The 70,875-nt window shown below is 47.5% G+C and overlaps 2 protein-coding genes and 1 long non-coding RNA gene across 5 annotated transcripts; 2 read left to right on the plus strand and 1 right to left on the minus strand.

The window, feature by feature from the left end:
* The first annotated feature begins 1,683 nt into the window (after positions 1-1,683).
* Positions 1,684-14,320, plus strand: LOC115074593 (tetraspanin-18-like). Its single transcript, XM_029574173.1, has 7 exons — positions 1,684-1,746; positions 5,043-5,237; positions 7,748-7,822; positions 9,686-9,784; positions 11,584-11,763; positions 12,978-13,061; positions 13,489-14,320. The coding sequence occupies exons 1-7, from the start codon at positions 1,690-1,692 to the stop codon at positions 13,534-13,536; spliced, it is 738 nt and encodes a 245-aa protein (XP_029430033.1). The 5' UTR covers positions 1,684-1,689; the 3' UTR covers positions 13,537-14,320.
* Positions 14,321-21,236: 6,916 nt separating this feature from the next.
* On the minus strand, positions 21,237-31,707 carry LOC115074140 (alpha-1,3-mannosyl-glycoprotein 4-beta-N-acetylglucosaminyltransferase C-like). 3 transcript variants are annotated; one of them, XM_029573336.1, is made up of 4 exons: positions 31,690-31,707; positions 27,078-27,370; positions 24,662-24,809; positions 21,237-23,175 (listed from the first exon to the last, which is right to left on the minus strand). In XM_029573336.1, the coding sequence occupies exons 2-4, from the start codon at positions 27,183-27,185 to the stop codon at positions 22,037-22,039; spliced, it is 1,395 nt and encodes a 464-aa protein (XP_029429196.1). In that variant the 5' UTR covers positions 27,186-27,370; positions 31,690-31,707; the 3' UTR covers positions 21,237-22,036. The 3 variants fall into 3 exon arrangements, with proteins under 3 accessions (XP_029429196.1, XP_029429194.1, XP_029429195.1); XM_029573334.1 differs by having other exon boundaries at positions 31,586-31,703; XM_029573335.1 differs by lacking the exon at positions 31,690-31,707 and having other exon boundaries at positions 27,078-27,560.
* On the plus strand, positions 31,156-35,557 carry LOC115074141. Its single transcript, XR_003852191.1, has 2 exons — positions 31,156-31,228; positions 35,311-35,557. It is a non-coding gene; the product is annotated as an uncharacterized LOC115074141 (long non-coding RNA).
* The last annotated feature ends 35,318 nt before the right edge of the window (positions 35,558-70,875 follow it).

The raw sequence follows: 70,875 nt of genomic DNA on the forward strand, positions 1-70,875 counted from the left end.
GTGCCATAATCCAAAATGGCACTGGCTCGCTTCCAGGCAAGAACATTTACTGCTGCACCAGGGCTCAGTGAGCTGGGTGGGGGAATATAAAAATGGGGAGCGGAAGCTGCTTCTGATTGAGCTGAAAGCAGAAAGAAAAAAACAACCTGTCTGGACTTCTCCTCACTTTTGTCAATAAAGGATTTCCTGCCAGATGGGCTTCTGATAAAGGAAGACATCTCTAGCAGTGGATGCCAAGGACTGATTTGCAATTCTTGGTTAGGAAGGTAACTGAAGCCTCATAGGTACTTAATCATCCGAAAACACTGGTTTAAAGTCATAGGGAGAATGTAAACAAACTGGCTGGGGGGATCTGATTTCATGATTAGGTTCAGGCTCGTCAATGACTTTGACTCTAATGTGACATTGGTTTGCAATGGCAAGAGGCAGATGCCAGGGATGGCCTTGATTTAATGTGTAACCAGAGTGGTGCAGAAACCTAAATCCACTGTTCACAGTCAGTCTTCCGGATCCGGATTGTAAGTCAGACAAGGTGACCGGGCACAAGTGACCTTCAGGTCGCCTGGTCAGCTGGCATCATTGTGCTGACCTGCTAAAACCAGCGCTACCCCAGTGGCCAGCACAAGCCCAGGGTAGCAGCCCAGCCTGGTTAGCAACGAGCAAATGGGAGCAGAAAGTGATGATGCTTCTGTCCCACGGGTCTCTCGGGGCCAGAGACCTGCAGACTGAGGCAGCGAGAGACAGCATCAACCACGGACAATTTATCATAAAGTCCTCCACCAAAGCTGTTAGAATTTGATGCTTTGGCGGCAGATTTGACCATGAGATGCCCAAGGGGGTCCATTAACATCCATCAGACGCATTGCATCCTGAATACCAGGACAATCTCTCCCCTAATGACTAGGATATCAGCAGCCCCTTGTGCCAGTCCTGGTTTCCAGTCTTTCATTCTGAAGCCTTCTGCAAATTGCCATTTCTCTTGCATGACACAAATCCCCAGGGAAATTACTTTCCCCTGCTTACATTTGGTTTCTGTGGCTGCTCGCATGCTGCCAGGCAGCTTTGTCACATCTCTTTAAATTTCTTCCATTTTTCTTCAGTGCCTCCTTGATGAATTTTGCGCCCCAGTTGCCTTTGCTCAGTAAACCATACAGGTGTTTGTACTTGGGATGTGCCTCCATTTTAAAACGACATGAAAAATACTAACGATATTCCTTGTTTTGTTTCATTTCTCATTTGAAACAACAGAAAAATTGAGCAAATTATGGTTTGTGTCGTTTAGGACGTTTTAGAATGCGCTACTTACAAATTCTGCCAAGGTGCGCGCATTGTAAAAATATAACGTGCATTGGCACTAAAACGAATGGGAAAAACAAGCTCTACAGCTGGGAAAATGAAATGAAATGAACAAAATAAAAGGAAAACATAAAACATAATTTTTCATGCGCATGCTGAAAACCAACAAGAACCTTTTACCACTGCGGGGATCGTATTTATGCAGGTGTCAGAATTATCCTAGCCAGAGAAAATAGCAGAAACTTGAATTATTCTCCCCATAGGACGACGCATGTTCTTTGTCTGGAACGCGCGTGCCACGCGTGCAGAAAGCATGCGGCATGCGCACAGCTCTCTAGGGAGGGCTGCAGGCAGACTCTGAGCTGCTGGCTCTGTTCTCTTACAGGTGATGGGATGGGCGTCCTACTCTGTATGAAGTATCTGATGTTCGCCTTCAACGTGCTCATATTTGTAAGTATTCATTTTCTGAAACAAATGTTGGGCTTGGCTCCCCAACCCTCATCTCCCCCCTCTTTTAGGTCTGCTGGCTGGGGGTTTCATCTACAGGCAGAGGGCTCATAGGATCACTGGTGACTGCTTTACTCCACTAGGAGACGAGTCCTTTATTCCTGGAGGGACTGATGGGGGAAATGAATCCCCCATCTTCTGCTTCTGGAAACTTTCAGGCCAACCTGGGAGGGTCACTTTCCGTTCACTTGCTGGGCTGAGCCACTGCGGGCTGGGAGCACTGGTAGGTAGGATACAGCGTCGGAGGCTTGGTACCTTGCTGTACCAAGCCTCCGACGCTGTATCCTTTTAACTCTCAGAGCTGGGGAGCTCAGGGCTGACGCAGCTCTCTCTGTGGTGACAAACCTGCCCTGTATGCTAGGGATGTGCATTTGCGTCCCACGATTCGGCGGTACGCGCGTACCTCACCGACTTTATAGTACATGTGGGAAAATGTAGAGTACACGTGCGTACCTCATTATTAAAAACACATGCAGCAGAGAGAGGGCTCGCAATCTGTGTTCTGTACCTGAGGCAATAGAGGGTAAAGCGACTTGCCCACGGGGCAGCAGCGGGATTTGAACGCTGGTTTCCCAGGTTCACAGATCATCGCGCTAAGAACTCGGTTCCTCCTCCACGCCTGTTCCCTCCATCGAAGGAGCTAGGTTGTTTTTTGTTTTTTTTCCTTTATTTCTAATACTTCAAAATATTAATACAAAGAAAATACTTTGCACAGAAACATCATGAGAGTTTTAACAGTAGAAATAATAATCGCAGCGATCTTCCTCTCACTATAAAGTCCAACAAATCGGAGGAGCTGCTTCATCACCAGCAGTGTGGCTGGTAAACGAAATGGGGATGCATTTTCAGCTCATGATTAAACAGTTTATCAATAATTAAATTTCATGATTTTACAGCCGCAGGGTCAGCATAGGATGCATAGGATGTGAGTGTTCTCAACCCACAGGTAACAAGAAAAGCCGTAAGTGTGAGTCGGGGCAGCTACAGTGCTAAAAAATACATTAAAAAGCAATGGGAGTGGGGGGGGGACAGACCCTTGAGGGGCTCCACAAATCATTCGCTTTAACTCTGAGACTCCCTCACCCCATCCAATTTGGTAAAACGGTTGCATGAGGAGGGACTTGAACCCACCCCGAGAACTGTCCCTGTCATTCCAAGCTCTTTCAGTTGTAACAAGAAGGACTCAGGATCTGCTGTGTCAGAAGCTGAGCTCATGGCACCCGACACCACCAAGACAATCCTGCCCTTTATCCAGATCCAGCCTCGCTTTCAGGTCGAGGCAATACCGTGCGCTCAGGCTAGCGCCCTGGTTATCCCGCGCTTGGACAGGCACCCATAACCCCTGACACAATAAGGGGATGAGCACATCCAAAACATGCGAGGCTAATGGCGCTCATCGCAGGTAAATTCATGTTGATGAGGCTATTACCCACTTATGTAAAAAACAAATGTGCGTCTGATGCGCACATTTGTACTCTCAAAAAATTAACGCCTGCCCCAGAGCAGGCGTTAAGTCTTGACGAGCCTCTAAAATTAACAAAAAAAAGCAGAAAATACTGCTTTTCTGTAGTTCCTCTGACTTAATATCCTGGCGATATTAAGTCAGAGGAACCGAAGAAAGGAGTAAGATGATAAAAACAAGTAAAAAAAAAAAAATTCTTGCCAGCGGTCAGGTTAGGAAGACGGATGCTCAATTAACGAGCGTCGGTTTCCCTAATCCGTGCACCCGATGTAGAGGAGGCGCTAGGGATGCACAGTTTCCCCTAGCGCCTCCTTTTTAACGGAGCGCCCGGGAGAGGTGGATGGGCGCGTGTTAGGACAGCGGGCACTCAATCATGAGCGTCCATTTTTCACACGCCTGTATCGCATCGGCCTGTTTCTTAGTTAATGCTATTAAAGCTACCTCCCAACTACAGTCTTTCCTGGATCCTGGTTGGCTGGGTTGAAGCGCATTAACTCTTTCAGCATAGTCTGATAATTAAGAACCTACCACTTTTCTATTAACTTCGTCACCGGACGATAGGACCCAAGCGAAATCATCCTTCTTTAAGATCGGATGAATCTGTGAAATCTTAAAGAGAACCTGCACTACACCACCTTTCAAACTGGAATAATTGTTAACCGTTCTGTTGGCACTGGATCCAATTCAGAAGAACAAATGATTTCCATTCCAAATTCCACTTCCAGCTTGAATAACTTCCAGTGACTTTTACCAATAACATCAATCTCCAGCGAAGGAGACTGAAAGTCCCCTCCCTCCATCCCAGGGGTGCACAAATCATCCTCAGCGTTACGCTTAATGCCAGGATCCTGCCACCCTTAGAAAACTCAGCCCAAATAGTTTAAAATCATTTGCCAAATCTTCCGCTGTTTAGGACAAAGAATCAATGGAAACCTCTTTCTTGAGACCTGGAAACTGAGCTACAGTTTTCAAGAGCTGCTCAGGTCGTTCTCTGTCTGCCTGTCCTAATTGTTTGCTAACAGCCTTTTAATTTCTCATTTCCAATGCTTAAAGGCTGGTTTACAATGTTTATTGTGATCTGATTTCTTTTACTTCATTTTTTTTTCCCCTGTGACTAACTTACTCTTTAAGCTTTATAAACCCGGGTGATGCCGTTTCGGGAGTGCTCTACACTTCCTCAATTGCTTACCAAGCGTAACTTTTTCGTCTAAAGCAGGGTTCAGTGAGGAATCCCACTTCCAGGTCTGGAAGGATGGAGGGACGTCCCTAAATTAATGATGCGAGGAAATTTGATTTAAAAATCTGCAAACGATTCCCGAAGTGGATGAGCAGAAACCAAAGCCTTTAAAACATTCCTATCTGATGTTATAGGCTTCCCTCACCTGTCTCCCCAAAAAAATTAGATGACAGCTGATTTTTCTGAAATTTGGCTGCCAAACTCCAGGAAAAACTGACTTTGGTTGTCGAAGTTGTGAAGGAATGGAAGTCAGAATATAACAGCAACGAATAAAACTATAAAATGAAGAAATAATATTATGGGAACATATTGCCCTAGCGGTGGCTTGTGATTTCACTTACAAGCCCCCCCGCTGGAAATATGTTCCCATATCCCAGCAGAGGGGGTGCCCCAATGGCCAGATGAAGCACTTCCAGCCTAATACGGGGAAAGTCGAGGTGAAGGGCAGAGGCTGCTCCGCTCTTTCCTTATTTGGAAAGTTACCCCCGGCGCCTGCGCATCTCTCTCTGCGCTCAGTGTAACAGCGTTTCCTGCTCCTAGGTGGGGGGCATCTGTCTCCTTGGCGTTGGGATTTGGGTTGTTGCAGACCCTGAGGGATTTCAGAGCATCGTCACCTCCAACCCCATCCTGAGCACCGGCGCTTTCATCCTGCTCATTGTCGGCGTCTTTCTGGCCTTGCTGGGGTTCCTTGGCTGCTTCGGAGCCATCCGAGAGAGCAAGATCCTGCTGATGGTGGTGAGTGAGGCTCCTGAGGGTGATGTACTTGCTATTGTCTTCCAGCCAGTTTGCTATGATAGAGGCCCTGTACAGTATTTATAAGCCACAACAATCCAGTGCTCTTGGCGGCATAAAATGATAATTAATGGTGAACGAGACTCATTTAGTCTTCCGAGAGAGGTCTCTCATGAGAGCTTTCCAACAGCAAAACCCCACGGGGCCAAGTTGAGCGCACTGAGGGATGAATGAACCTAAGGAGGGGGGGTCCTCAGGTCCCACTGTGGTGTTATCATTGGTTATGAAGAGAGAGACAAGCCCCCAGCTTCACTTTGTGGTATCTCTAGTTTGCATGGGAGACTCTCCTGAGAGTTTGAGGCTCCCACATACAAGGTGACCAAGCCATCTGGTTGCTTTGTGCCTAAGCTTCATCTGGTGGGCTTACCAAAGGCCCCTGCAGCTCATTTGTGCCACCTTGCAGTGGGTGGCATGGGTTTTGCAGCCCTGCTATCACCTGCTTCAAGCCCCCTCAGATGCTTGGGAGAGAAGCCCTCCCACCCCCTGGAGCCACAGGCTTGTCCAACTGTTGCACACATGGCAGAACATCACAAACTCCCCTGGAGGCCACACAAATATACATAAGGGTACACCCCTTCTGCAAAGGTCACATCTCATAAAGCCACAAACCTCTCTCTCTAAAGTGTAACGCACACATTAGGAAGCCACGCGCTTCCAGAAAAATCACTGGGAAGAATTCAGGAAGGGCTGAAGAACTGATTTGATTTATATATAGGGAGGTGACATTTTCTAAATTGTTGCTAGAAAAGGAAATTCAGGGACAAGGAGTCAAGATATGAAATTGCAGGGTGGAAGGTTAGAGAAACATATGAAAGAATACTATTTTTAGCATGGTAGATGCCAGAATATCCTACAGGCAAAGGAAGTGATGAGCAGAAATGTGACAGAATTTAAACCTGCTTGGTACAGACAAAGCACGGGGGTAAGGGCCGTTGCAGGGGAATAGGGAGAAGAACTGAAGGAGGGGTCTTGCGTATACTCAGTCAAATGGAAATTCAGAGGGGTAAATACAAGCCAGTGGGCAGAGAGTGATGGGACGGCTGTGCTGGGCTTCCTAGAAGGTTGGACTTCTTTGCATGGAACATACATCACCATCAACAGGGTGGCTGGCTGGGTCAGACAACAGCCTCACTCTCAGGCTGATGCAATACCGTGCGCTCAGGCTCGCGCACCAGTCAACCCGCGCTTGGATGTGTGTTTTGCATGGGCGGCCATAACCCCTGATGCAATAAGGGGATCAGCGCATCCAAACCAGCGCATAGCTAATAACGCTCATCACATGTAAATGCCATGTTGATGAGGCTATTAGCTAGTATCCCCTACGTAAAAAATTACGCACGTTTTAACCCTCAAAAATTAACGCCAGCCTCAGAGCTGTATTAAGTCTTGAGGAGGCCCAAAAGTTGAATAGAAAAGCAGAAAATACTTAATCTCGTTGAAATATTAAGTCGGAGGAACCACAGAAAGCAACATGGAAAAATAATTTAAAAAAACAAAAGTCTTGGGTTAGGAAAACGGATGCTCTTAAAATTAAGCGTCTGCTTTCCTAAGCCGCGCACATCCACTTCTCCCGGGCACCCAATGCCGGGGAGGCGCTGGGGATGCACAACTTCCCCTAGCGCCTCCCGTTTAACGCAGCGGCTCATTAGCATACTGCATCGCGCGCCCGGGAGAGGCGGATGGGCGCGCGTTAGGACGGCGCCCGTTTTTCACGCACCCCATATTGCATCAGCCTGTAGTTTTGGTGGTAAGACACGGGGCATCTGGGCGTCGGATTACGAATCGGGAAGGAGGAGGGAGATGTTGGTGAAGGGGATGTGGTCCAGAAAGGAGGGCGTTTCCTTGAGAGCCTGGATGACCTCTTCACAGTGAACAGGTGTCAGTGATGGGAGAGGAAGAGGGGCAGTGGTTGAAAAGGGAAGCGGGGGGGGGGGACAAGAGTAGAGGAAGAGTTTGAGGTGTCCTGGCTTGTCACTATTTAGTCTTGACGCAATAAGAGGTAGAAATAGCTCCATTTATCAAGGCTTCAGCCCCGGCCACTGTCCCCTCACCCACCTTTCCTATGCATTCAGAATGAAATAATCTTGAGAAAACCCCCTCCGTCCCCAGTGGAGAACGTATCTCACATTTAACCTCTTGCTTGGATCAGAAGGGGCAGGGCGGGTATTCCACTTGCAGACTCTTAAGGAGCTGTAACTATCAACAAGGGAACAGGTTTGCAGGTGGAGTTTGTCATGGGAAGAGGATAAAAACTCCCTGTAGTTAGCATGTGGTTGGGAATTGGCTGTCAGCAGCTAAAGAAGAGAATTTGGGGTAAAAAGAAGACAACAAGGTGTTGCAGCTTTCGGAAGGAGGGATCCAGCTCTGGTGGCTACTTCAGCACTGGACTTAGCTCTGCTGGAAGATCTTATCACAGCTCTGCCCATAACTCTGCCTCTTTTTTTTCTTTCCAGTTCTTTGTGCTGATCCTGCTTCTCTTCACAGTGGAACTTGTCGGAGCAATTTTAGCCCTCACCTACAGCAAAAAGGTACAAAGGCTGCCAGGTGATTCCCCACCGTACCGCCCTCTTTCTTTCATTAAGTCCATGCCTCGCTGCTTTCTCTTCAGATCAAATACAGTGAATTGTTGCTCTCTGCCTTTTTGGCTCAGATCCAAGTGCATGGTCTGCGCTAAGACCTTTCTTGGGTCTTTTGGCTGAGATTCAGAACCTGTAAAGCAGTGAGTCCCAACGCTGACACAATGAATATGCATGAGAGAAAATTTGCATATTATGGAGGCAATGCATGCGAAGTTTCTCTCATGCATATTCATTGTGGATATCCTGAAAATCCTGACTGGCTAGGGTGTCCCAAGGACAGGGTTGGGAACCACTGCTGTAAAGCATGCAGGGATAATTTTGCCACACACCCCATAGGGGACAGGATGGTGAAATAATCATTGCCAAAGCCAGAGGATTAAATGTCCTGCAATAATTAAAAAAAAAGAGCCTTACTCTGGCATTCAGTGGACATTTTCCCTCTTTCAGATCTCCAGCTGTGAGACAGTTTGAACAAGTGTGTGTAGCACTGTATCTGTAAAACAGTTCCTGTGAGACAGCCTGAGTGTGTACACATGGCAGTGTGTCTGTCAAACAGGGTGCGTGTGACTGTGAGATAGTGTGTGTTTCAGTAAAACACTGTCTGTGAGACAGTGCATGTGTGTGTGTGGCAGTGTGTCTGTCAAACAGAGTGCGTGTCACTGAGTCAGTGTATGTGTGTGTGTGTGTGTGCATGGCACTGTTTCTCTAAAACAGTTCCTGTGTGACAGCCTGAGTGTGTGCACATGGCAGTGTGTCTGTAAAACAGGGTGCGGGTGACTGTGAGATAGTGTGTGTTTCTGTTAAACACTGTCTGTGAGACAGTGCATGTGTGTGCGTGGCAGTGGTCTGTCAAACAAGGTATGTATGACTGTGAAATAGTGTGAGTGTGTGTGCGTAGCACTGTATCTGTAATACAGTGTGTATGAATGTGAAAGTGTGTGTGTGCATGGCAATGTGTCTGTAAAAACAGTGTGTGTGTGTGTGTGCATGTTTCAATATGTCTGTCAAACAAGGAATGTGTGACTGTGAGATGGTGTGAGTGCGTGTGTGTGATATTATATCTGTAAAACAGTGTCTGTGAGACAGTGTGTGTGTACGCGCATCACAGTGTGTCTGTCAAACAGGGTATGTGTGACTGAGACAATGTAAGTGTGTGCGCGTGGCACTGTTTCTGTAAAAGTATATGTGAGACAATGTGCCTGTGTGCACATGGTGGTCTGTCTGTCAGACAGGGTATGGGTGACTGTGAGGACACACAGAGTATAGTGCACCTGTGAGTTTCTGTGTGTGTACACATTATTATTAATCATAGGTATATACATATATACCAGATCTATGCAGCATGATACAGAGACAGATAATGGAAAGTAATAGCACTGCGTGTCTGAGAGATAATGTGAGCACAACAGCATGGTGCATGTGTGACTGTGTGTGTGTACACTGAAAAAGTGTGTTTGTCCACCCTTTCCTTCTACAATACTGATCTTTTGCTTTAGGGATGCAAGGGCTCATTATATCAGTATTCCACCATCGTGTAAGTGTGATGACGGGCCTAGTGTCCCTGCTCCCCTCCTGGAGCACTCCCTTTCAGCCACCGTTACCAATCAGGGCCTCTGTAAATCATAGCAGTCAATAGCCAGGTCCGGTTTCTCTGAACCCAGCTGCATTTAGGTTCACATACTGACAGAATAAGTCTAGTTCTGATCCCAAGGCCTTGTGGGTTCGGCTTTTTCCACCCATGTGTTAACATGTAAGACTCTTACAACATCTCCTGGTTGAAATAACTGCATTATCTTCTTGCTTTTGGTGCAGATTAATAGAGAATTCTACCTGGCTGAGCTCCAGATGCATTACAAAGGAGACAACTCCTCGGATGTCTTCTCCAGTTCCTGGAACACCATAATGATCGCTGTAAGGTCATCGCATTCACATTAGTCCAGATGCACTCATTTACCTTGCTCAATAATGTACGGTTCCTACTGCTTCTTTTGGGACTGGCTACTTTCGGGCTCTAGCTCCATAAGCCTTCTTTCACAGTTGTTCTGGAGGTGGGGATGGGGGTTCCCCTATTTTATATCCTCTCAATTCAGCCCAACCACTGCATCAACAGTTCTCAGCCAGTTGTGGCTCCTTCTGGAACCCAGCTAACATGAATCAAAGTCTAACCCATAGGTGTCACCATTGTGCAATGACCGAGACATCCTGGCCTCCAGAGGCTGTGAACACCGCTCCCACAGGATCTCCAGCTCCAGTTGAGCTGGGAAGTGGAAAACTTGACCCAGAAACTGTACCCACGTCCTCCACATAGCAGTGCATAGCGCTGCCACTAAACCATTAGGTTGGCCCCCTAGCAAACTTTTATCAGAGGAGTATATTAGAAAGGGGAAGTTTTCAGAGGATTTAAATCTAGTAACCTAGTGTGATCCTTCAGCTTTTACTTAGGTATTTCAAAGCCCCATGGCTTGGCCTTAGCACTGTGGAATGTGGGAGACTCAATTTCCCGTTTCCTGTCCTGTGGGCTTGGGTCTGTGGTAGAGGTGATGGTATGCAAGCTGTGTAGAGAGAGGGAAGTTAGCCTTGCTACTGTGGTGAGGCCCTGCTGGTGTAAGGGCAGTGCCAAGAGATTCGTCTTGGATACGTCCAAGACGAATCTTGGATACTTCCAAGAAGGCTAGGGTAATCAGCAAGGGGAGACCATGGTTAAAGCCAAAACATTAGTGAGCATGGAGAGGCTGGATGGGTCTGGACAATGGCCATGCTAGTTTTGGTGGCTGTATGAATGTCAGAAAAGTTGGTGTTACGAAATGGAAGAGGGTCTGGATGTTGAATTAAGTACTGCATTGTAAGAATCAGAGAGGAAGATGACAAAGCCCAGAATATCCTACCAGTAGAGGCGGTGCTGGCCAGCACTTGTAAGGGAATCTGGACATGCTTGGGTCAGATAAGGAAGGCAGTGGTAGGAACAGCACTGAGAGAGTAAACCTAAAGACACAGCAGGCCATGGGGTTCCTGGGTTGGTTCCTATAGGCTACAACTCTCCAGAAAGCAACCAGATCGGTGATGGCCGGTTGGTGATGGCTGGGAGGACCCAGGTGGTTGGACATTCAGGCAATGTTCTCACTGGTTTGGGTGTCTGCTTGGATTGTTGCAGGCCGGAGTAGCAAGAGGAAGAGGGCGGTGGCTAATGGGTATTGGATTGGGTGTAGGAACTTGTATGTTCACCTGCCTGGGATGGTAGAGAACCCAAAACAGAAGACAAAAAAAGTGTCCTGGGTAAGGAGTGATATCATACAAGCAGGCACACTTCTATGACTGGCAGCTGGGGTATATCTTTAGCAGCATGGACTGGAATAACTGTGCAGATTGGATGGTCCAACTGGGGATTTTCTGCTGTCATCTACTACATTATGCTCTTTCTGTGAGACTCGCCCTCCAGTCCTTGGCCAGGGAGGGAATGTGAATATCCATTGGTGGCGCCCAACGTGGGGGTTTGAAGGGTGAAAACAGTAGGAGGATGGAAGTGACTGATAATGATAATTGTTCTTTCTCATTAAAGTTCAGGCACATCTTATCTTGACTTTTGATAACATGATGGCTTGACTTCCAGATCTGACCCCTTCACAATTATTTCATTTCTAAATGTGTAAATGTCAGAGATTGCTAACTGTGATTTTTGAAATGAAGAGTTTTATCCTTTTCTCTGGTTGCAGTTCTCATGCTGTGGTGTTTCTAGAGCTGAAGATTTTGGGAATGCTTCTTATTTTCATGAGATATATCCCTCAACGCCATGGCCAGATGCCTGCTGCCGAAGGGACCTTTCAATGCTCACAAGAAAAATCCTGGACAGAGAGCGATGTATCCAGGGAGAAGCTGGGTACCTCAATAATCAGGTAACCAGGGTCACAGAGCAATGGATCCAGGGAGAAGCTGGGTACCCCAATAACCAGGTAACCAGGGACAGAAAGCAGTATATCCAGGGAGAAGTTGGATCTCTCAATAACCAGCGTCACAGAGCACTGGAAACTAGGGAGAAGCTAGGTTCCTCAATAACCAGGTAACCAGGGCAGACAGCATTGGAACAAGAGAGAAGTTGGATACCTCAATAACCAGGTAACCAGGGTCACAAAGCAATGGATCCAGGAGAAACTGAATACCTCAATAACAGGTAACCAGGGACAGGGAGCGGTGTATCTGGGGAGAAGCTGGGTACCTCAATAACCAAGTACAGGAAGCAATGAATCTAGGGAGAAGTTGGATACCTCAATAACCAGGATTACAAAGCAATGGATCCAGGGGAAGCCGGATACCTCAATAACCAGGGACAGAGAGCGGTGTATCCAGGGAAAAGCTGGGTACCTCAATAACAGGTAACAAGGGACAGAGAGCAGGGTATCTGTGGGGATGGATTTCAAAATAACTAGGTAATCAGTGTATCCAGAGGAAATCGTGATGTGGGGATAAGAAAACAGATTCAGGCACCTACTCCAGTACCAGATGAATTCATATGACCTTCTGGACAGCTCCTGCAAGGCAGCCAGGAGGACTTAAAACACTGAATTGACCCCGTCAGCCGTCATGTCACAAGAGCCAGGACTCGTTGATTGGCAGGGTTTTGTGGCTCCAAGGGATTGGACCTTGCACATCTCCAACACGACCTCTTGTGATCCTCTTGGAAAGGATGCACGACCCGGGGAGAGCGAGGACCAAAAGGTATTCACCCAGGACGAAACGGCCCTGACTGAACATTGCCCCTTCTCCGGTGCAGCTGAAAGTATGCTCCTCTCCCCGCCGTAAGGGAGGGGTCCCTCCTGGCATGTTCAGGTCAGGTGAGGAAATCAGCGCATAGTTATGGGATTTCCAAAAGTGCACGTACTGCTTCCCCCTCCCCCACCCGGTCACTTTTTAACATGCGTGCTTTGTACCTGCCCATTTTCACTGTAGGCGGGGAGAGGGGGTGGTTCCATTTAGGGCTGATGCAGCATAGCTTGCGGACTCTGCATACACCCCGTGGGTTAGGGACAGTCGCCCCAGTCAAGAGATTGCCAGGAGAGCTGGTGTCGCCCTGCCCTGTTTCCAACTGCTGGTTTTCCTTTTTTTTGCCCAGGGCTGTTTCTCAACCATCGCCAAAACCTTAAAGAGATACAGCTCTGTTACAGGAGCCGTGGGCCTGAGCGTCCTGGGCATTGAGGTAAGAGGGCTCGGGGAACAGGGGGGGTTCTAATAATATTGGGGGAAGTTAAGAACGTTAGATACGGGTTGATCTATGCCGATTTCCTTCCCCTCGCAGGTCCTATCACGTCTCCTACAAGTTAATCTGACGATGGAGGTTCTGGGGTATTGCTTACGGTCGCTATAAAAAGAGTCAGTGTCCAGTGGGGCACTTCTAATCATCCCCTTTCCAGATCTGCCATGCCAAGCATTCTCCATGCTACTTAGCTGGAGTCCCTATGTCAGTAGCACAGTCAGGCCCGTAGCCCCCAGAATGCACTGGACCAAGTGCTAAAAATAGCTAAATCAAGGCTGCTCACAAATGCATGTGATTCTTTGTGCAAGAAGACATGCCTTGGGTTTACAGCTGCAGTGCCTCATGACTCCTTTGCTCTTGTCTTTTTCAGATATTTGCCATGTTTCTTTCTCTCTGCCTGTACTATAATTTTGACTAGAGGAACCTCGAGATGCGACAAGCAGGCAGCTGGGATGAGGATATTGGTCTTTTGGTTCTGCAAGACATCTCCATCTGGGGTCTAGGCCTCCAGGGTCATCAGCTGTTTCCCCCGAAGCCCCTTCCCCTCCACCTCTCAGACCGTATCACCCACCCAGCACAAGACTGCCTTGGTCTGGGTTGGGAGGTTATGGCCGATTCCAGTTACCGATCAAAGAAAGCCAACCCATTGCCTGGTATCTCTGCTCAGGCTCCCAGGTCGCAGCTGGCTGAGTCTGCAGAACCAATTCCAGCTGGGGCTTGGGTGGAACACAAAGCTGATTCTTCAGAGGTCCGAGCCAGATCCAACCCTGTTCTGATATCAATAAGGTTTGGAAAGTCAGGTTTTCACCTTCTTGCCCCTGAAGTGGCATTCAAGGTCAACATTTCCTGGGTTTTAAAACGTGTTGAGTCTCCGATAGGTTTGCCAACGCGAAGGATCTATTCCAATGTCCTGGAGGTTTCTTCACACACTGTAATCACTGTTAAAGACAGAGTTTATTGTAACGCAATTTTATTAGGGATGTGCATTTGTTTCCTCCGATTCGGCGCTCTGCGTGTAACTTGCCGACTTTCTAGTAAACACGAGAAAATGAAGGGTATGCCTGTATCTCATTATTAAAAATCTACGCAAATTCTCTGTTTCCTGCTTGTACTATAACAAATGCACATCCAAGTTTTTAGGAAGAGAGCAGTTTACCTGCTGTTTGAGACTGAGCATGTTATGTAAGCACAGCAATGGTGAAAATCCCTAGTGATACTGTGAACTCTCATTTCACCTTTTAATGTACGTTGATGTGTTTGTGTGTTCCATCTATTACTAAGAGAGTCAACATCCAAAATGCAGCCAGATTTTTAATAAATGAATAAATGTTGTATTGACTTTATGAACGTTGGGTCTCCTGTGACTTCGTGTCGTTTGCTGTAAGCCGTAAGGACTGTAAATGCTGGTGTGGGAGAGTGAGAAAGAGAGAACCGGTGGAGGGAAGAAAGGACCAGAGAGAGAGAAAGAGATAGATGAGAGTGGCTGGGGTTGAGGGGACAGCTAAGACCCTCCAGGTTCTCAAAATTCTTGTGGCTGACCAAATACGCATGTACTCCCGATGCAGTAAGCAAATGGTATGCTAATGAATCAGGAACTTAAAATGTGTGCAGACCTGGGCTAAAACGTGGCTCAGCGCAGGCTGATCACACATCGCAACTCAGGAGGCTGGGAGGAGGCTCTTGGACGGGTCTGATGTGCACACAACATGATTTATGCACAGAAACCTGGGTTCAGCACAGATGGTGCACGCAACCGACGGTAAAACTGTGCCCTCTGCCTAGCGCAGCTTATTATGACGAGTCCCCAATTTGCAGGGCTTTTATGCATGACATTAATTTTAATCATCTTTAAAAAAAATTTAAAAAGGGCTGAATACAAAGTTAGAAACCCACTTCAACGGCCATCCTGCTGTGCTCTGCCATGCGGAGAATCTGGGCTCGATTCCTGGGTCTGGTTTTCTGCTCCCCTGCTCGGCTGGGGCTGCTGCGGAGGAAGCACTCACAACCCCTGGGGGTTGGGGGGAGGGCAGGAAATGTCAGTCATGGTGCAACGGTGACACCTAGAGGTCCGGAGGTACCTGTGACGGTTCAGCCCAGTTGGGAGGGGGAAACTGTGGCCCTTTTGCCCCAGCTTCCTGCAAATGAAGCCTTGTGATGCTGCAGCTCAGCAGGGGCCGGTTCTGATTGGAGCTGGATGAAGCCTCCTGGCTGAAATTAATACTAATAAAGCTCCCAGCACGTTCCAAAGCCCTCCTTGGTGACTACGACTGCAACCGACAGTGGGCTGTATGCAGACTCTTCTCGGACTTGGGTTTTGTTTAATTAAACTTCATTTCACAAGGGGGAAATCTTGCCAGACTTAATTCATTTCTTTGATGGCATGACAAGAGTAGATTGGAGAATACTGCCCTCCCCCACCCAAATATCAAGAATACTGTGGATAAGGGCCTCTTTCCTCCACACTTTTAGATATCACTGTACCCCTCCCCCCCCCCCCGGAAGATATCAGTAATTCCTACACATAAGGGCTCCCACCCCCCCTCACTGTTCGATACCCCCAGCTCTCAGAACTACCCGTATGCTAGCGAAAAAGCCAGATCCGTACCTACACTCACTGCCCCAACATCCCCCGCGGTCAGTGCTTCCAAGGCTTAAGGTTGGGGGGCGGGGATTACCCCCTTTAATTGCCACCAGTGGGGTGAAACAAGGTGAGGGGTGTATTTTCCCACACACACACACACACACACACACACACACACTCTCTGTCCTTTCCCTTCCTCACCCCAGCCTTCTTTCCCTTCTAACACATCCCCAGCACGCTCTCCCCCCTCCCTAGCCTGACCCCAGTACTCTTCCCCTTTCAACCTCCTACCTAGGCACTGTGGCCCGATCTACAGAGGCTGCAGTACAAGCGGTGGCCACCAGCTGGCAGCAGCGTCCATTACAGTAAGAGGAGAGAAAGGTACAAACACAGGAACGGGGTTTTACATGCTTATTACATGTAAGGGTCCCCACACCCTAGCTATTAATAATAATACCTGTATAGAAAGGCTCCCCATGACACTGTTGGACCCTTTCGGCAAGAGAATCATTTTTAAAAGAGAAATAAACCAAGACTACAGGAGCACAGAGATGATCAGGCAGTGCTGTCTGTGCCTTCAGCACACACACAGAGTACCCATGGGTGGCACACTCTTCTGGGTATACTTGGTTGCTTTATCACACATAACCCATTTATTAATACACTATTGTATACAAACAACACAATTTAAAACTACCCCCTCCCCACATTCCCCCTTATAAATCTCATTTACACTCACACCATTCATACCATATTCTTAAAACCCACAAATCCAAACAACACTATAGGATCCTGTTTGTTTCGCCCACCCTAGGCTTCCTCAGGGACTATAACTCTTGATTTTTTCCTTAATTGTGCACATGAGAAGGTACAGAGAAGGGCTACCAAAATGATAAGGGGAATGGAACAACTCCCCTATGAGGAAAGACTAAAGAGGTTAGGACTTTTCAGCTTGGATAAGAGATGGCTGAGATGTTTAAAATCATGAGAGGTCTAGAACGGGTAGATGTGAATCGGTTATTTACTCTTTCGGATAGTAGAAAGACTAGGGGGCACTCCATGAAGTTAGCATGGGGCACATTTAAAACTAATCGGAGAAAGTTCTTTTTTACTCAAAGCACAATTAAACTCTGGAATTTGATGCCAGAGGATGTGGTTAGTGCAGTTAGTATAGCTGTGTTTAAAAAAGGATTGGATAAGTTCTTGGAGGAGAAGTCCATTACCTGCTATTAAGCTCACTTAGAGAATAGCCACTGCCATTAGCAATGGTAACATGGAATAGACTTAGTTTTTGGGTACTTGCCAGGTTCTTATGGCCTGGATTGGCCGCTGTTGGAAACAGGATGCTGGGCTTGATGGACCCTTGGTCTGACTCCGTATGGCATTTTCTTATGTTCTTACTGCTTCTCCTATTAATGTCTTCTCTTGCAGTATTAAATCTCACGCGTTCTTCAATCATTTATTCACTCTGGTTCCATGTTGCTGCATATTCTTCACAAACCCTTACCTTTAAGGACACGGTGAATCTTTATTTTTTTTCTCCAGACCTCCTTTCAAAGCCAAGGTTTACCAAAATTCCAATATTTTCTGTAATAAATTTGGATTTGTGGGTTTTAAGAATATGGTATGAATGGTGTGAGTGTGAATGAGATTATAAGGGGAGATATGGGGCATCGTTTTAAATTATGTGCTGTTTGTATACAATAATGTATTAATAAATGGGTTATTTGTGTGATGTGGGAATATTTGTATGAGGAAACGAATGTACCTCCTGTGATATATTGGCACTCTTCTGGGTAAACGCATCACATCCTGCTCTGGACCTGACGCTCTCTGCTGATTTACCGTCAGCCCCTCTCTTTTCCCTCCTCTATCTTGGCCGGGTCTGCAGCCAGCAGGAGATTGCACCTGGGGTAAGGACAAAACAATTCCAGGAAAACCAAAGCCCTCTGCGTTTAAAAGTGCATCTTCAGCTTACAGAAGACGTGGTGTAACCACAACAGCTGAATAAACGGTCCCAGAAAGGGCTGCAGCTCAGACACCACGTATCTCAGTGTCTTAAAATTAAGGAAGCAGGTTTCCTTTTATTAAAAAATAAAAATAAAAAAGCGCTTTGGAGACAGATCCGAAAGGACTTTACTGCCCATATCAGAGGGGTGAAAAATCAATAAAATTGGTCAGCAGAGGGTCAAAAATCACACAAGAGGTTGGTGTTATCCCTGTGAAGAAAATATAAAATGTACCTTTTAAGTTAAAATAAAATAAAAGGATAAAGCCTTTGGGAATATGAAGATAAGAACTCTCAAAGTGATTTAAAGTCACTAAAAGCAAAAGGCTGAAACCTCCAAGAGGGTGAGAATTGGCAGAGACAGGAATGGGAGGCTCTACGTGTCTTTACCTAAAGGGAATCCAATTGCTGGACTCTTATGAAGGTCACCCTCACTCTGACCTCTGTGAGAAGCCCCTCCCAGCACTCACAGAACCATGACATCACAAAGGCAATGACATCACTGCTGAAAAGGGAGGAGCTCTGCTCCTGGGAAAGCAGGCAACCAAGCCATGGGATCACCACCGTGTTTCCTTCCTTCCTGCAGCCGCCACCTGGTGCCCAGCTCCCCGTTTCTGATCCTGTCCCTGCCCTCCACAAACTGGAATCCTCCCTCTCTCCTTCCTGGCCAGCAGCAGAACAGCAAAGCTTCGTGCCCAGCTCCTGCCTCAGTCGTGCTGGTCCTAGTTGCACAGTTTGAAGAGCTCAGTGCCTTGAAGACGTGCCATGGAAAAGTCACCACTGCCCGATGCAGACCAGCTCTCAGCACCTCACAGCAACAAGAGATGCAGCAGTGTCTATTAAACCAGGGGTGCTCAAACCGCTCCTACGGGGCCTCCCCAGCCAGTTGGGTTTTCGGGATATCCCTAATGAACATGCATGAGATATATTTGCATAGACAGGAGGTAGTGCATGCAAATAAACCTCATGCACATTCATTAGGGCTATCCCGAAAACCCAACTGGCTAGGGGGGAGGGGGGCCTATAGGACCGGTTTGAGCACCCCTGTGTTTGAGGGAGGAAGAATAGTCCCACTGTTGCCCCTTGTGACCTTGGGCAAGTCACTTTACCCTCCATTGCCTCAGGTACAAACTTACAGTACAAACACTCAGCACAGAGAAAGTGCACACCCTCCGACTTAATATCATGACAATATTAAATTGGAGGTTACAAATAATTTAAAAAAAAAAAAAAAAAATTTTAAATGGGCTCTCGGGTTGAAAACCGGACGCTCAATTTTGCCGGCGTGCGGTTTCCGAACCCGTGGCTGTCAGCGGGTTTGAGAACTGATGCCGAAAAAAATTGAGCATCGGCTGTCAAACTCGCTGACAGCCGCTGCTCCTGTCCAAAAAGAGGCGCTAGGGACACTAGCGTGTCCCTAGCGCCTCTTTTTACCACCGGCCCTAATTTAAATAAATTAATTTACTGAATCGCGCGCACAGGAAAGCGGGCGCTTGCCCGCACTCCCGTGATTTTTACTGTATCGGCCTGTTAGATTGTAAGCCCTCTGGGGATAGGAAAATACCTACAGTACCTGAATATAAACCGATGTGATATGTCGGTATCTAAAAAATAATAAATAAATGTAGGAGCTCCTTTTCTGAGCACACGTGTTATCAGGCATGCCTCCTCTTCCTGGCCTCAGTGTGAGCCCCCGTGTAGTCATTTACGGGTAGCATGCAGGGCATGGATAGCTGGAGCCTACTTTGTGCAGAACACAGCACCTTCTCATCTTCCCCACCTCCCCCGACTTCTTCCAGCCTAAGTGAGATGGGAAGAGCGTGCAGGGAGCACTGGCTATGACTCAGTCTGAATGCTGGGAAGTTAAGAACAAGGTGGGAGAGCAGTAGCTGGCAGCGGGGGAGAGCTGGAAGGGATGAGGGAAGAGGTTGACAAGAGATGAGATCTGGATGGGGTGGAGGGCGGAGAGAATTAGGGAGGAAAGACAAAGAGGGAGCAAGGGATCCACTTGCTTGTTGTTCACTCCCTGGAGATGAGCTTCGTTTTTTTACTACCGGGTCATTTTTTGAGTCAGACGCTTCAGGGTAAAGTTCGTTTTTCCTCTGTTAGTTTTTTGGAAAAACGACCAAAAGCTAAACGGGGAAAAACAAAACCGGCCCAAAAAACGATGTGGGAAAACAAAGCTAAAAAAAACCCCACCCCAAGCATTAAAATTCACTTTAATACATTAAATACAACCCCCCCCCCCACCATCCCGATCCCTCCCCAAGACTTACTAACATCTCTTGTGGTCCAGCGGGGTCCCCCGAGGGATTTCTCTCTCCGTGCCGTCTGACTTTCGAGTCTGCCTCGATCAAAATGGCGCCGATAGCCTTTGCCCATGCTATGTCACAGGGGCTACCGGTGCCATTGGTCAGCCCCTGTCACATGGTAGAAGCACAAGATGGCGCTGATGGCCATGTGACCGGGGCTGACCAATGGCACCGGTAGCCTCTGTGACATAGTATGGGCAAAGGCTATTGGCGCCATTTTGATTACTGGCAGCCGATTGCGAGATCGCTCCCGGATCCCTGCTGGATCTCCAGGGACTTTTGGCAAGTCCTGGGGGGGGGGGGGCAGGAGGCCCTCCCAAGCTGGCCAAAAGTCCCTGGGGGTCCAGCGTGGGTCCCGGAGCGATCTCCTGCCCTCGGGCCATTGATGGACTGTGACATAGTAGGTCAGAGGCTATCGGCGCCATTTTGTGCGAGACAGGCCAGACGGGACGGAGGGACAAATCACTTGCGGGACCCCGCTGGACCACCAGGGATGTTAGTAAGTCTTGAGGAGGGATCGGGATGGTGTGTGTGGGGTGGGGGGGGGGGTTGTATTATACTAAATTTTAATGCTTGGGGTGGTTTTTTATTTAAAAAAATAAAATGTGTCCCTCCCCCCGTACAAACCCAAAAAACAAATTTTTCTCATAGTTCAGGGAAAATCTGTTTTGGGGGGGCGGGGCCCCCGAACCACGACGAATTAGGCAATTTTGTCATAAACGAATGCACATCTCTTTTCCTCGCAGCTACCTGGCTGATAATCATTTATGGACTTTTCCTCCAGAAGTCGTCCAAGCCCTTTTTAAACCCCACTATAGTGGATGTCTTGACCACGGCCTCTGGCAACAAACTCCACAGCTTGATTGTGCATTAAGTGAAAACCCGAAGAGTTGTCCTCCCCGCCCCAATAACATTCATACTACAGCTGGCCAGATGCCACGATGTTTCCGGTTCAGAAATAGACAATTTTACGTTTTTTTAAACTGTTCTGGGTAGGATGTTCTTCTGTACTCTCTTAACAGCAGGTTTAACAATACAGAAACCCATTAACACCAGCCATGTGTTACTTCTCCATCAGAGTCTCACCCTGAAACACCCAGCATTGCTTTCATGTCATGGCTGTGGTTTGTACAAAACGAAAGTCACACAGCATCGAGAAGAATAACATTCAACAGATACATAAATAAAACCTCAAGAAAAAAAGAAGATTTAAAAGAGACATTGTAAAAGTTATTTATTCTTTCGGGACCTACATTTGGTTCCTCCGATTCGGCGGTACGCCCGTACCTCACCAACTTTCTTGTACAAGTGGGAAAAACGGGAGAGTACGCGTGTAGTTTTAATAACGTGACACACGCAATCTCCGTTTTCCCGTCTACTATAAAGTTGGCGAGGTACGCGCGTACCGCCGAATCGGAGGAAACGAGCGCACATCCCTAGTATTCTTATGCACGCAACGGAGCAGCTGTTAGAACTCAAGTGATGTCACGTAAAATACCCCAAAAGGCCACACAATACCGCCAGAAACACGGAAGGAACAACGCCAGACAGCATCGTTCTAGGGCTGATGTCAGCCAATATTCCCTGCCGAAACTGCCTGAATGACATCGTGGACAGGCACAACCCTGAGTAGAAAACCTCAGTGTGAGGCTGCAAGAAGTCTGATTACCCGGACACAGCTTCTGTTCCTCGAGCAGGATTCCCAGCTGCAGTGCAAGAAAGACACTTACTGGCCAGAACTGTACCCGGTCCCTAAGTGTGCCAAGCTCTGTGGCCCCTTTCAGAGGTTATTGTCTCGGCAATGAATGAGCTTTAGATGGAGAGGGTAGAAAAATGAGAAAGATCTCAAGAGTTAAAAAAAGAAAAGAAAAGATCAGTTAAAAAAATAGAAAGAAATGAGTGCCAGCAGGCTCCTGCCTTCAGTGTCTTGTCAGTGAGCCTGCAAGAAATAAGAGTCAGTGCTTGTCACCTGCCAGAGGTGATGTCCTTGCAGACGCACTGACGCACGACTTCTCTTTCATGAGACCACTGTCCAGATATTTATATCATGAATGATCAGCCATTCACTTTGACCGCCAGCAACAGTTATTTTGACACACTCAACGGGGAAATTGGCCAGTTCCTCGATCCCCTTCTTGTCAAACTGCCCATTGGAGAAGGAGCCAATCTCCAGATACTGCGAACACTCTTTCCCATCCGTGCTCAGATGCTGGCCCAAAGCTAGCTGCCCATTGTGGAGGTAATCCGTCTGCCTTTCCTCTGACCCTGTCTTTACCTGGATCCGGGTGATTCGGGTTGCTACGTTGAACACAATGGTGAAGTAATCCCCAGTGGCAGGAGATCTGCCCCAGAAGTATTCCTCCACTTTGCTGTAGGCGTGGCTGGCATGATGGTTCTCAAAGGTGGAGATGCTGGTGAAGATGTTGGCCGGAGGGTTGTCTGGTATGTTGGAGTCCTCCTCAAATTCATCATCTCGCAGCCGGTTGGCATTGCCCTGGAAGGAGGAGTAGGAGCCGATATGCTGGAAGAGCGACGGGCGGAAGCGCATCACGTCCTTCTGGGTGAGCAGAAGGCGGAAATAGGTCAGCAACCAATCGCAAGGCATCTCCTGGTAAAACAAGAAGAGGAGCTGAGCCAGCCGGGGCAGATCGCTGGAGCGGTAGAGCTTCCCGATGTAGCCCAGCTTAGAGAACTCCAGGGTCACCCAGTAAGAATTCTCCCGCAGTGCCAACACTTTCCTGATGGCGGTGAAGAAGGACTTGGCGCACTGCACATCATCCTCCAGCATCAGGTAGTAGCTGGACAGGTTGGCACAGAAGTTCACCAGGAAGGCATAATCCACATTCTGCTTGGAACGGAACTTCACCCGTTCCTCGGGGTCGTTGTAGTTCCTTTTCAGGCCCTCAAGGGGCGGATACATGTCCTGTGGGGCATGAATCAAGAGCAGGCGACCCAGTGCAATATGCGAAGAGAATTTATCAGAGATCTGCTTTGCCGTGTGGGAATTCCACTCCATGTCAAAGTCTGCCAGGTGCACTACCACCACCATCTCCTTCAGCTCTGGGTCGCTGGACTGCGTGAAGATGGACTTCAGGGTCTCCAGCAGGTAATTCCCTTTGCTCCTTTTCACAGAAGACAGCCCAACAGTGAGGTATTCTGGTGCAGAAAAAGAAATGGAAACAAACAACAAGTAGCTGCAAAAGGTTTTTCAGAATCGTTTAAAACTGAACAAAACAAAATCAGAAATTTTCTAGGCACGAAAACCCTCAATTCAAATGGGTTGCCGGTGGCGATACTGGAGGCGGGGGGAATCAAAATGCACACGGGCATCTATTAATATTTATGTCTAGGTTTATGCTGTGTACCTGTGTCAACAGTGACATTCTAGTCCAGGAAAGGTGGCTCATTTTATGGGAGATCTGCTCCTGAGTCACTGAGTGCGCAAGGCGGGAGCTTCCATTAGGCAAACTAGGCAGACGCCCAGAGTGCCAACATTTTGGGGGGGGGGGGAGGGGGAGGGGGTGACAGAATTCTGCCAGCACAAGGTCCAGAGGGTACTGTGAAGAGGCAATAGCGCCAAAGAAGGGAGTGCTGTGCGGCAGGCCCTGCTGCTGGTGTGAGGGAGCACTGGGCTGGGGGAGGAGAGCGCATGACAGAAACTTCGCCCAAGGTACCAGATCCTCTTGCTCTAGCCCTATGAGGGTGGCTAAGCTTCACCAGCAGTATGAACGTCTGGTTCTTTAGTGTGCTGTCATTTTATGTTCCAAAGAAAATATGCATGTCCAGGGCAACAGGCGTCTTTTTTTTTTGTGTGCTGTGACCTAGGCATTAGGGCGTTGAGCCAAGAACCAGGGAATCCACTTCCCCCCAACTAACACTCCTTGAGACTCTGAGCAAGTCACTTTATCTGCTGTTGCCTCGGGCACGCACTTTAGATTGTAAGCTCTTTGGGACAGGGACTTATCGTACCTGGATGCTTATCACCGCTGTTGTACAATACTAACACAATTTTTATCTATCTATTTGATTTATATTCTGCTTTTTCAGGCACTTCATTGCGGATTACATTCAGGTACTGGCGGTATTTAATAGTAAGTATTATTATTAAATGTGTGATGGAAACTTATATTCACACTGTGCTGCCGTGGCTGGCAGGCAGACAAAACCTTCATCAGGACTGTTTTACTGTTTTTCTTGCACAGCTAAAATGGTGTCATCTCTCAACGAAGAGGAGGAAAGCCGTTTACTCTTCTCAAAAGGCAAAACGTCCCACATAAAACTTTTCTTCAAGGCACATTCACTTGAATGACTGAAAGCACTCAGGCAAAGATTGGGTGGACTCAGTGTCTGTGCACCTCACCTCCCAAACCATCAGAGGCGAGGGAGTGCCAGGGTACCTAAGTCAGAGGGATCTGCGCACAGAGTGCCACTTCAGGTCCTGCTGTCTCTCTCGATAACCAATTATGGACACAAAACAGGTCGAAGCAGAGATACTGGGAGAGGAGAAGCCAGGGAGCAGAGATTAGGCCAGGACGGAAGAAGAGAAAACAGGATCTGCAGGAGAAAGACTGTGGGAGTTAAGCGGGAGTTCAGGGGAGTGCAAAACTCAGGAAGGATTCTCCGCTCTTGAGCTGCCACTTACTTTTCCTGGGCGATGGGGCACCAGCGAGGTACTGATAGGAAACATTAACCGGTGTCAAGTTGTTCCACAGGGCCTGGAAATGCTGCACATTCATCTCCGAATGCAGCTCCTGCATCGCCACCTCCTGGGCCCATTTTCTTTTTTCTTCCTGCAATCAATAAAGAATTTTTTTTGTTTGTTTTTTTTTTTAATTTCCCACAAACTTGAGACCTTGCCACACGCACCACTGAATCATGATTCGAGGACATCTTTCTGCCCTTGGGATAAACAGTTTTCAAAAAGCCCTGCCTGGGATTAAGCGACCACGCTACGGGAGCAGAACGCCTGTCGAGGCATTGCCGGTTTGGGAGAGCTCCTGCCTGTCACACATAAAGGCCGATCCTGTTCCATGTGCGGTAAGAATGGGATGTCCGCCAAGATCGGAGGGGGGGGGGAGGGGGTATTCCCTTTAATAACTGCGGATTGCTGTAAAGGAACACGGAGGTCACTTATCACAGCAGGTTCTGATTTTGAAAACAGCGTTCAAAAAAAAAAAATCTGTCCTTTTTTCACACTTTTCAGCCTGTGGTGGAAAAGCATTTGGGGGGGGGGGGGGGGGGGTGCTTCAGTCTGTCCGCCTGGCTGTCTGTCTGTAGGCACAATAGCTGCCTGTAAACTGCATGGATTAGCTGCAGCCTGGGAGCGCGGGTCGCCCGTGGTCCGGCGGCAGCAAGTGACCCTATTGAAAATGAGCCAAACCCGACGAGGCCGAGCTCACTTCCAGGAAGCTGACGTTGAAAAACGTTCCCAGTCCATACGCACACACAGACACGCCGGCTTTGGTTTTTATATCCAACCTGGTGCTCGTAATCGATCCCAGCAGCACTGTTACAGGGAAATCGTTGTACTCCTAGGAGGATGCAGCGGGGTTGGTTGGCAGCTTCCTCCAGGGGCCCTAATGCAGCTGTGGGCTTGTGTTTCATGAGCTTTCAGGCACCGCTGCTTGGATGCCCCCCCCCCATCCCCATTTTCAAAAGCCTTTCCTGTGGTCCAGCCTTTGCAGAGACAGCTCCCCCTGCAAGCTGGCACACGTGCACCCTCCAGCCAAAAACCAGGCGTCGCTGTTCCGCGATGGCTGCGGTTCCCTCGCTCCCAAGGGCTGTGAACATTCATATTGGCCCGCAACCAAAATCAGCGGCTGCCAGCTACCACGTGGCCAGAGAGGGGACAGAAATAAATACAACTGCGGAAGGTGACACGGTTGTACGTCACTTCAAAAATGATGTGACAGACCTTTGTTCCTAGGATCGCACGAGACACGAATAAACTTTTAATGTGACCCCCTTGAGAACACCCTGCGGTATCGCTTATGAAGAGATAACCCTAACAGAACAGTTTCTCTAAGGAAGGCAGTTAAGATGGAAGGAATGGGACACTCTTCCCCCTTGCTTATTATCTGTCAAAAACATTCCCCAGGTGTCGCCATTCAAAATAATCCCTGGACTGCACGAATGGGCATCTTGGATATTGCCAAGCGACACGTGTGCTCTCTTGCTGTAATGTTTCGGCACACTGTCGCTTTAAAAATCGGCCCTGATGCCGTTACAGCATTAACTACTTTGATAATCAGACAAGGAAACAAGGGTGACCACAGAGCAGCCCAAAATGTGAAGAAACATCAGCAACCGTCAGTAACTTTTCTAATGCCGCCCTTGTAACTGGCGCAGTTCAGTTTATTGCTCTTATTATACCACTTTTCAAAACAAATCAAAGTGGTTTACAAAAAACAAAAACAATAAAAAGTACAAAAAAAAACCCCCAACAAAAACAAACATGCAACATAAAATCAATTAAATCTAAAAGGATTCAATAACACAATTATAACAGTTGAATTTAAACTAAACTAATAAATTAAAGCGGGACCATCTCAGGCACTGTACACGGACTTTGGATGGACATACAGACAGGGCGGGCAGCTGTTACCATACATGGGGGGGGGGGGGGGGAATACATTTCCATCAGCACAGGGGTGGATCTTCTGACTGGGCTCATTTTGCCTCTCCCTACGCGCTGCCCTGTCGCACGGCTCCACATCTTCAAATCGCAGATAAACAAATGCCTAACTACGTGGGAATTGGGTTTTTTTTCTTCCCCCCCCATTGACACCCATAAACACGCAGTCCAGATTTTTAATAAGTCCGTTTGAACATCTGATCAAATGCCTACATGGCTGGCCCATGCCTCTAAACCACCCACAATTTGTTTTTGACATCCACATTCAACTAAGTCACTTCATGTTACCCCTTTGAAATTTTAGCTTTCAAAATTTAAGAGCAAAACACTCTGCTTTCTTTCATGTCTTCGGTACAGCTGCGAATGTAACTCTAAGCACAGGTTATAGGTTTCGTGGGCTACCGCCATGCGCCCGAGTACTTACGGCCACAGCATCCTCGACTCCCGTCCCGGTCATATACAAGTTGATGAGCAACAGGAAGAGCAAGAAGGCGGCGGCCAGGGTTAGGGAGGACCTCAGGGAGCATCTCATGGCACCGTCCCTTCCAGAGGCGGGCGTCACGGCCACCCTGAGGACCACGCGCAGAAGAAGGAGGTTTAGTTACGACATCACCTGAGGCCGAGGGGAGGGCACCTCCTGCAAGCCGTAGATTTTCTGTTTCCCACCGCAGGCTTGCTTCTGAGTGGCTGGGCCCTGACTGTCAGCAGGAAGGGAACCTGTGGGCAATGCAGCATGAGAAAGCACATTCGGTATTTGCTTCAGCGATGGCCTACTGTAGCTTTCCTGGGGTGAAAGTCACTTGGTCACAAAGCAAGCTGCTAGGGCATTGCATTAATTTTCTACAGGCTGTGTCCCACCAGAAGCTTTAAAAACAGAAGGTAGGTGTGTGTGTGTGGGGGGGGGGGGGATGGAGTGTGTGTGTGTGTGTGTGTGAGTGTGTGTGTGTGTGTGGGGGGGGTGTCTGGGTGTGGGTGTGTGTGTGTGAGGGGGGTGTGAGTGAGTGTGTGTGTGGGGGTCTGGGTGTGTGTGTGAGTGAGTGTGTTTGTCTGGGTGTGGGTGGAAGGGTCTTTTCTATGTTTGTTCAAAGAAACATGAGCACAGGGATGTTTAGTAGGAAGGTCTTGGCCGTCACCTAGAATTGCCTGTAGGTGGGCTCTCTGGGGGCTCTCTCTGGGGTACGCAGGAGACTGCTGGGTCACGTTTTGGCATTTTTGTGTCTTCATTGGGAATGACAGTGGGAACCCAGGGAAGAGCAGGGCGAGTCTTCTCCCTTCACCACAGCTTCTATACTTCTACCTTCTCAGAGTTATTTTCTCTTAATGCTTTGGGGTAAAGAAAGTGAACGGGGCTGAGGAACGAGGATCCTAACCAACAGGACAGAATGGAGGAAAGGAAGAAAGACCGCCCCCCCCCCCCCCCCCGAGGGCCACGCACTCTACAACAGGGAGCCGTGGACCTCTGCCCCCCCCCCTCTGCTGTCGGGTGTGTGTGATGCTGGGAGGAGAGTGTGTGCAGCACAGCAGGGAGCCACAGACCAGAGCTCTCAGTCCCTCCTCATGTGTGCTGTCGGGTGTGTGTGATGCTGGGAGGAGAGTGTGTGCAGCACAGCAGGGAGCCGCAGACCAGAGCTCTCAGTCCCTCCTCATGTGTGCTGTCGGGTGTGTGTGATGCTGGGAGGAGAGTGTGTGCAGCACAGCAGGGAGCCGCAGACCAGAGCTCTCAGTCCCTCCTCATGTGTGCTGTGGGAGGTGAGGGTGGGGGAGGGGTTGCTCTGTGTGTGTGCATGAAATGAAATGCAATAAAACATAATCAGGTTAACAACAGCCCTCCAGGAGGGAGGGAGGGAGTGTGTGTGTCATGTGTCTTCACTGAGAGGGTGGTGGATGCCTGGAATGCCCTTATGGAGGAAGTGGTGAAGACTAAAACAGTGAAGGATTTCAAAGGGGCATGGGATAAACACTGTGGATCCCTAAAAGGCTAGAGGATGGGAATACATAAAAAAGCATAACCAGCATGAAGCAGCAGTTACTACCCTTAAGAGAAACACGGGGGTAACCTGCACGGAGCGGCAGTTACAACCTTGGGAAGCTTACTGGGCAGACTAGATGGACCATTTTGGTCTTTTTCTGCCGTCATTACTATGTTACTATGTGTTGTGTGAGAGTGTGTGCATAAGACTCAGGGCGTATGCTTGACATCTACCTGTTATTTATTTATTTTATCAGGTTTTATATACCGTCATTTAGAAACATTCTATCACAACGGTTTACAATGTACTTAAAATACAATAAAATAAGTGATAAGAAAGAATAAAATAATCATGTTATGAGGAACAATAATTCATAAAAGTCATAAAACAAATAGAATTTCTAGTATAAAAGACAAAAAAAATCATAAAATAATCAAAAATACAATAATGAACTTAATAAAATTAATGGAACAGAAACAAATTAAAATTGGTTGGATGCCTGATCAAGTGTTCTGGTCTTACTGGTTTTGTTCATGCTCATTATATGCCCTGTGAAAGGGCCATGCTTTGAGGACCCTTTTGAATTCTTTCATATTTTGTTGAAGTCTTAGCTGTTCTGGTAGCTCGTTCCAAATTTTAGGTCCAGCTATAGAAATTGCTCTGTTTCTCACTTGCTTTAAGTGCGCTGTTTGCACTGTTGGAATGGTAAGCAGGCCCTTGCTACTTGATCGCAAATTTCTTTTTGGTGTATGAAGTCTAATAGTGGCATTAAGCCATTCTGTTGCTTCTCCGTATAAAATTTTATGAATGATGCATAGAGTTTTATACTCTATGCGTTGGTTTATAGGTAACCAGTGTAACATAATTAAAACGGGCGTAATGTGTTTGTATTTTCTTGTGTTTGAAAGGACCCTTACTGCCACATTCTGGAAAACTTGCAGGGGGCGAATAGTGGTTTGACTAAGAGTAAAGCATTGCAATAATCGATATTAGAAAATAATAAGGATTGGAGAACTGTTCTGAAATTATATTCGTCCAGCAAAGCTTTCAATCGCTTTAGCGTGTGCAATTTGCTAAAGCCATCTTTCAGTTTATTAGCAATATGGTTCTTTAATGTCATCTCGGAGTCCATGATAACTCCTAAATCCTGGGCGCTATTATTTACTTGAAGCTTGGTATATATTATCTTCCAGCATAATATTTAGAGGTTCAAAGACCCAGCAATGAGCCACCCCCTCCTGATGGATCTAACAGTTCCCTTTGCTGCCATAATGAGTTTCCCAATTTTACACTGTATGCTTCAAACAAGAACAGGTCACCTAGATCACAGCAATTTTAGGGGTGGCACCAGGAGCTTTCATATAAATGAGTACACAAGGCTCTGCCCCATGGCTCTACCGGCCAGTGCCCTGAATCCCAGGCAGCAGAGAACAGTGCTCTGCTTCCTGCTCCAGCCCCTCTCCTCCCAGGCAAGTGCAGGGGACAGAACGGAAGAGGCATGCACAAGACTTCAGATTTTGTCTACATATTTATAATTTGTGATTGCTTATTCTCTATTTGGTGAAGGCCTGAATTTCTGATCACTAACAGGCCGATACAGTACAGTGCGCTCCGGTGGAGCGCACTGTTAACCCGCATTTGGACGCGCGTTTTCGACGTGCTAGCTTTACCCCTTATTCAGTAAGGGGTAATAGCGTGTCGAAAACACACTTCCAACCCCCCCCCCCCCCGAAACTAATAGCGCCCGCAACATACAAATGCATGTTGATGGCCCTATTATTATTCCCGCGCGATACAGAAAGTAAAATGTGCAGCCAAGCTGCACATTTTACTTTCAGAAATTAGCGCCTACCCAAAGGCTGGCGTTAATTTCTGCCGGCGCTGGGGAAGTGCACAGAATACCATGGCAATATTAAGTCTGAGGCCCCAAAAGTAAAAAAAAAAAAAAGTAAAATTAAAAATAAATTAAAAATCGGCCCGCGGGTCGGAAGACAGACACTCAATTATGCTGGCGTCCGTTTTCCGAACCCGTGGCTGTCAGCGGGTTTGAGAACCGACGCCGTAACATTGAGCGTTGGCTGTCAAACACGTTGACAGCCGCTGCTCCTGTCAAAAAGGAGGCGCTAGGGACGAGCTAGTGTCCCTAGCGCCTGCTTTTACCGCGGGCCCTAATTTGCATGGGCTACCATCCTGAATCGCGCGCCCAGGAGAGTGGCCTGTGCGCGCGCCCGCTCTCCCGCGCGTTTTTCTGAATCAGCCTGTGTATGTGCATCCTAGACGCACATTTTTTTTTTTTTTGCATTGGGAGTGAATGCTAATAGCCTCAATCACATGTAATTTGCATGTGATTAGCGCTATTAGACTCACTCTGCCTTGGACGTGCGTTGTAGCGTCGCTAATCCCTTTATTGCATAAGAGGACGAACTAGAGCCTATGCAAGCCGCGGTCCCTAAGAAAGTAAACTATTTACATCGACGCCGAGACAAAAGGCGCAGGAACAGAAGGATTAATTACCAGGAAAATATGCAGCAGGATTTACAGTCCAGCAGAGAAGGGAATATATTAAAGGGAGTGAAAAGCAGAGGTCAAGGAAGGGAGAGCAGAGGTAAGGAGAAGCACAGAAAAAAGTAAAACCAGCCGCATGCAAAGAAAGGGAGACAAAAGAGACGATGGCTTCTCAAGTTTAGGAGGTCCTTCCAGTCCCTGCAGAGGGCGCCTTTCACGGGGGATTTGGGAGGGAGGGAGCTCCAGGACAAATCTCCCTTTTTTGGCTGCCATCTAGGACCGTGCCCAGCAGGGAGGGCTATAAATAGCAGCGGCAGGGAAAGAGCTTGGCTGGCTGGCAACAGCAGCAAAGTCCTGCTACGGACATCCCGAGGGGCTAAGTGGCTTTCCTGGCTGAGGACTCCAAGGGCAAAGAGCCCCAGATCAGAATAAAAGCTCCTACTCTAAAGGCTCAAACCTCGTGACTCCGTCCGTCCGTCCGTCCGTCCCGCCGCAGCTCCCCGGGGCAGGGGGAGCTCCGCTTGCGTCCTGCCCGCTCGGTCCCGCTCGCCTCTCCCTTACCTGCCTGCAGCCAGTTCAGGCGGCGTCCGCCCGGCCCCGCCCTCTTCTCGGGGCTCCACCCAGGGCGGCTCTGCCGCAAATCCCCTGCACCAGAGTGAGCCCCGGACTCCTCCCCCAGGGCCGGGCCAACTCCCCCCCTCGTGTAAACAGCTCCTTTCTGCTCCCTGGCTTGACTCCACTTCAGACCTCTTGCGAAAAGCTTTCCGAGAACTTTTTCGGCGGGGCAAGTTTACGTGATCCTATGCATCTCCTTCTCTACCGCTCCCCCAACTCAAAGGAATACCAGGCTTGCAGTATTCGCAGGCCCTCCTTCCCTGCAGAAAGTGTATTCTGGAGATACGGCCTTGTGAACAGATTGGCTTCTAAGGTACAGCACAGTTATCCATCTATAATCTGTAACAGCAGTACCCCCAAGCCTACCTCTGAGGCAGGGGTGCATGAAGTAACTTCCTACCATAATCATCATCATCATGTGTTTAGGACACACGTGTCCAGCCTGTGAATGCAAAGTTTATTACATATAGAATTGTCCAAATAGTACAGTGTGGTAATTGGATGCTTCTGGAGAAGTCCATTGGCAATCATTAGCCAGGTAGATGTTGGGGAGGGGGGGGTGTCCTCACCTTTTACTCTGGGAGTGTGCAACCGAGACGGAATCCCACCAGGAGAATCTTCTGGGTGCTTCAGGCAATCCAGATTGGTCACCAATGGTGAGGCGATGCTGGGCTGGGTCTGACCCAGTATGGCACTTCTGTTCTTAACACCACTGTAACACCACCGCAGGATCTAGAAAAGGTCTCCCTATGTTTGGCTCTGGGGATATAGCAGTTCTTCAGTGAGTCCACCTTATTTAAACACGTTTTTATCAACCTGTTCTATAGACACTTGGTTTTAGCAATTCGTGACATGCGTTTTGCTTAGTTTGCTGTAATTTATTTATTTATTTGGCATTTTTCTATACCGATATTCTTGTAAACAAGTTACAAATCACCTCGGTTTACATTTGAACAATAAACTTTGCACAAGGATGCATTACATTGAACAGGGGGATCAAGACTTGGAGCCAAGCAAAAACGGGGAAAACCAATTAGATAACTTGGTACGAGTAATACAGCTGAGGAACAAATGATGGAATATCTCTCCTCAGAGCGGCTTTCTTGTGATGTAGTTCAACAACGTTGCCTAATCTGAACCGTAATGGTCAACCGAGTTGGGCAAAAGCTTCACCAAACAGCCTTTAATCTTTTCTTAAAGGTGTTTGGGCATTGTTCGAGTTCCATTGCAAAGGTCCCGTCGTGGAGAGGGCTCTCTTCCTTAATGTGGATTTGATGGGGTGGGCCGACAGGGTGTTTCTGTACTCTGATCTCACTGGTCTGGAGGGCATGTGCTGTTGAAATGGGAACTTAAGATCCAGGGGTGAAATATTGTGGATGGCTTTATGGATGATTGTTAGAATCTTGTAAGAGATTCTGTATATAATTCCGGTATCCTTATATGACCTCTTAACTTCGGCAACTCTCCTCAGGCCATCCAGGACTGGGAAAGACTACATCATACAGGTTGAGTGACCACCACATAATCCCCCATAAGACTGGATTGCATGGTCCACATAGCATTGAAAAATTGCCAGAACCCCACAAACACTAAACGGTAGTGGATACAGTTAGCAACCTGGGAAGTAATTATTCATTTGCTTGGGGCATAAAGTCAGAATCAAACTTAAGAGATGGAATTTATCTTACCGGAACTGATGCAGAGATGAACGGTGGTGACCCATCAGACTTGGGTCACTGGATTACATCATTCACTCTGGGATGGTTAAGTACGTCTTCTATAGCCTTTTTTTTTTTTAAATGTCCATTATTTCTGGCATTGGATTAAAGGACTATGATCTTTGTGTAACTTTTCATCTGTGCTTTTGTCTCTCAGGAGCTGTGGGAAGTTGTGGTGCTGCTTACTGACCTGACATAAGACTTACCTAAAGAGGAGGTTGGGCCCTAAGCTTTCAGGATCTTGTAAATCCCTTCTTCAGGTGACATCCTGGATGAAAATCCAGGTCTTCCCAGATCAATACAGATAAGAACATAAGAAATTGCCATGCTGGGACAGACCAAGGGTCCATCAAGCCCAGCATCCTGTTTCCAACAGAGGTCAAAAACCAGGCCACAAGAACCTGGCAATTACCCAAACACTAAGAAGATCCCATGCTACTGATGCAATTAATAGCAGTGGCTATTCCCTAAGTATAATTGATTAATAGCCATTAATGGACTTCTCCTCCAAGAACTTATCCAAACCTTTTTTGAACCCAGCTACACTAACTGCACTAACCACATCCTCTGGCAACAAATCCCAGAGCTTTATTGTGCATTGAGTGAAAAAGAATTTTCTCCGATTAGTCTTAAATGTGTTACTTGCTAACTTCATGGAATGCCCCCTAGTCCTTCTATTATTCGAAAGTGTAAATAACCGAGTCACATCTACTCGTTCAAGACCTCTCATGATCTTAAAGACCTCCATAATATCCCCCCTCAGCCGTCTCTGACCCTGCTGTCCTAGGAAGTGCCAAAACACATCCTGGAAAGCCTCAATTCGTTTTCTGCCCTAATCCACCATCCTGGGATGAATTGGGCACCTAGTGATTGACTAAAATCTCCCAACCCAGGGGAGACTCCTCCTTCCATGGCTTCCTCACTGCATGTGGATTTCCTTTTTCCTTCCCAATTGTAATTCAGCTGTTTTCCTATCATCTCCCATGCTCCCTTCCATTTATCTGGTGGTTTATGCTCGGAAACAATATCAATATTCTGGGCCCTGGCTGACTTTACCTCCTACAGGTGAGCCATTCATTACAATAATAAGTCTGTCTGTGCCTATTTTAAAATCTTCTGTGCATATTTGCCCACGTCAGAGCACAATGGGTAGCAATATGCTACACATTGAAGCACATTTTGTGACTTTCAGGGCTGTTAGACATATTCTTAACCTAATCCTTATATTACCACGCTATGTATAATTTTGATGTAACCCATCAAACTCATTGGGTATTCATTTTCTTTCAGCAAGTGACGATCTTGAGTTCACTTTCTTTTTATTACTGATTTGTTCTTGGGATACTATTTGATCCTATTTCCATTGTTTTGAATAAGTGTTAAATGTTTTCTTGATCCAATCCAAATACCCACAGCATAACCAGAAGTGGGAACAGCAGATACATTATCCCTTCTGGAAACTTGACTCCAGTAGCGGTTGCCAGTACCGATTCTGAAATTGCATGGAACAGGACAGGCGTACTTGGCTTTTGTATGTCAGGATTCCTCTCAAACAAGTTGTCATGAGTGGGGTAAGGAGTGTTACAGATATATAAAGGTGGGGAAGAGAAACCGCAGAAAGTAAAACCCACATAAAATAGAATATATACATACAATATTACTGTTGCAAGTAATATAGTAAAATCAGTGCATGCACATCTACCTAACACATTTAGATTCTTATACTCTATAGAAAATAGTAACACATAGCACTATAGTAAAAGGAAAAAAATATTAGCATTGAAACATTAAGAAAATTAGCTTTTTGTAAGTTATAACAGAAAATCACTAACCCCACTCTTTATCTCAGGTCACGTCAAGAAGAATTTCAAAGTTCCCACCTACATTCTGGCTAGAATATTCGCCTAAATTCTCAGTGTAATATCACTTGATTTGAATGCTTTAGATGAAGATTTCTGCCCTCCACGTGACTGATGAAGCAGCTGCTGATGCTGAGGGAGATCCAGGATCAACGTGCTTCCCAGGGGTGACTGTCCAAAACCTCTCAAAAAGAAAGAATAAATGTTCCCTCTCTACTCTAACAAAATTGTGACAAATCTTCCCAAACTTCTCTCCTTGCGACTAGGGCAAGTCACTTCACCCTCCATTGCCTCAGTTTTATAAAACTTAGATTATGAGCCCTCGGGGGGCAGAGAAATACCTCCAGTAGCTGAAAGGCAGAATATAAACCTAAATACATTAATAAACTAAATTAGTTTAATAATATTCTTAATATCTGTCATCCAGCTTGAAATAAAACAAAATCACTGTAATTCTCTTGAAAAAAAAAAGAAAACTAAAATAAAACGCTATGCTTGTTTCAGCTGGCTGAATATGGGAGCACCACAGTTGGCAAACTCTCTGCAAGAAAAGAAAGAAAATTCTCTTTCCACTTCTTTTCTCTGGTCTGCAGCCAAACTGCAGAATAAAACATTTCACTTCATGGCTACATCCTTCTCTCTCTCTATCCCTTAAACAAAAGCATCATTACCTTTTATATATGATTAACAAGGTTCATTAGTATTCAATCCCTTGCCTCTCATTGGCTCCAGACAAGTATAACCCACTCAAGTTCTGATGCAAAAATCTACAATTTGTGAGTTCAAATATAAATTTGTGTTTCATAGGCTGAATAAGAAAATTTAATTATAATAAGTTCTAGTATCATCCTTTTCCAGTAATATCCAGTGGTGTCAGTGTAGTTTAGCAAATAATACAACACTGGTTCCAGCCAAAGCAACCCCCCTACAGGGAAGACAGGGACATCAAAGAGAATGAAATCACCATCACATTAAAGTGATAATGACTTTTTTTTTGCTTTTAAAAGAACATTTGTCATTTGTATTCCTCTGTAACTATCTCCTTTGAAATTTAATATATCCTAGTCAGCAGGGAAAGGAACAATTAAATAAACCACTGGAATACACTAATAAAGATATCTGGACAAAGTAGCAGGTCTAGATTTATGCCCAAGAACACTAGGCCTGTGCCTAGGGTGGCAGAATTGTGGAGGCAGCAAAGTTCCTTTCCCCTGCCACCCTGCTGGCCTCCAATCCTATCCCACATTTTCTCCTCACCTCCCACTGCAGACCTCCAATCTGACTGTATTCTTACTCCTTCCTGTTGTGTCCGTCAGTCTCAGATGGCTTCGACCTTTGTGCCTCACCTTTCCTCCTTCTCTCTCCTCAAGCCTTGGGAAGATGGCTGCTGCCGCGTCTTCATGCTGCTCTCGCTGGCGTCCCCAGATTGGCGACGGTGTTCACCATGATTTTCCTGAGGGCCTCCTAGGGTGCGCCTGCGCACGCCTCCCACGTCTATATCCACGTCATGGCGGGAACCTCGGGGGCGTCCCCTCCGAGTGACGTCATCACATCCTGGTATTTAGCCTGCCCTTCGTTTGCTAACACACAGGCCGATACAGAAAGAAACATGGGAGAGCAGGCGAGAGCCCGCTCTCCCGGTGCACGCACAGGCCAGTGTCCTGTGCGCGCGATCCAGTAAATAAAAATATGCTAACTAGGGTCCGCGGTAAAAGGAGGCGCTAGGGACACTAGCGCGTCCCTAGCATCTCCTTTTTGACAGGAGCGGCGGCTGTCAGCGGGTTTGACAGCCGACACTCAATTTTGCCGGCGTCGGTTCTCAGACCCGCTGACAGCTATGGGTTCGGAAACTGGATGCTGGCAAAATTGAGCGTCCAGTTTTCAACCCGTGAGTCACAGGCTGATTTTAAATTTTAAATTATTTTTTACTTTTGGGACCTCTGACTTAATATCGCCATGATATTAAGTTGGAGGGTGTACAGAAAAGCTTTTCTGTGCACTTTCCTGATGCTGAGAGAAATTAACGCCTACCTTTGGGTAGGCGCTAATTTCTGAAAGTAAAATGTGCGGCTTGGCTGCACATTTTACTTTCTGAATCGTGCGGGAATAACTAATAGGGCCATCAACATGCATTTGCATGTTGCAGGCGCTATTAGTTTCGGGGGGGTTGGACGCACATTTTCAACGCATTATTACCCCTTACTGAATAAGGGGTAAAGCTAGCGCGTCGAAAACGAGCTTCCAACTGCGGGTTAACAGTGCGCTCCACCGGAACTGAGTTAGCAAGGATTGGATTGGAATTGCCTCTGGTCTAAGCTGCTCTGCCGCTTCCCATCTGCCGCAGGAAACTCTCTCTGCCCTTTGGGGTAAGTCTCCTAACCTGGGTACCCGCACCTCGGGGGCCTTTCTGCTTTTTTTCGGGTACCTAACCTGGGATTCTGGGTACTCGCTCCTCGAGGGCCTGCTCTCCCTATTCTGGTGCCTGCCACTGAACTACTTCTGCCTGCCTGGACCATCAATTCTACAGCTTTTGCTTCGGTAAATACTAACCCTCACAGTCTGTCTCATCTCCAGCTTCAGCGCTCCTTGCCTACATCCGGTAACTGTCCCTGCTACACCCCGCTGCCTATCACCTACTCGAGTATGAGACTGGTCTCCTCTGCTGAGGACCCCTGGACTACTTCTGCTGGGTTACCTTCACTGCTGCCCGCTCCCCGGGCAGTACCATTGAGCTGTACAATAAATACAACTTCTCTGTGTCTGCATGTATAGAGTCTAGCCTAGCACTGCGGTTCCTCACGGGGCTCCTCCCCGTGGGAGAGGCCATCACCGCAGTGCCCAAGAATCCACTCCAAAACCATAACACTTCCCACCAGATACCCCTAACTCGCTTCCAATCTGCTTTGAGGCCCACTCCTTCCCTTCAGCTGGACTTCTTTTTCTTTCCCTCCTATCGCCCCCACCTCTGCCAGCATCAAAGCTGAGGCTCTGGTGCTGGAGCTGCTCATGGTGAGAAGCATGTGTGGGGACTAAGTGAAACCATGGCCCTCCACTCCCATGAAATGAAGTGTCCCCATCTCTTCTGGACTTCTGTGCAGGAGACGGGGTCTGTGAGCATGGGACCACAGGCTCAATGAGTCCCCACGAGCTGGTGAGGTGGTGAGGCCTCTGAAAGTAAAGAATTGAAAACCCAGTTAAAGGGAGGGAGTAGGCATTGAATGAGTTGGTTGAGGAAGGAAACTGCAAATCTACAAGTTCAGAAGACTGATGGGTGGGGCTTCAGGGAGCGAGCAGTGACACCACCCCTGTACTGATAGTGCCTAGGGTTGGCAAAAGAAACTCCATCACTGCAGAGCGATGTCAGGGTCAAAGACCAGTCAGCCAATGTTCTTTGTTCACCGGGGATTACTCATCTGCATGTGATGTGCTATAGAGTAAAGATCCTTGGGAGAAGGCTGCAAAAGAAAGAGGGAGACTCTGACAGACTATTTGCTTATATTTTTAGCTGGTTTATCAAGCCCCACACTATGTTCCTTCATTGTTCCAATAGGGATGTTTTGCAAGCACCACCTGAGTCATTTGTATGAATGTGTAGTGTGGTCTTCCTCGGCTCAACGCCATAACCTGCTCATGGAAGGAGGGAGGAACTTTAGTCAACTAAATCTGAAGCTAATCAAAATTCCAGAATAAGCAGAGAACTAGAAGAAAACCCCCCCCAAAAACATTCAGCCTATTTTCTCAAAAGGATTTTTCCCATTCTGTACCTTCAGGAAAATATAGGCAGTATGCCACATCTCAAAAAGGGGATAGGATAGAGCCACAGAACCTCAGAGGTATTAATAATGAACAAGAGAAATACTTCCAAGGTATTAATAATGCACTAGAGGTGCATTTTCTAGGTGTCAGAGTATAAGACATAGGAGTTGGACTCAGGAGTGACAGATGGAAAATATTTCTTCCTGGAAAAAGTGATATATGCATGGGGTGGGGATGGAAGGAGGCAAAACCAGTAACATAATTCCAGAAAACATGGAATAAGCACAGAGAAAAGTGAGCCCATGTAGGATCTGTGGAACAGCAACAGGGCAGGAAGAGTCAGCAGGACTACAGCTTTAGTTGAATCGCACACTTTTACATTCTGTGCCTATGGAAAAATCTTTAATGAATGAGTTCCCTTGTCGCCTGTCTTTATAAGTTACTGATGCATGTAGCATGCAAATTCTTAGGCTCAGCCCAGCATGTCACCAACACGCCCAGCCTGAAGGACCTCAGGTTCTGCCCAGCAAGTTCACCAGTGTTCCCAGCCTGCTGGGCATCAGGCTCAGCCCAGCAAATCTGTGCCACTCCCAGCATCTGAAGCTCAGCCCAGCAAGGTCACCGACACTTTGCTCCTGAAGGACCTCAGGCTCAGCCTAGCATATCGCAGTAACAATATACGACGGTAGATAAAGACCCAACAGTTTATCCAGTATGCTCAGCAAATTGTTTAGGGTAGTAGCTGCTAGTCCATTCAGGTTACCCCCATGTCTTCTGTTAAAGATAGTAACCGCTGCTCCATGCAGGTAACCCCCGTTCAGAAATGTTACACCTAAAGTTAATAAAGGTCACATCCTCTAGTCATTAGAGCTCCTCTGTGTTTATCCCACACCCATTACTGCTCTTGTCATCACCACCCTCTTCAAGGGAGGGCATTCAATGCATCCACCAGTCCTCCCTGGCCTCACCCAGCAAACCCCAGTTCAAGTTCGGGAAAACCATCCTCTCCGTGAAGAAACATTTCCTGACATTTCAGCTCAGCCCAGCAAGTCTTGGAAACTCCCGTCCTGCAGGGCCCTCAGGCGCAGCCCAGCAAGTCAGTGACGCCCAGTGTGAAGTATTTCAGGCTCATCCCAGAAAGTTAACGCATCAGGAGAGCTGACGTTCTGCTGTTGCTCTCTGGGTAATCCTTAGGGAACCCAAATTCATCAGGCACCAACACTCCTGTCTAAACCTCAGACATCCACAGAACCAGAAATGTAAAAATCTAACCTGAAATGAAAAAATGATGAAGCTAAATCAGATGGGGTACCATGAAGGAGCCTTGTGTTCATCTAAAAAAAAATAGAGCAGTTTTAAGAGAAGATCCTTCAGCATGGGCTGATTTCATTGCTACGTTTCCCATTTGCAGAAAGATTTTAGCACAAATAAAGAGTTGCAGGGCCTGGACCTAGGTCGCTTGTTTTTCTCTGTTAACTTGGATTGATGCAATAAACTGTAAAAGGACCATATCCAAAGTCCAGATGGAGCAGGTTTATCTGCATTGGCAACCCCAAAAGAGTGGCCGCATCTCAAGTTCATGGCATTCTAATTACACCACTGATTAGATAACATAACAACCCACTCTACGTGGTGATCCACCCACAGAGAAAAAAAAAACCCAAAACCTTGAGCGTCTGTAGTGGAAAAATGCAAATACGCCTAAGGGCCTGCTGGATCGGCTGAGATAGAGGAAGGGTGTGAGTATCAGGGGAGGGAGGAATGAACTACAGAAAGTGCTGTGAATGGATACTGGGGATGCTTTACAGGAGGACTGAGACCCAGGTGAGGAGTAACCAGATAGGGGGGTGTATTACAGCCTTGAGATACTGGAAGGGGTGTGACTGGATATGGGATGCAGAACTGGTGGCTAAAGTCCTATAGGACAATGTTTCTCCATCTTTTCTGGTACTGCCCCCTGCCCGGCTGACACCGACTCGGTCCCTCAGCGGCTCCCCTTCCCCGAGCTGGGACCTCCAGGACCAGCCCCCCCCATCTGGAAAATATGGTCCACAGGGCAGGGCAGCTCCGCTACCTGTGGTGCAGGGCGCAGTGCAGCTACCCCCCCTCACTGTCACTCTGTGCACCGGCAGAAATGCTATCAGGGACCGAGGGTTGAGAATCGTTGATAGGAGACAGCTGAATTTTATTGATACTGGACTGGATCTCCGGAGAAGGATGAGCTGTGGTGGGGCAGTGAACGTGGCAAGTAACAGACAGAGAACAGCCTGCATGTGGCAGTGATACATGGAAGCAGTTTTATCTTGGTGCTCCTGGGGCCAGGCAGGTCATCTCCCCGGGCAGGGGGCGATCTCTTCTCCCCGAGATGAGACCCCCAAGCTGAAAGCGGTTTTGAGCAGTCCAGCCTGGAAGAGAGCAGCAAACAGATGGAAGCCAGAAAATGGATATCAGCGATCCCTGCTGGAGTCTGAGACAGCCATGCAGATTAAAATACCGCCTAGAAATGGGCCTGGACAAGACTTCCACAGCGTGGCACAACCAACATCACGTGGCTGTAATGCAACCACTGTTACACTCTTTTTGCCTTTGCTGAGGCAGAGCTGAGCAATCCGAGCAGTCAAAACCTCTCCCCGTTACAGAAGGTGCTGGATTGGACCCACAATGGCGGGGAACCCAGAACCGCTTCACAGTGATTGTATATTGGAGGTAGGATTTGTAGATATTTAAGGCAGAGATGTTGCAGTCAGTGCTCCTATTAGTGCTCTAGGGATGTGCAAGCTATTTCCTATTTCCCCTCCCCCCAGCTTAGATAATTCAGTTTCTTCCCATTTTCCAACCGAATTTCATTTTTGATTGGGGGGGGGGGGGGGTGAGGTTGGGATTTTTTGGGTTATTAATTTCAGGAAATAGTGTGCACTATTCACAGAAACAAATGCAAAACTTTTAGGAATTTTAGGAATGAGCTGATGTTCAGTGCAGATGAATTGAACCGATCGTCGGCTCATTTGGATCAATTTCACTATTCGTATTATCCGAATGCACATCCCTAGTCTCTGTGTTAGAGGTGCAGACTTCCTAACAGGTTTAGTCGATGTTTTGGGCAGCAGATCCCTTGTTAAAGGCAGAAAAGATCCCATTGGAGCCTGGCCCCCCTGCCTGCGGCGAGATCCAGCATCGTGCTACCACGCAGGGATTGTCACTCCCCTTTCTCCATGGAGCATGATGTGCCCAGGAGTCTACTGGAGGGGGGCGGTAAACAGCTCTGCAGTAACCGTCTCATTTCCCAGCCTAAAATAAGTAAAAATCCCACACAGCGACGTGAGTAGAGGAACCAGTGGAGCTCCCATGCCTCCCTTCTCGGCAGGAAACGAGCGGCGCAGTTGATGGATGTGCTAGTGCATTTCCCACCCCCCACTGGCGAGAAGAGGACGGCGAGATTTGACGACTGCCCGGCAGGCCGAGAGCCCCACACGGGTGAGGACAACATACCAGTGAGGCCCCTCTAGCAAAAAAGAAAAAATTGTGCGCTGGCTGGGTTTCCACCCTCTGCCTACAAAGCAAAGGCTTGCCAGGAAGAAGAGCGAGTGGAGGAGGGCCGAGGGAGAGGGAAAAGGATGTGAGTGAGTAAGTGGGAAGCTGTGGGTTAATGAGGGAAGAAAGGGGAAGGGAACGGTGGGATAGGGCAAACCATTACCGGGTGTGCAATGGGGAGGCCAAGCCTCACCCATTGAAAAAGAACAATGGGGCACTCCAGGAGCAGAGCCACCGACTGGGAGGCAAGCGAGGAAGGGAAGGGAGGGAGGAAGAAAGTGGTGCGTGAGATGGACGGGAGGGGGAAGGAGTGAATGAAAGGCGGTGTGAGAGGGGGAGTGAAAGATGAATGAAGCAAAGAGAAGGGCGTGAGGTGGGGAGAAGGGTGAATGAGAGGGAAGGGATGGGGGTCTCACACCTGGAGGGTGGAGGCAGCCATGATAGAAAGGGCAAGACCCAGAGGGAGCCACTGCAGCCAAAGAAAGAAAGGAAGGAAAGAGAGAGAGAGAGAGCCAGCAGCTGAAGAAATAAAGGTGTGAGAGAGGCCCTAGTAGAGCAGCTGGTGGCAGAGAAAGGAAAACCGGAGAGAGGCCTGGGCATGAGGAAGTGTGTGTGTGTGTGTGTGTGTGTGTGTGTGTACGAGAGCATGTGTGCAAATAAGAGAGAGGGGATGTGTGAGAGGGAGGGAGCATGTGTATGTGAATTTGTTAGGGTTTGAATATGAGATTGTGCATCTCCACAACAATCTCGAGGTGAATGGAAACCAATGGTTCCCAGGTATGGAGAATAGGGAGTATTTTTTTAATCTTTATTAGTTTTATTTTTCAGGTGTTATTTGCTGAGTCTACTGTTTTGAAATATTTTATTGGAGTTTGGGAATTAAAAATAATTTTTTAATGAATTTTTAATTATTTGATGTACTATATGTCACCTGTTTTAAATTATTTTTTGTTTTTGTTAGTATGGTTTTACTGTTATGATTATTTTATATTTCTTGATTATATTTGATGTTTTAAGAAGAATAGTAATGTTTCAGTTTTTCCATTGTTGCTCTGCATACAGAGTCTTGCTTGTTGCAGTTTCCAATTCAGTTTTTGTTTACATGCTCTGTTTATATTTTAAGGATCTTTATTCTGTATTTTGGTAAAGATCTATCTGTGTTCTGCAAGGGTGACCAACATGAGGTATTCTGCTAGCTTGTAGTTTCTGTATAGGGATCTATATCAGCGTGGCTTGTTCATTTCCTAATATTAGGTGTATTGGTGTTTTAGGGTCTGATGTAATATTTGCAGTGTTGCCTTTTCATAGGTAGGGTTGTTACTGTTTGAGTGCTGGGCAGTTAGTGCTGTCTTGGTGTGGGAGGTTTACTATATTGTAATTGTAGTTCAGTTTACTCATGGGTTTCGGAGGGCCAAGTCCACACCCAACACTTGTTAAAACAGGCCTTATACCATAAGGGTTCCATGTGTTGTCGTCGGAACAGGGCATGTACATATACTATGAATGTGGTAAGCGATGTTTTATCTCCTAAGATTCTACTGTGAACGTCCTTTCTCCTTATTATTAACGCATAATTTTTAATTGAGTGTGGGAAGGGGACTAGGGAGCAAGGACCAAAGCTGTGAGGTTTGCCTAAGGCTCTTAATTCCCTTGCACAGGCCCTGCGAGAGTGCCCCACACCCCCCCGACCCTCGCCATTCACCCATCTCCTGCTTCCCCGGGGCAGATGCTGGGGAAGGGTAAGAGGCAGGTGGTTGGGTTCCCGGGAGTGTGGCAGGGTTGCCAGCTTCTTAGAAATATCATCCTTGACGCTTTCTGCCACTCTTCCGGGAACCCTGACCCAGCATTTCTAAGGCCAGATTTCAAGGCCCCCCTCTCCCCACCTTTTTTTTTGCCCTCTCACTGATTTGACGGGTGCCTTGGGGGGGGGGGGGGGGGAGGAGCATCTCATCCCTGGCCTCAGGCCTTGAGCCGCCCCTGCAAGGCCAGCGAGTTCTAACACCAGATGGCAAAGGAAAAAAGTGCGCGCGTACTTCCTGCTTCTTACATTTATTTTAAAAGATTTATATCCTGCACTCTTCAAGGCGGGTTACAATAAAATCATCCATAAAATACATACAAACAAGAAAAAAACAAAACCAACGAGTGCTAGAACATCTTATTTAATAGCCTAATAAAATCCACTGCAAGCCTCTACCATGCAAACTGTAAACAAATAACCCAAGCCCTTTTATGCATTAAATAATTCCTCAAGAGAGATTTGTTCTCGGGGTTTTCTTAAAACCAGCTTTATCCGCCGCAGGCCAGATCTGATCCGGGAGCGAGTTCCATAACAGAGGCCGGAATTTCCAGCAGCCTGTCCCGTTGATCCCGCACAGAAGAGGGGGGTATGGGGGTGGCTGTAAATCCCTCCCCACGCTGCCAGATCCTTCGGAAATGCCACCCCGCAGTTCTCACTTGCCCGTCCCTGCGATCCTAGCCCCAGCCCTTCCATCACACCATGGCCCTGAGCCAGGCTACCTCGAAGGCCGAGGGGGCCTTCCATAGATTAGGGAGCACCCTGTCCCTGCAGCATTGTCTGTGGAGGGTGTTGGGTTTCGGGTTCTCCCGCCCCAGGTGTCTTCTCATGCACAGAAGGCTCCGATCGCCTGAGTTAACAAGTCTCTCATTGGCAAGCTCTGCGGCCCAGTTTTCAAAATCCCCATGGCAAATTCCTTGGCATTTTTGCAGAAATTTGCTGGCTATTTCCTATGCAAGTCAAACTTTGATTAGAAATGATTGCCAGGGGGTCCTTTTCGCTAATTCTGTGTCTTGTCCCTCCCGATGCAGCCCAGGGCTCAACTCTTAAAAGTCTTTTACATATGGGCTGCTGACCAGGACTGCCTCAGTCTCTATTAAAGCACATTCTTCAGCTGTTTGACCCTGAAGAGGGGAGTTCAACCTTGTTTTTCGAAATGTGCATGCACCCCACTCTCTGCTTTGATTGGAAATGTTTCAACTGAATGTCATAATATATTTTCCCATTTCTGTGGCTCCCAACTGGTTGATTTCCTTTGCTGGTTTAATTTCTTTCCTTTTTCTATTTCGTTTTTCTCCTTTTAAACATTTTCCTTCCTTTTTTTTCCTTCTTTAACTTCCTTCTCTCGCTGCGTGCAGTGTGAGGTTGGAAAGCTAAAGCTGGCCAGAGCCGGTGCAAGGGGGTTAGGTGCCCTAGGTGAACCTTCTGCCTTGTGCCCGCCCCCTCCCCCACCCCAGTCCAGGCACCGGTTCCACCCACACACTTAGCTTCCTTGTCTCATTCACACACACGCACCCTCACACAGGCTCCCTCCCTCTCTCTCCTCAACACCATTGCTCTCTCGTACACACAATCCCTCTTACTCTCTCACACACACACACACACACACACTTAGCTTCCTTGTCTCATTCACACACGCACCCTCACACAGGCTCCCTCCCTCTCTCTCAACACCATTGCTCTCTCGTACACACAATCCCTCTTCCTCTCACACACACACACACACTTAGCTTCCTTGTCTCATTCACACACACGCACCCTCACACAGGCTCCCTCCCTCTCTCTCCTCAACACCATTGCTCTCTCGTACACACAATCCCTCTTCCTCTCACACACACACACACACACACTTAGCTTCCTTGTCTCATTCACACACGCACCCTCACACAGGCTCCCTCCCTCTCTCTCCTCAACACCATTGCTCTCTCGTACACACAATCCCTCTTACTCTCACACACACACACACACTTAGCTTCCTTGTCTCATTCACACACACGCACCCTTACACAGGCTCCCTCCCTCTCTCTCCTCAACACCATTGCTCTCTCATACACACAATCCCTCTTCCTCTCACACACACACAAACAGGCACTGCTCACAGCCCACAGAGACTCAGCTTCTCTCGGCTGTGAGTGGGATGGGCTCCACTCGCAGTCCCTTCACGACTGCTCTTTGCCACCCCCTAATGGCTTGCACCCTAGGCAACCGCCCGGTTCGCCTATTGGGACGCACCGGCCCTGAAGCCAGCCTTACACCAGCGATGCCATCCCAAAACAAGCTTGAAAGTTTGCTTTGAAAATCAATTGGGGTAATTGATGCGCATATTTTACAACTGTTTTCTGCAGCCTGCTACAAAACAACCCCTTAAAAGGGTTTTGCCCACGCTACCTGCAACCGAAGGTGTACTTATGTGAGATGTGCGATTGCTGGATAAGTGTACGCCACTCCCACATATGTGTAGCCCAGTGGGAGTGCATCACCACGGAAAAGCTCCTCATGAGAGCCACATGCAGGCGTCACACTGATACACGTAAAGCAGGAATACAGCACAGAGAGCTGAAGAACGGATCTTCATCAGTGCCCCAGGCAGGTGTCACATTGATACACGTAAAGCAGGAATACAGCACAGAGAGCTGAAGAACGGATCTTCATCAGTGCCCCAGGCAGGTGTCACACTGATACACGTAAAGCAGGAATACAGCACAGAGAGCTGAAGAGCAGATCTTAATCAGAGCCCCAGGCAGGTGTTGCACTGATCCACGTAAAGCAGGAAAACAGCACATAGAGCTGAAGAACGGATCTTCATCAGTGCTTCAAGCAGGTGTCATACTGATACACATAAAGCAGGAATCCAGCACAGAGAGCTGAAGAACGGATCTTCATCAGTGCCCCAGGCAGGCATCACCTGATACATGTTAAGCAGGATACAGCACAGACAGATGAAGAACGGATCTTCATCAGTGCTTCAGGCAGGTGTCACACTGATACATGTTAAGCAGGATACAGCACAGACAGCTGAAGAACGGATCTTCATCAGTGCTTCAGGCAGGTGTCACACTGATACACGTAAAGCAGGAATCCAGCACAGAGAGCTGAAGAACGGATCTTCATCAGTGCCCCATGCAGGTGTCACACTGATACACATAAAGCAGGAATACAGAACAGAGAGCTGAAGAGCAGATCTTCATCAGTGCTCCAGGCAGGCATCACACTGATACATGTAAAGCAGGAATACAGCACAGACAGCTGAAGAACGGATCTTCATCAGTGCTCCAGGCAAGCGACACACTGATACACGTAAAGCAGGAATACAGCACAGAGAGCTAAAGAGCAGATCTTAATCAGAGCCCCAGGCAGGCGTTGCACTGATCCACATAAGGCAGGAATACAGCACAGAGAGCTGAAGAGCAGATCTTAATCAGAGCCCCAGGCAAACGTCGCACTGATACACGTAAAGCAGGAATACAGCACAGAGAGCTGAAGAAAAGATCTTCATCAGAGTCCCATGCAGGTGCTTCACTGATACACATAAAGCAGGAATACAGCACAGGCAGCTGAAGGGAGGACTCAGGGGAGGAGATTTCGGACAATAAATTTGCCCATCTTTAACATGAAAATGTGTCCAAAATGCAAGAAAATGTGTGGCATTAAGTATACTGGACAATAACAGTGTAACATCCAAGAGATTATTTATTTTACATCTGCACACTGAACAATCTGCACGAAATTAAATAGACAGTATCCCATAAAGTAGATCTAATGCCCATTATTCCCAAGGATACTGTTCTTGTTTGTAAGGTTTTGGGTGGACCCTTGGACACTGTGGCAGCTGACCACGCCCAGGGACCGTGTTTCGCATCAAGCTGCGTCAGGGGGACCGGAAAATTCTCAGATCTTTAAAATGAAAATTATGCAGTTAGGGGTAGATTTTCAAACGCTTACGCGCGTAACCCCTGAAAACCTACCCCTGTGCGCGCCGAGCCTGTTTTGCATTGGCTCAGCGGCGCTTGCAAGCCCCGGGACGCGCGTATGTCCCAGGGCTTCAAAAAAGGGGCAGTCCAGGGCGGGGCCGGGGCGGCGGTCTGGGGGTGATCCGGGGGCAGGCCCGAGTCCTCCAGAGGCAGAGGCAGGCGTAACTCCGTCAAATAAGGTGGGGGGGGGGGGGGGGGGGGGGGGGAGGGGGGAGGGGAAATTAAAAAAAAAAATTCCCTCCAAGGCCGCTCTGATTTTGGAGCGGCCTTGGGAAGAACAGGGAAAGCCATCGGGGCTCCCCTTGGGCTCGGTGCGCAGACCCTGGATTTTATAACGTGCGCGCGGTTGTTCGCACACATTTGTCCTTTGTATCCACCCGTGCATTCGTACACTCCCGGCACACTGATCAGCTTGGTTCTTTTGTTGCTCAATACTAACCTGCTTTATCTGTGACTCAGCTCTGTTTATTCATCTGTTCCATCTCTTTTTTTGCACAGGGTGCCTCAGCTGCTATAAAATATATTGCTCCTTACACAATATACAAGTGAGTTATGTGCAGGTACATATCCCTGAAGATTTTTTTTAGCTTTTCCCACAGTTTTTAGTTTCTTGGTTCATGTTTTCTGTTTTAGTTTTTGTGTATGGACGGCAACCCACCTCCTTCAACCCATCTACATCACCTTCCTCTCCCCCTTCCCCTCTCCTTCCCCCTTCTCCCCTCATGCAATTTGTCTCACAGTCACCAAATTCATAAATAAATCTCTCTCTCTTAACTGCTTTGTAGTTTCACCGCACAGTATATACCCCGTGCCTTGGTTCTCCCTCCTTCATATGATGTTTACATTTAAGAATTTTGCATTGTAACTTTGTGGCCGCCTGCCTGCACAGTAACTGCATAATTTTCATTTTATAGATTTGAGAATTTTCCGGTCCCCCTGACGCAGCTTGATGCGAAACACGGCCGTGTCGGGGTCCTTCGCATTCACACAATTGTTTACTGTGTATTTAATTTCGCGCAGATTGTTCAGTGTGCAGATGTAAAATAAATAATCTCTTTGATGTTACACTGTTATTGTCCAGTTCACTCCGCCCTCCTCTTGTGCTATCGCCCAAAATGCTAGAAAGGCTTAGATTGTAAGGCTTAGATTGTAAGCCTTCTGGGGATAGGGAAATACCTACAGTACCTGAATGTAATCCACTTTGAAGGGCTGAAAAAAGTGTGAAAAGCAGAATAAACTACATTCATAATAATAATCCCCTGCCTGCAGAAAAAAACCCATAAAAATGTTATTACCAGGAACACAGACTATGGGGCAGATAAAGAGCTCAGGGCAGGGCCCATCCAGTCACAGAGTTTCTTTGTTTCCTCACACCTGGATCTCCTCGAGCGCTGGGGCGTATTCAGAAAGCTGAAACCCTGGGGAGTCAACAAGTCTCTGCAGGAAAACGGAGTCACCAGAAGGGAAGAGGAGGTCAGCGTCTCTCAAAGCAGGTGCAGCTGCAGGGGCCAGTGTGACAGACAGTACCATTAGTCAGAGTAACACTGAAACGAGAGCCGCTTTCCTGACCGGCAGGGCTGCAACCTCAGTGGCCTCCAAAGAAGCATCTTTTGTTTTATTTCCCCCAGCAGCTTCCGCCTGCTCAATCAGAATTTATTTTATTTATTTATTTATTTAAAATCTTTTCTATACCGTCGCTAAGTTATACACCATCGCACCGGTTTACATGTAGGCACATAATTAATGTAGGTAAAAGTGTACTATAGTACATTCTAACAGGTGCCGTCAAAGGTTCGGTTACAATATATCATTAGACAAAATAATTTTTAGAGAAGTGGGTCATGACCGAGTGTACTGAAAGTACTTTTACGGGTAAATTTATCACACATAGTGTTATCAATATGCTAGTTGTGATGTGGGGTTCATAGACTACTCTACTGTGTTGTCCTAAGTACTGTGTGTCGGTGCTTATCTGCTTATTCCTGAATAATTTCTATTCTCCCATCTCCTTGTAAAATGCCTGTTTAAAAAGCCATGTTTTTAAACTTTTCTTAAATGCCTTGAGATCACTTTGTAATCTGATCTCTGGAGGCATTGTGTTCCACATTGTGGGTCCTGCTCTGGCACCAGGGGGCTTTATTTGCATCTATCTGGAGGTTCCCCATATTTTTATATTGGACATTTCTGCCCAGTTTAGCTCATTTTTTTTTTTTTTGTATTTCCATCTTTTTCTTCTCGCTGCCTTGGAACCAAGGCTGGGGTCATTCAGAATAACCTGGTGTATGGTGGGGTTCTCCTATTTCAACAGACCCTCCCTCTCTCTGTTCCCAGGCTGGACATTATAATAACGGTGCTGAGGCCGGGAACCACATGCCAGAGCTCCTTTTGGAATCTTTTATCATGGACATAACACCTTCATCCCCAGACTCGACATCCAGGAATCAGCCCAAAAGTACCTTTGCACGTGCCAAGCCATCCCTTAGCTCTTCAAATTTTGTGATGAATGATCCAACCTGCAAAGATCCAAGTGCAAAATATAAAGAAGATAGGATGTGAGTATTCCCAGGACCTAGGAAGCAAGATAAAATGAAGCAATTCTGCGTCTTCGCTACCCCTGTAAATGTCTGACGGTGCTTCAGAACAGGACGACATTTTTCTTTGAACCTATGTCCATTTCCTAGGCTCTAAAAATATGTCCAGTGCTGGGGGAGCCAATATCGGATCCAAAGTGCCTGGTTTGATTTGGATCCTACCGGTCAGATATGTCAGCCCTGCCTCGAGGTCACGTTCTCTTTTTTGTTGTTGTTTCTTACTGCTTCCTGCCCCTGGGGTTTCCTTCCTATTGTGTGGACTATATGTGAAGAGATATGGATTGCTATTCCTTTATTATAAATTTTGCAATTTTTGTTTTGATAATATTCACTGTATTTCATGTGCCAAGTATGCTCTTGATGATTTATTTGAATTTAATTAAATTAAAAATAAAGAAGAAGGAAAGAGTCAGGCCCCCTATTGCAAAAGTGTATTAACTCCTTCCTTGCTCTGGGTGGCACGGTCAGATTCAGAATTTTGTAAATTTCTTTGCTGCATTTGGTGCAGCTAATTAGATTGATAGAAATAGTGATTATTTTGTCATTGCATATAGTAACCTAAACCAGAGTGCGTTATGAAACATTAGATACAGGCGCCGCAGGTCCCTGTCCCAGTGGATCTAAGTGGGCATCTGAGACAATGAGATCAAGGTTAAAAAAAAAAAAAAAAAAGGTTTCAGTCAGAGAAGCAGGATGTGACCGCAGGTCTCTTCGATTCCGTCCCATTCCATTGGCCATACTTCTAAGGTGAGTAAGAAAGCTGGAAGGTAAATCTGAAACCAGCCTATCCCTAAATCTGCTCACTGCTCTTGGAGAAGCATCAACATGTTTCAAATGCTGATACAAAACAAGCAGCCAACTGCACGCATAGGGGCCGCTTTCCCATGTGCGATGCGTCTGTCTGACAGCTGGAGGCTGGAGCCGCGGTCGTCGCCGATGTCCGGAGGGGGGGGGGGGCTGCAAAAGTAAGTCGCTTCGTCGCTTTAAACTGCCCCCCCCCCTCCTCCCGGAGCAAGGCTGCTTTTCGCGTCCTGCTTCGGGAGGAGAGGAGAAGGGACTGGCAGGCCCGAGCCTAGCATTGCCCGTCTCTCCCCTCGCTCTCTTGCTACTTTTTCGGGTTTTTTTTTTTTTTGCTTCGGGAGGAGGGGACAGGACTGGGGCTGCACCGGAGACCGGACGCGGCCAGGGCAGGTGAGCGGGGGCTGGGGGAAAGTTTGCCGAGCATCGGGGAACATAACTGTCCACTTCCTGGTACCTGTCATTTGAAATGTCATTTGAAATGACAGATACCAGCGCGGCCGTGAAGCGTTAGGCCCGCGCACCCAGGATACTGTATAGGCGCTCTATCCAGTAAAATGGGTTGCGCGGGCCTAACCTTCGCCTAACGCTTCGCAGACGCGGCATGCAATTTGCATGCAATTTGAAGAGAGTATCGAGCGGTAGGTGAAGAGAACTGTGCGTGCGGGGAACGAGGGTGCGCCCGGCACTGCCGCACTCTTTCTAACGCGGCCTTAGAGTATCGACCTGTTTGTTAGCAAACGAAGGGCAGGCTAAATACCAGGATGTGATGACGTCACTCGGAGGGGACTCCCCCGAGGTTCCCGCCATGACGTGGATATAGACGTGGGTGGCGTGCGCAGGCGCACCCTAGGAGGCCCATCAGGAAAATCATGGCGAACACCGTCGCCGTTGCCGATCCGGGGACACCGGAGAGAGCGGCATGAAGACGCGGCAGCAGCCATCTTCCCAAGGCTTGAGGAGAGAGAAGGGAAAAAAGGTGAGGCACAGAGGTCGAAGCCGTCAGAGACCGACGGACGCAACCACTTACTTCGTGATCTATGAACTTTTTTCTTTATTACATAGAGACATGGCGTCCTAGAAGAGAATGATTTAATACATTGTTGCAACAGTTTTGGGCACAATGCTCTCTTTTCTTCTCAATGGCTCCTGATGAAGCAACTTGGTTGCGAAACACCGGCCGCTGTGGAGCTGTCCACGGGAACAGACACATCTTGGCTTTAAATACTACTTTGAAAAATTGGAAGCACCATGTGATCAATATAACCGCAGACGATTGATCAGTCCGAACGGCTTTGGTTTCAACAAAGCACGTTGTCAGGCTTGCTGATGCGGTTGAAAAAAAAACCTTTTAATGTAATACAGTAGGAAAATAAGAAGAAAAAGGAAAAAAGTTCATAAATCACGAAGTGAGTGGTGTTGGTCTAACAAGTGTTTGGCAGATCCCTTTTGTGATATCAGCATTTTGCATGCAGGATCGTTTTGGGCTCTTTCTGGTTGTTTGTTTACAATAATAAAAAAAAAAGGTACCAAATCTTTTCCTAGAGCAAATCTGATTTTAAGATTCTGCACTGTTTAATCTGTGCTGGGACCTGCCCGGCACAAGCACTGGAGCACGGCACTCGCCCTGTCTCAGAGGCCAGCTCAAGCTCATGCTATGGCACCACATTTTGATGCTAATGGAAAGCTTGGACCTGGCAGGGTCAGTTTCTAACACCTGGCTAGTAAATCACCTCTCTGTCAGGCCGATATAGTACAGTGCGCTCTGACGGAGCGCACTGTTAACCGGCATTTGGACGCGTGTTTTGGACGCGCTAGCCTTACTCCTTATTCAGTAAGGGGTAATAGCGCGTCCAAAACGCGCGTCCCACCCCCCCGAACCTAATAGCGCCCGCAACATGCAAATGCATGTTGCGGGCGCTATTAGGTATTCCCGAGCGATTCAGAAAGCAAAATGTGCAGCCAAGCCGCACATTTTACTTTCAGAAATTAGCGCCGACCCAAAGGCTGGTGTTAGTTTCTGCTGGCGCCGGGGAAGTGCACAGAAAAGCAGTAAAAACTGCTTTTCTGTGCACTCTCTGACAATATCATGGCGATATTAAGTCGGAGGTCCCGAAAGTTTAAAAAAGTAAAAAATTTAAAAAAAAAAAATTTAAAATGGGCCCGCGGCTGGCGGGTCGAAAACCATACGCTCAATTTTGCCGGCGTCCGGTTTCCGAACCCATGGCTGTCAGCGGGCTCCAGAACCGACGCCAGCAAAATTGAGCGTCGGCTGTCAAACCCGCTGACAGCCGCCGCTCCTGTCCGAAAAGAGGTGCTAGGGACGCGCTAGTGTCCCTAGCGCCTCTTTTTACCACAGGGCCTAATTTAAATAAATTAAAATGCTGTATCGCGCACACAGGAGAGTGGCCTGGGCGCTCGCCCGCTCTCCCGCGATTTTACTGTATCGGCCCGTTTATCTGTGGAACTGAATTCATTAAAATGCAAGGTGGGCCTACCATAGAAGCAAAGCTGTGGGCTAGGAACCTCATGGGAGAGGTGTGGGTAGAAAAGAGAAGGGTAAAAGGATGAGAGTAGAGGGACAGGTAGGGGTTGTTGTAGAGATAAAAGTTAGAATTCAGAGGCATTCCCCATCCTGGGGTGGAGTTAGAGAGGTGGGAATTGAGAGGGTATGAGCTGAACTGCCTGTACCTGCTGCCTCTGCATTCAGGATGTGCCTTCTTTCTCACTCCTGCCTGTCTGTCTGCTGAACCCAAAGATCATTCCACGGTGTCAGACGTATTGAATGAGAAAAGGTACTGGCAAGAATCTGGGATTCAGCCCTTTAGGAAGCTGGGACCCGGGGGGGCATGGGGAGCAACAACCGGAGAAGAAAAGAGTCCGGTGACACTGGCTCGCCCCCTCCACAAAGCAGCAGGCTGAGCAGCTTACAGGAGCAGAAAAGCTGCATCTGGGTGGTTTGCAAGGCCCTGCCGAGCCCGCAGTTGTCTGGCAACCTTGCAGTGAACTGGAGAGAATTCAGGTTTGAATTGCATCTGGTAACCAAAGGAGCCGGGGGACAAAAGGTGCTAAACTAAATCCTCCGTTCTTTTGCACGTCGTCGTGGGGGAGGAACTTATCCTCTGGAGATTTACAGCTTTTGCAGAGGGACAGAGAATAAGTAAGTGCTGTGTGCCAAGAAAAGAAGCGAGACCTTTGAAAGACATTTCTAAACTCCCCACAGAAAAGGCAGGGCCCGCGAGCATCGAGAACCCGGGCGCCTGCAAGCTCATTTCCAAAGGGAAACTCTCCGCAGAGTTTCCCTTTGAAAATGCTGTGCCTAGCGGGAGCTGTGGGTTTGTAATCGCTATAACTATGCAGGCCAGGATGTACGTTTTCATCTTCCTAAGCCTCACGTCTTAAAAGCTGTCATCCAGGTTACATCAGTTGGGCAGAAGGTGACAAACAAGGCGTGGATGGATGATATCCTGAAAAGTGACTGTAAAGGTCAATTTTACGGTCAAAGGTCATCAAATGGCATGGGTAAGCAAATGATTAGAGCTCCAAAACTAATGAACCAGTCTGTGCATACTGAGGGTAATTTTCGAAGCCTTTTAACCCCTGGTTTAATGCATGTAAATGCCCTGGGGGGGGGGGGGGTTCCAGGGGGCAGAGAAAACTATTTACACACAAACTACAAACTTTTGATATCACACACACACAGACACGTTTCCGCTGCTCCCAAACAAATGCATGTGTAACATGTTGGGGCTGTTTCCCCGCATAAATCCCCTCTGAAAATGCAATCTAAAGTCCGCATCTAACTGAAAATCACCCTGGGCTACCAGAGACTACGGATGGGTGAAATGCTGTGAGGGTCTGAATGATATAAATACCAGAAAACAAGCAGCAGCTTTGAACTGCAATATTGTTTTACCCATTCCAAAAACAGTTAATTAAAGTCAAACACAGCTCCTGCTCTGCGGTTTGATACTGACAAAGTAATGGCCAGAGGTAGGAGAGAAAGCCATAGCTGGCATGGGCAAAGCCCCTTTGGGGAAAACAGCTGCAGCTCTGAAACTAATAAACCAGTTATACTTATGCATTCCTTTACCCACCCCACGTAGCTAATTACAGCCAATTGCAAATTCATTGGCCAACTTATTCCCTGTGATTTGATGTACTGATACGTCTGGAGAGAGGCGATACACTTACACCTCTTACATGAGCAGATGAACAGGAATCCGGGCAGTTGTATGAATGTTTAGTTATGCGAAGGGTCAAGGCTTACTGAATGAATCAGCCTCTGGTTATCAATTTTCGTGCACAGTAACTGGAGTAAGGAAATTATTAAGCAGCAGGGTCAGAGCAGTCGGCTGTTATCGTCCGCACGGAGAACAGAGCTGAACCGACATCGCTTTGGTGCTTTCCTCCAGTATGGCCGGTGCCATTTTTTTTTTTTAAAGTTCAGGGACCCGGGTGCGAGTGAGTGGGCTTCACTCCTGCCCTTTAGGACTTTCCGGCACCTGAGAATAGGGAGGGAACTCCCCGGCCCCAGGAAGATTTAAATAGGAAGGTGGGAGGGACCTGGGAAGCAGAAGGGACAGGAGGGACCCTGGGCTCCGGGCTAGAATAATTTTGTGGGCTGGGAGTGGGGAGGTCGGAGAGGCCCAGGAAGGCCCAACTGGGCAGGACCAGAACCTGAGTTCACTTTTTGCAGGGTAAGAGGGTTTTTTCAGGGCTGTGTGAGGCCTATTTAAAAAAAAAAAAAAAAGCAACAAATACGGAAATACCTGAAAATTTTGGGGTGTTTTTGTAGAAGGACATTTTTTATTCAATCTATTCAGAATGACAAAAAAATGGCTTCATTCATTGCAAATTTTGCATTTGTTTTAAATGAATGCACATTCTAATCCTGATTGGCGGTACGACAATTAGGCAAACCAGCCATCAGGTATAGTCCACAATACCGAGGTTGATTTTTCTGTTGATGGTGATAACAGGTTCCATTTCACAAATACGTCTCTGACATTATATGTTACTTTGACCCTATGTACCAGAGGCAAGTGTGGAATTGCTCCTGCCCCCTCTCAATCACAGGGATCCCAAGGTAAGCCTCAGGGGTGGGAGGGCCAGGGAGCACCAGAGTTGGCCAGCTCTAGATGAGATCCTACTCTACTTTGACCTGCCGCAGGTAGTCAAAGTAGCCTACGACATCAGACGGTGCCATTTTGAGAAAAATGTGGGTGTGCAAGGGTCACTCTTGCCCCATGGATACTATGGTAAGCCTGAGGATAGGTTCAGGAGATGGGGTGGGGAGGGGAGGGCACTAGACCCCAGGGAGTTTTATAAAGGGTTGGTGGGGGGGGGGCACTAAACTCAAGGGAAGTCTTTTATTTGGGGGTAGGGTGGGAGGGCTTTGTTTGTGCCTTTTTTCAAAATGGCAGCCCAGAACATCTAAAAATGTCCACAGATTTTTAGATACTTCTGAAAAATTTCAGATGGGTCAATTTTCATTCTGTTTGTTCGTAACAAACTCAAAATGGATTCATTCATTGTGTTGTACCCATTTGAGCAAAACAAATGCGCATCCCTACAATTTCGCTTTGCTAATGCCTCGCTGCCTTTTCCCCATTAAGCCATGTTTATTTGTATGCCCAGTAATTCTGTTCCAAGAATAGCTGCTACCCGGCACGGTTGTCAAGCTCACTGGTCTGTAGTTTCCCAGATTACCTCTGGCCACCCTCCAGGTCTCAGGTACAGTGACAGATTTTAATGATAGGTTCCAGATTGCCAACAGCAGGTCTGCAATTTCATATTCGAGTTACATCCAATGTAAATTAAATCCTAAGCAAAGCCAACACCTCTTATCCTGAAAAAAAATCCATGTCCGTTTGAGCCCGCTACCATACTTACAAACATCTCTCCTTTCCAGAGTTTGAGCACAGGGAGGCTAAGGGATTTGCTGAAGGTGAGGAGTGGAACCTGTGTCTCCAGGTTTCCCAGCTCTTCCGCATGGCTTAGCCTCTCCTTACAATCCCTATGCAAACAGGGCTGTCCTGGAGCTACTGCCGCTGATAGGAGGAAGGGCTGTGCTGGAGGGTGCATGAGCGAAGGTTCACCTAGGGTGCCAAATACTTTTGCACCGTCCCCTCAGCCCCCTCGAGATTTCATTCCAACTCTGACCTGCGATTGCGTAACCTCTAGCATGAAAATAATATCCTTTTCCTGTAAGAAGGTTAGGCTACATAAAGAACCCATTCTTCAATCAAAGAGGAACAGTTACAGCACAAACAGACGCAGCAGAACAAGAACCATCAGCCAGTACTGTCAAAGGTTTGCCCTGTTGAAAGGAGCCCACTGGAAACCAAAACATTTCAAATCAGGATGATCAAACACTTTGAAAGCAACATGAAAGGACTTGTTAGGACATTGGGTTCCTTACCCTTAGAACTGTAATTACACTCTTTATTTATTTATTTACTTACTTACTTACTCGGCGCTGCACTCACCAAGCCTGCCAGGGGGGCTCTCCGCTCCTGCCCAGGTGGAAAATGCGAGCTGGGTAGGGCGACCGACTTTAATGAAAGGAAGAGTGGGGAGGGAGCTAGAGAATTCTCCTCCCCCACCCCTCATTTTTCCCCCCTTGATTAATGTGCGTGGATGTTAAGGGAACCCCCCCCCCAAAAAAAAAAGAGAAAGTGATAATTGCATGGCAGTGTCAAAAAAGCCAGTTTTCTGACCCCGTCAGCTGGACATTATCGGTGTCCTGCACTTTTGAGGATGGAGGAACGGGAGTTAGTGTTTCTGTGTGGGGGGAGCATTCAGTGGGGAAGGGGTGGGACAGAAGGCTTGCAGAGGGTGTGTGGTGAGGGGCTGCAGGGGATGGTGATAGAGGTAGTGGGAGCAGGGCATAGGGGAGGGTGGGATATATGGTGAGGATGGGGTGCATGTATGTGGGATGTGTTGTTGGGTTGGTGCATGGTGTGTGGGCACTTTTCCCCCTTGCACTCTCCACATTCTTCACCTAGACCTCTCCTCCCCATCTATCTGGGAATGGTGTGAATGTAACATAATAACGTAGTAATGATGGCAGAAAAGGACCAAATGGCCCATCCAGTCTGCCCAGCAAGCTTCTCATGGTAGTACCTGTCGTGCCATGCAAGTTGCCCCTGCGTTTCTCTTAAGGGTAGCAACTGCCGCTCCATCCAGTTATCCCCAAGCCTTATGATAACCCATTGAAAATGTACAGCTAGCAATATTTTTACTGGGTGATGAGTCTTCTTAAATATTCAGACAGTGCTGCTGACGTGTTTTGCTTATGGACCTGGCCTTAGAAGCCGTCCTGCGCTCGGTCCCTTATGTCTGCGTATCAGTGCCCCAGACCGTAAAGGTCAGAGCCCGGCTTGGTTGTCATCTGAATCCAAAGAGTGGAAAGTGAGTGAGGGGGTGAGCCTACCCACCCTCCTCCTCCTCCTCCCTTGGGAGACTGCAGGTGGGTGCATATGCACGTTCCTCCTCTCCCCCTCTGCACTCACCATTTCCCCCCTCCTCCCCCATGTGTGTGTGTGTTGTGGGAAGGTGAGAGTGAGGGGGGTGTGTGTGTGTGTGTTGGTGGATGGACGGGTCCCCCTTGCAGTCTCCACAGATCCCCTCCTCCCTGTGAGTGTGTGTGTGTGTGGGGGGGTGGGTGAGAGGATGTGCGTGCGTGTGTTTGTCATGGGGCTGTTGTGAGTGGTATTAGGGAGGAATTAGGTATGTATGCAGGGCCGATGCAAGGGTATTAGGTGCCCTAGGCAAATCTTCTGGCTTGCGGCCTGCCGAGTCTCTGCCGCTCGCGGTCTGCAACCCATCGGGTCCCTACTCCTCTCGGCCGTGAGTGGGATGGGCTCCGCTGTCAGCGGATTCAGAAAACTGACGCTGGTAAAACTGAGCGTCGGTTTCCCGAACCCGCTGAGAGAGCCACCTCTCCCGGGTCCAGGAGGCGCTAGGGGGCGCATAATCGTCCCTAGCGCCTCCTTTTAGTGCGGCCCCTCATTTAAATATAGGATCGCGTGCCCAGGAGAGGCGGCTGGGCGCGCGTCGGGAGAGCGGGCGCTCGCCACGGAGCCTCTGCTCTCCCGCGATCCTTCCTGAATCGGCCTGATCGTGTACGATCGTCAATGTTTTGTACTGCAGGCGGAAATGAACAGGCAGCCAAGGAAGGGCCTTGAGAACAGGGGAAATGTGTTCAAATCGAGAATTATCTGTGCTGTTACCATCACCTCCGTCATTAACCCTTCCCTCCCCACTTCCCTTCACTGAGCTGTAATGGCAGAAGCAGATAACCTCATGCCTGCTGGCTCTGCAATCTTTAAACCCAGTGTAACTGCGCTGATGAGGGGAGAGGAAAGCTCATGCATTGAGTTAGGCCAATAAAAAGGTCCCTCCTACAATTTGTTTTTTGACCCTTATTTCTATATATTCAAATGGACTGACTCGGCCACCAGAACATTTTTCTTTTTTTTTTTTTCTTGACGGTGAAAAATGTTCTGGTGGCCGAGTCAGTCCATTTGAATATATAGAAATAAGGGTCAAAAAACAAATTGTAGGAGGGACCTTTTTATTGGCCTAACTCAATGCATGAGCTTTCCTCTCCCCTCATCAGCGCAGTTACACTGGGTTTAAAGATTGCAGAGCCAGCAGGCATGAGGTTATCTGCTTCTGCCATTACAGCTCAGTAAAGGGAAGTGGGGAGGGAAGGGTTATTGACAGAGTTTTTAGCTGTTGGAGATCAGCAGTTATCCCGTTCATCAGCGGATATAGTGAGCCTCACCCCGAACCCGGTTCTCTGGTGCTTGGCTTAGCACATTCTCACCTAGAAAGCTCGGACCACAGTCAGGCACCTGTGGCATTGGTCCTCCTACTGCGAGCAGGGTAGGGACGGGCTTTAGCTACTGTCTGACATTTTTTCGCCTTCTGCTTTTCCTTGGCAGTCGACTTCCAGTTTGCCTCTGAAAAGCAGGGCGAGCAGTCCACAGAGGCACTGGGGTAAAACCAGGACTGGCTTAGCCTGCCCAAGTGAGTTGGAGCTGGCTGGCAACCCTGCGAAGGTGCCCAATTACTTCTACAATGCCTCTGCTCCTTTCTGACCCATAAACCCGTTTGCTCATGGTGCTAGGGCTTGCAATCGCAGACTCCAGCTCGTAGCGAGGCAGCAGACACATTCCTGGCTGATGGCTTGAGGCCTGCCCGGTCAGGCCAGGTGTCCAGCAAACCTCACAACTCTTTGCGCATCACTCCTAGATTCTTAAACTGAGAGACTACCTGCAATTCTCGACAAGCTAGGGTGGGGGTTCCCCCTCCACTGTTTGTGCTACATGGCATACGCATGGTCTTGGAAAAATTAACTGAGAAACCTGAAAGCAAAGCAAAATTTCTAAGAATTTCCATTAAGTACGGAGGAGAAGTACTTGGGTCCTGCAAATAAATTAACAGATCCTCCGCATGTAGAGAAGTGGAATAGGATCATCCCCCACCATAACTCCCCCAAAGGTCCACATCACCTCTAATCTGGACTGCCAATGGCTCCACTGCCAACGCAAACAACAAAGGTGACAATGGACACCCCGGCAGGTCCTGCCGGGGTGTCCATTGTCCATTGTCCATTTACCTGCACTGCAACCATAGGAGCTAAATAGGACGCCTTAACCCAGCCGATAAAAATTCCCCCCCAAACCCAAATCACCCAACCCGCCAAATAGGAAGAGCCATTCGACCCTGTCAAATGCCTTCTCTGTGTCTAACGAAATCACCACAGGTTGAAAACCAACATCCTTAACCCAGTGCAGAATATTAATCAGATGCTACACACTGTCATACCAGGAGTACCCCTTGATGGATCCCGTTTGAACAGGGTGCATCAAAATTGGCATGCAGCACTCAAAACGAGAAAAAACTTTAGCAAAAATCTTATAGTCAACAAGGAGATTGGCCGGTAACGAGCACATTACTCAGGATCTTTAATCCCCTTCAGAATCACAAAAACGGAAGCCTCATAAAAAGACACAGGTAGTTTTCCCTGCAAAACACCTCATTGAAAACCTCGAGCAAAATCGAGGCAACGCTATCCACCATGGACTTCTAAAATTCCACAGGAAGACCATTAGGACCAGCTGCTTTGTTACTCTTCACAATTTTTTTTAGCTCTATCCACTTCCAATAGTGAAAAGGATCTGGTAATCAAACGTACCGCCGCTACATCCAACTTTGGCAGATGTAACGTCTTTAGCCATTCTAAGATCGTATCCTGACTCACTGATAATTGAGAAGAATAAAGACATTTTATAAAATTCAGCAAAAAAACTGGACCATTTGGCTAGAAAAGCAGATGCAGTTCCCTGCTCCGAACAAATTTTCTGAGTTCTCCTATGAACTCTAACCCACTTCAGCTGTCATAACAAAAGCTTAGGAGTTTTGTTCGCATGTGCATAAACATTTCTCTTAGTCAATCTCACGTAATGCGCTGTCTGAGAATGTTCCAAGGAGTTAATCTCCCCCTCTCAACCGTATCACTTGCTGCATAAGGCCCTGACCCCCTAGCCACTTATATTCATCTTCCTAACAACCGGGCCTGTAAGGAAGCAAGTTTCTCCTGCCTGCATTTCTTAAAGACGAAGGCCACGGATGTAGTAAATCTGCCCTCTAGGGACAGCTTTAGCAGCAATCCATGAGTGCCCATGTGGTATCAAACTTCAAAGCCTCTACAATTTTTTCAGGACAAAATCCGGGTCAGACGAAAGATGTCCATTCATGGGCCAGAATCTGGGCCGAGAGGCTTCCACAAAACTCCCAGGCACCACAGTCAGCTGAGCATGATCTGACAAACAAAGGGAACTAAGCTTCTTTTTGATGTAAGGCTGAAAAACAGCGCATGCAGGAGGCTCCAATAACTTCAACTTCTGAGCTCAATGCAGCACTTGTGTCCTCCAGTGGGGAAAAGAAGATTTGCAGCCATTTGTTTTTTTAAGACTTGGAAGAGCCAAGGTCATCATGAGCAGCTACTAGATTCCAGAGGCTTCCACCAGAAACGCAGGACTGCTGACTATCGGCACTTCAAAGCGGATTACATTCAGGTACTGTAGGTATTTCCCTATCCCCCAGAGGCTCACAATCCAAGTTTGTACCTGTTCCAGATATAGGAGCGGGATTGGGAGGGGCGGAATTGTAAACAACTCACCCTTCACTCCCTCAGAGCAGAGGCAAGGGGAGGGGTGAGAAGGGCAAAACAAAAGTAGAGAAGGAAGCAGGGCCTAGCCATACTGTGTAGACCATGGAACCAGCAGGCATCAGCCCCTCCCAGAAACTGACTGGGTCAATGCCAGCAGCTTGGCGGTTGGTTTGTTTGTTTGGCTGGCTGTTTGGGCAATAGCCTCAGTGGTTTTGGTAGCTGTTACAAGGTTTGGAGGCGTGACATGAGGGGGGGGGAGGGGCCAGGGTGTTGGATCTTGTATTCTCATCTACCCAAGATAGGAAGACAGCAGAAACGGATCTGTGTAAGAAGTGTTATCCTCCAAGCATTCTAAGCTTCTGGGGCTGACAGCTCGGATATAGCCTGAGCGGTATAGGCAGGAATAACTGGGCAGACTGGCTGGACTAACTGAACTTTCTCTGCCATAATTCACCACACTATCATGATGCCAGTGGTCACTGGAATCCTCTTTGATTTCATAATTAACCACAAAATCATTTCAAACAAACCAACCTTCAATGCGGTGTGCACAGAAATTCCTTGTGGTCTCCACCCTGTCTCTTTCCCAGCCTTCTGTGTTGCTTGGTTTCTCCTTCCTTGTCTCGTCCCCTGGCCCCCTCTCTTTCTGCTGTACACGTTAACTTGGGTAGGGGGTAACCTGTGCATTGACGACTGGCCCGCATGTTCTCCTGGCAGCTGTGGGGGCTTTCACAAGACCCCACAGGGAATGAGAGGTGGAGCAAGGGACCAGCATCAATGGGGAGAGACCGGCCACTCCATAGAAAAGTCAATGGTGGGCTCACCTGAGGCCACGCCCACCACACCTGGGCTTGCTTCAGAAGAAGACTACAATAAACTTTCACAGCCCACCCAGACTCTTCCTCAGCTCTTGCTTTGGTTTTCTTCCTGAGAAATTAGTTTTTCTCTCTTTTTTTGCAATTAAAACAAGCAATCAGTCAATTTCGGGGGAACTGGACATGGGGATGCAGTGACGGTGCTGGGTGATACTGAATAGGTTGCACATGAGGGTGAGAGGTTTGAGCAGTCCCAGTTCCACCAGTCAGCACCCGAACATCGTGTGGTGCAGAAGCTGTTTTTAAGACGTTATGCACGTTTAACATTTGTAATCTGTCTTCACCAGTGTGTGCTTGTGAAAGAGCGGAATATCAATTTTTAATAAATTCCAAAATCCATAAGTTCAATGGTGCACATGGATGCAGGCTTTACACTGGAGTGACCTTTCAGGAGCCCCCACCTGCTCGCACTATTTGATCCATAGCTGGGGGCATGGATGGTTGACCCAAGGTCAGAGCATGTCCACAGGTTGGCAGTCCTGCTACTCCGAGATCTGAGCGGTTCAGCCTGGAGCTGCAAGGTCTCAGTTGCCTGTGTGTTGCTGTGAAAAGGCACCACAGACAGGAGCCTTGATGGCAGAGGGGCTATGTACTGGCAAGGAACACTCGCGCTCTCGGGTTTTTCTTTCGCCTAACAGCGGCTTAGCCAGTGGCAGCTGTGCTGCTGCTGCGCGAGATGCATTTCAGCCCTGGCACAGACAGACGCTTCCCATGAAAACGCACAGACCCCCTGGCTTGCAGTTCGTTTTCACTGCCGATGACCTTTTCTCTGGGCAAATGCAATTTCAGGAAATAATTAAAAGGCTGGATTAATTAGGACTGGGAATGGCAACACAGTGCAATTTTCTGATTCAAAATGTTTCCGGCAAGGCGCTGGCCTCTAGCCACGTAAAGTCTTATGAGGGCTGAGAGAAATCAGGCGGTACTTCAGGTACAAGAGCCACCCTAAGTAATTATAATGGGGAAACACCAGATTAACCAGCCCCATCCCCGGCCTCTCATCCTTAGTTGCTTCCCATAAACCAGGGGCAGTACAAGACGTGTCCCCTAGGTGGCAGCTAACGTAAAGCTATTGTTTAATTTGGGGGGGGGGAGAAGGGAAAAAAAAAAGAGCGACACACTTACTGTAGTGGAGGAATAGCCTAGTAGTTAGAGAACAAACCAGGGAGACCAGAGTTCAAATCCCACTGCTGTTCCTTGTGACCTTGGGCAAGTCACTTTAATCTCCATTGCCTCAGCTACAAACTTAGGGCCAGATTCATGAAGGCTTTTCTCCCATTTTGTGTCTATGGTAAACTTTCCGGGGAGAAGGAAGTAAGTACAGTAACTGAATGTAATCCACTATGAAAGGCCCAAAAGCAGAATATAAAAATCAGATAAATATAAAATCAATGTTTCAGAGCCCCTTGAATGAAACAAATTGGCCCTTATTCATCACATTTTGGAAATTCAGTTAGAACAAATGCACATCCCTAGTATTTAGGTTGTAAATATTCAGGTCCAGAACATAAGCTGACAGAAGTATTTTGGGGCACTTGGTATTTAATACATCCCAGTATACAATTTATGTAATATTAGAAAATACAAAATGTCACTTGATCCAATAAGTTCTGAAAAACATTTTTTACCTTTATTATTTTTCCAGTCCATTTATTCCCAAGTTCTACCTTGCCATCTCCCAACCCTGGGTCTCTCCATCTCCATCTGACTCCCTCCTTGTTACCTTCCCACCCCTAAGCCTTCCCATCTCTTTCACCCTCCTTGACCCCTTCAAGGACTCTCTTACCCTCTCAGTTCTCCCCGTTTCCCCCTTTCCAGGATCTGATCTCTTTCTCTCTGCTCCCTCGCCCCCTCTCCGTTCTCAGCCACCTCCTAATACCCAATCCCCCCCTTCGCTCCCGGCATCATCTCTCTGCTTCTCTGCCCCCCTTCTCAGGGCACTGGGAGGGGACAGAAGAGCAGGGAAGCAGATGAAAGGAGACCAGAGAGGAGAGACAAATGAAGCAGTAATTATGTTTTACCTTTTCTGGCATCCCAGTTGTGCATTTTTAATTACTGTGTGTCTTCTGCACAGTCTTTACCCTTCACTCATTATTGGTGGAGCCGCAGTGACCAAACTAAATTCTAGGCAGCAATTAATTAGGCAATAAACATACAGGAAATGATTGTTAGCAGAGTGATAAGGAGCCGGTAAAGTTTGGATGGACCCAATAACATGCATTGCTTTTATTGCTCTTCTATAAACCTCCCACTGGATTTCCAAATGAAATGATTGTTTAAATAAGAAGTGCCTAGATCATCCAGCTCTACCAGGGAGTTATTGACATTTGTGTGCAGCCTAAGTGAGGGGGATAGGAACAAGTCTTTCAGCCCATGTTGTAGTCCCCTGTACACACTGTGCACACTTTGATGTAATCATATGTCCAGACACAAGTGTGCACTGCACTGCACCATCAGGCCCTTACACACTGGCAATACAAGTGCTCCATCGATGCCATTGGCAACATGGGCCCTGTCGTCAGATTAAATGATGAGCTGCCATGTGCAGGAGCATTTGCAAACAATTTTCCAGTCTGGCACAAATAGAAAATGGACTGCATTCAGAAAATGCTTGCATTTTCTGAATGGCAATAGTAATTGGCAATAGTAATTGCCATTTCATGCCGGATTTTTTTTTATTGGTAGTAGTAACTTCCGTTTCATGCCAGATATTTTTTTTTATTGGTAGTAGTAACTGCCGTTTCATGCTGGATTTTTTTTATTGGTAGTAGTAACTGCCGTTTCATGCTGGATTTTTTTTTATTGGTAGTAGTAACTGCCGTTTCATGCTGGTTATTTTATTTTAATTGGTAGTAGTAATTGCCGTTTCATGCCGGATTTTTTTTATTGGTAGTAGTAACTGCCGTTTCATGCTGGATTTTTTTTTATTGGTAGTAGTAACTGCCGTTTCATGCCGGATATTTTTTTTTATTGGTAGTAGTAACTGCCGTTTCATGCTGGTTATTTTATTTTAATTGGTAGTAGTAATTGCCGTTTCATGCCGGATTTATTTTTTTATTGGTAGTAGTAACTGCCGTTTCATGCCAGATATTTTATTTTATTGGTAGTAGTAACTGCGATTCATTCCGGATATTTTTTTATTAGTAGTAGTAATTGCCGTTTCATGCCGGATATTTTTTTATTGGTAGTAGTAACTGCCGTTTCATGCCAGATATTTTATTTTATTGGTAGTAGTAACTGCGATTCATTCCGGATATTTTTTTATTAGTAGTAGTAATTGCCGTTTCATGCTGGATATTTTTTTTATTGGTAGTAGTAACTGCTGTTTCATGCCGGATATTTTATTTTATTGGTAGTAGTAACTGCATTTCATTCCGGATTTATTTTTTTAATGGTAGTAGTAATTGCCGTTTCATTCCGGATTTATTTTTTTATTGATAGTAGTAACTGCCGTTTCATGCCGGATATTTTTTTTTAATTGGTAGTAGTAACTGCTGTTTCATGCCGGATATTTTTTTATTGGTAGTAGTAACTGCTGTTTCATACTGGATATCCTCGACTGGGGTTTGAGAGGGTAAGGAACAGACAAGAAGGGCACCTCCTCCTCCTTGGGCCTTCCAGTGCAAATGGAACCAAACACTACTGAGGCTCCGGTGCCCTAAGTCTTTACGCACAACTTTCTGGTGTGGGGGGATTCCTACACCCCCATCACCCAGACACTGCAGAGAGATTCCGCACTAGGAGGGAGGAAGACTGGCAGGAATCACAGACTGCATCGCCCTCCAGAACTTGATGCACACATCCACCAGTTTTATATACGCCCTGTCAGCCCTTTAATACAGCAATCACTAATCCATTGATGAAAAAAAAGCCCAGAACCGACCCCTGTATTGCCAAATGTGATTTACTCCTAGCAGGATGACCTCTTTGCTTGTTGCTTCTGCTCTGCCTTTAACGTGTGTGAACATGCATCCAACCTTGGCTGCTGTTGGTTGACTTTGCACACTCGTTCCTGGTTTATCATCAACTAACATACCTGGGTCATTTTTTCCTGGTAACTGTTAGCCAGTGTTGGCCTGGGCCCTGCCTGTTCTTCTGCCTACATTAAACCTTGCCTTTTGTGTGGACGTCGCTCTTTAGCATCCTGGAGCTCTGCTGCACTGCAGTTACAACAGCACCTGGTTTAATGTTCTTTTATAGAATATATGTGTTAGTTTTTTTTTAATTATACTTATGTATATTGTAAACATTTTATTGTATCTTGTTATGATGGATATTCTGATAGGGCAAATAATCAAATATGGATAAATGAAGGAGATAAGGAGAGTGGAAGGAAAGGAGAGCACCAGAGGGCACAGGATCAGAAGGAAGAGCGAGCTGGGTGGTGGAATGGGGAGAGAGCTTTCTTCCCCACCTCTGCTTCCGAACGGTAAAGAGCCAAAAAATGTTCCTGCATTTCGACCCAGGACATAAGGTGCAAGCTGTCCAGGCAGGGAGACGTAACGGGAATGGGCAGCGTTCACCCCGAACTCCAGAGGGAGGGGTTGCCTTCCGGAGGGATGCTGTTTTCTGGCACGGGTGGGATTGGATCACTAAATAATCGCTTTTAAAAGCCCACATCTTAAGCAGAGAGGCGAGTACACCTGACGATTCACCCTTTGCACGCCTTGGATTCTAGGCGCCCACAAAGTGAGCAAGCAGGCTCCTGTTTCTGGAAGTACCTGCAAGGGTACAGGGCTGCTTTTATACACTTCACTAACTCCTGCCGGAAGTGGGACTGGGTGCAGGCATAGAGGTACATATTGACAGCAGTGTTGGTCAGGTCCAGCATGGTCCCCAGGTCCGCTGCCACATTGATGCCCTGCAAATAGTCCTGCCGCTCGATACCATAGTGCAGCGTCCTGATCAGGATCTGGGTGACAAACCTGGTGGTGCACAGGTTGGCGAAGGTCATGGACACCGTGACTAGCAGGATGATGGATTTCCGTTTCTGGGCATGGAAGTGCGACCTGGATTGAAATTGGTGGCTGTTGCCCTCGCAGTACACTTTGTTGCTGAGACTGATTTGCCTCAGGGTCCAACCGTTCAGAGTAAAGATGATTATGTAAGGGATGATGTAAACCAGCGTGGTCTGGAACCACACCAGCCCTTCCACAAAGAAGCTGGGGACTTTGGAACTGTAGACGCAGACGTAGTGCCCAGTGACGTTCTCTTGCCGCGACTCGTTGGACCAGAGGTACGGGATGGCGCAAGCGTGGCCACAGACGAACACGGAGGCGATGACGTAGAGTGCGCTCCGGGTCGTGCACAGCTTGCTCTTCAGCTGCACCGTATTGATTGCAATGAAACGCTCCATCGTGAAGCACACCACCAGCCACGTGGAAGTGTTGTATGCCCCATAATTAAACACGTCCCGTATCGTGCACCAGGGCTGGCGGGACCAGAAAGGCTCACGCGCATGGTAGCGCAGTACCATCTCCAGGACGACAATAAGGACGAGGACCAGCGTGTCTGCCACTGAAATGGCCATGAGGTAGCATCTGCTGGAGGCGGACAGCATGCAGCTCCTTCGCCAGAGGATCAGAAATGTCACAACATTTGCTGGAACATAGCAGAGAGAGCACCGGTCACCAAACTGCTGTTAGAAGTGTCGCTCAAGGTGAAGCTTGAGCACATTGCACAAAAGCACGAAGGGAATTCATTTGGGTTTTGAATAGAATAAGGGAGATGCTCGGCTGTGAACAGTAAGTAATGCTTCAGTTCAGCAATACCAATCCTTATAGTGCCAAGCAGCAGGCAGATTCACCCATTAGTTGATTGGCATCCGCCCCCAGCAACTTTTGACACCATTCACAGTTTCTAATGAAAATTCTAATCAGATGATAGCCCTAGGGCCAAGAATCACATAAATACAGACGTATGTATGAAAAAATCATTTGACTCTTTACAGCTTCATGCACTTGAATATTTCCAAATCAGGAATTGTCCTTTTTGGCAGAGCTGGATTTGGAGGGGAGGGAGGAGGGGTAAGCAGAGCAATTGCCCAGGACTCCCGTGTCCTGAGTGTTATCACTGAGGCACTGGCTGGAGCCCATTCTATTCTACCCTGCACCCCATCTCTGCTGTACCTTTTCAGGAGAGGTGCAGAGAGAAAGAGGGCGTAGCTTACATTTTCTGCTGCTTGTGCTGTACCTAGCCTGGGGTGGGGGCACTATGCACCTGTTGGGAGCTTGCACTGGTAGTGCTGGGAGAGGGCAGCTTGCACTGTATTCATGCTGTACCTGTTCTGTAGGTAGATCAAGGACCTCGGTGCTGTGAATGCTACATTCTCTTCAATATAAACAAATCCTCTCTCTGTCTTATGGGATCCCGTAACCTCCCTTTCATCAGTCTTTCCTCTCCCACTGCCCATCCCCTCAAGCTCCTGTCATTATGAGGGTGGTGCCTTCCCACATTTCTCCTGTAAATAATCAGCAGCTGCTGAATCTTCCCCTTCTAGATATTGCTCATCATGGAATAGGGATGGCAGACCTTAAATAAATAAAATGAAAACAATCACCTTGCTCCTTGCAATGTACAAGGCTTAATTAAAGATAAAAAAAACAAAACCATATAAAACTCAAGTGCAAACAAATCATAAAGCAAAAATAACAAAATAAGGCTGGCACTGTTTGTATGAAGAAATAACAAAATGGCACTGGTCTCAGTCTACCGGTGTCATTTGCAGTAGCAAATACCCCACCAAAGTTTAAAAAGAAATAAAAGCAAGAAGTAAGAGATGCCAGGACAGCTAGGAGGGGATGGGGGAGAGAGGGAGGGCCCTTTCAGATTTTATTTGGCAGTGGTGCTTGGCTCTCATCTTTAAAACAAAATGAAAGAACACAAACAAAATCTCATTCTTTTAAACTGAAAATGGGAAATGTTGTTAAAAGTCCCCATTTCGTTTCAAACCAATGCAAATCACTAATGGATAGGATATCAGAACAAGAGACCGAGGACTGGTGCTGCAAGGGTCCCGGGAGCTCAGGCAACTTGAGCTCTGACTGC

Source organism: Rhinatrema bivittatum, chromosome 12, assembly GCF_901001135.1.
Source record: "Rhinatrema bivittatum chromosome 12, aRhiBiv1.1, whole genome shotgun sequence".
NCBI lineage: Eukaryota > Metazoa > Chordata > Amphibia > Gymnophiona > Rhinatrematidae > Rhinatrema > Rhinatrema bivittatum.

Excerpts from the sequence above, each read along its gene's own strand:
- LOC115074593 (XM_029574173.1), top strand. The coding sequence starts at position 1,690 with ATGGGCGTCCTACTCTGTATGAAGTATCTGATGTTCGCCTTCAACGTG. Across the intron at positions 11,764-12,977 it reads CTGGGTACCTCAATAATCAG|GGCTGTTTCTCAACCATCGC; the intron begins GTAACCAGGGTC and ends TTTTTTGCCCAG. Across the intron at positions 13,062-13,488 it reads TGAGCGTCCTGGGCATTGAG|ATATTTGCCATGTTTCTTTC; the intron begins GTAAGAGGGCTC and ends TGTCTTTTTCAG.
- LOC115074140 (XM_029573336.1), bottom strand. The coding sequence starts at position 27,185 with ATGAGATGCTCCCTGAGGTCCTCCCTAACCCTGGCCGCCGCCTTCTTG. Across the intron at positions 24,810-27,077 it reads GAGTCGAGGATGCTGTGGCC|GAAGAAAAAAGAAAATGGGC; the intron begins GTAAGTACTCGG and ends TATTGATTGCAG. Across the intron at positions 23,176-24,661 it reads TGCCCCATCGCCCAGGAAAA|AATACCTCACTGTTGGGCTG; the intron begins GTAAGTGGCAGC and ends TTTCTGCACCAG.